Source organism: Rhododendron vialii, chromosome 4a (genome assembly GCF_030253575.1).
Source record: "Rhododendron vialii isolate Sample 1 chromosome 4a, ASM3025357v1".
NCBI classification, from domain to species: Eukaryota; Viridiplantae; Streptophyta; class Magnoliopsida; order Ericales; family Ericaceae; genus Rhododendron; species Rhododendron vialii.
In genome coordinates, this window is record NC_080560.1 from 2,524,154 (window position 1) to 2,591,135 (window position 66,982).

The window sequence follows — 66,982 nt, forward strand, 5'->3', positions numbered from 1 at the left end:
TAGACTTTTACTAAACTCAAAGTGCACATACATGAGGAGCATGACTTTCCCTGAAGTCAATCACCAAAACCATTTCGGTTGACTTATCTGAGATGGTGATAATTCATTGACTTGTGGGAATGGTCTTCTTGATGATCACTACTCTGAGATTCCATCACATCAAATTAGATCAGCTATCTTGTTTTCGACATTATGCAATGTACATTTGGAATCCCATTAATTAGTTAATCTACTTGTAGTGGGCCCATGTTGAGTACTTAATTTATTAATAGTCGATCCTCACAAAACAATGAAGAGATATTTCTTTCGAGACTTGCTATTCGCAAGGAAGATTTGTATAGAATCATCAAGAAAAAAATATTTTTGGACTTATTTCAGGTCTTACAAAAATTTAGAAAAATATCTATAAATTTTTGAATATTATTTTATGGGATCCTGTAAAAAATCAGCTCCAACGGATATCGGTAAGTATTACTTTTGGATTCGTAGGAGCAGTTTCTCCCTTACGAATCCAAAAGTAATACTTATCGATGTCTGTTTGAGCTGATTTTTTACAGAGCCCCATAAAATAATATTAAAAAGTTTATGGATATTTTTCCAGATTTTTTGAAACCCGAAATGAGCCAAAACGCATTTTTTCTTGTATGGTTCCCTGCAAATCTTCCTTGCGATTAGAATTACCGATTTCAAAATCATGTTTGGTGAAAGTAAACCCTACCCTCAATATTGACGTGTTACTCATAGGTATTGAGTACAACATACATAATTATTATAGAGAAAATATTGAACACGTTGTGGTATTACTTATCGTGTGACTGAATTATTGGAAGATAGAAAAAGACGTTCCACTAATAGTCTAATACTAGTATTTCCGGGAGGATCTCAATTATTCTCAAATTTTGCTCGTGGTATACGGCAACACGTGTTTTACTCAAGTTCCCCCCCTTTTTTTTTTATTTTTTTTTACTTTGGGCAACTATTCAATTTCCTGGCCGACCCAAAGATCTGAGTCACGTTGTCGAGATTAATAAGTACAATAAAATGTGTGACCAAAATAAAGGCAAAGCTCTTCCGACCTTAGAATGTGGCCCTTGGACCCCATATGGGGTCAGCTTCTAACTCCTAATTCAATTTCATGCTCTCTCTCTCTCTCTCTCTCTCTCTCTCCAACATGGTGAGCCTCATTGGTAGTCAACTAGTCATCACTTTGTGTTGGAAATCTGAAGTAAACATGTCGAGTTTGTCAGCTAGCGCAGCTCAAGCTTGCCTCATTATAGCATCATTTTGCGATTACCAAATTCTTCGCATGCAGATAAATGGGCAAACCCTACAAAATTTAACAGCTTGAAAGCAATCATCAGTCTGGGAGATATGCAATCGGGATTGTTATTACTCGGAAGCTCAAATTATTGAACTTGTGAATCGATCACTACGTACATGCATGTGCTACTTCATCATCTTGTTCGGATCAATTTACGTGTACACTTCACGTACACCTAAAGCTCGTTTGTTTGTTTGTTCGGAGATAAAAGACGGATAAATGAATTCTCAGGCTGTGTGTGGGATCGATATAACACTCCCTTTGGATGTAGAACTAGTGAAGGAAAAAGGAATCTAGTGTTTATTTTGGTTGAAATCGTTACATGCATTTCTTAATTATTTTATCCCTTGTACAAATATTAGTAAGATACAGTAAACCGAAGTGTTTGATTATCGTCGGCGGAGAGAGACAAACATGCGAGCTCGGAAGTCAGCCCGAAAAATCTTAGCGAAACTTATCAAGATTATTGTAGCTAACCAGGTGCATTGAACGGTTATTTTTTTGGTACGTACGCGTGTTTTGAATGATGAGAAAACGAGAAGACTGTAAAAGGGGCCGGGGAGAGAAATCGCTTTCGGTCTCTGACTCGTAGGAGGGTAGGGCTCACTACAGCGCACGCGCATATGCCGCCTGGACCCCATTCGTTTGACTCTTGTCCTTTGAAATCTAACAACAAAACAAAGTCAAGAAGCAATGAAGCATGAAGCCTGTCGATGGCGTGGCACCGAGCAACACATTTGAGCCGTTCAAAAGCTTATTAGATTACTCAGATTGAAATACTCTCTTTTCTCTTTCTCTCTCTTTTTTATCTCTTCAAATCCGAGCCGTCTAAAACCGAAGTGGATGACCTCCTCCAATCCTCTTCTGCCGCCTTGTTGCACTTAAGTCCTCCCCCTTTTATTTTTCACTTTTTTTTTTGGCTGTAAATACATCAGTAATTTGTTGGTGGACTTGCCCTTCTCTTCTAAAAGAAAATAACAGATCGAAGTTTTACGGTTTGAATTTTCATTATAAGGCTTGCTTGCGCGTAGGGCTGCAAACGATCCGAGTCGGAGCTCGGCTCGACAACGGCTCGACTCGGCTCGGTTCGAGACACAAACGAACGAGCTCGAGCTCGAGTCCTGGGCTCGTTTCGTAAACGAGCCGAGCTCGAGCTAGTCGAAACTCGGCTCGAATTGGCTCGCGAGCTCAATTATATTATATATATATATATATATAATATATATATATATATATATAGAGTCCCCTTCAGGTAAGGGCGCCTTTACCTTGTTAAGGTAAGGGCTTCCCTTTTTCTCCCTTTTCCTGATCGAAGTTCGATGATCCGATCCGCTCAATGTGTTCAGAACGTGATTTTAAGGGTACCCGCGAGAAATCAGCAAAAAAAAAATTAGGAAGGGCTTCATTCGAACAGTTTTTATTTGAACCGTTCGATAAAAAACAAACAAAAACTGCTCAGATAAAGCCCTTTCCGGTCATTTTTTTTGCCGATTTCTTGCGAGTACCCTTAAAATCACGTTTTAAACACATTGAGCGGCTCGGATCATCGAAATTCGATCGGAAAATGGGAGGTCCTTACCTTAACAAGGTAAGGGCGCCCTTACCTGATTGAATCTGTATATATATATATACAGATTTTATTTGAACCGTTCGATAAAAAACAAACAAAAACTGCTCAGATAAAGCCCTTTCCGGTCATTTTTTTTGCCGATTTCTTGCGAGTACCCTTAAAATCACGTTTTAAACACATTGAGCGGCTCGGATCATCGAAATTCGATCGGAAAATGGGAGGTCCTTACCTTAACAAGGTAAGGGCGCCCTTACCTGATTGAATCTGTATATATATATATATATATATTTGTTTCATAAACGAGCCGAACGAGTCGAGCTCGAGCTCTGTAAATACTTCTCGAGCCGAGCTCGAGCTCGAGTTCTGCAGCTCGTCACGAGCTCGAGCCAACTAAATTTTTGGCGAGCCGAGCTCGAACACTCTAAAACTCGGCTCGGCTCGGCTCGTTTGCAGCCCTACTTGCGCGCATCTCAAGTAATACTTCTCGTTGTAGTTTTTTTTGGCGTGTGCAATGAGCCTCATTGTAAGAGTTCAAATTTTTTTTTCCCAGTTAAATCTGCTTAGATATACTCCATAATCCCCAATAAAGCTATTTTGAAGCATCTCGATTCATTCTTTTAATTGGTGGAAACAGTTTTGAATAAATTACGAATAAATTAAGGAACCTACTTTAATTTTGCATCAGATTTAACATAACCACTTTTTAACCAACTGATGCTAGCTTTAGTCGGTCAAGACTCTTATATTTCATTAGGAGAAATTCGAATTCTCCCCACCTGCCGGTAATCTTCTCTTAGATGGATTTTTTCCCTTTCTGTGTTTCTACTCTATAATGGGCTTATTTCTTGTATTGGTTGAGTTGTTGGGCTTAGTTATCTTGTGTAACTCTGACAAGTGATATAGTATCCCGAATTTATATTGTACACTTTATATATGACGTAAATGATCACTTCTATTGATTGAAAAAAAAATCGCAGATTTAAACAGCACGCTTTTGTCTATTCTCAACATAATGACCGTGCCAAAAAAGGAGAAGAAATTGACTCCAATGATCATACCAGTCTATTCAATTGCAAACTTCTCTCTTGCGTCATAGGGACCATGTTCCTCCTAGAATTTTGGTTTTGGATTTGGGGTAATGAGTGGAAAGATAAATGAAAGAAATAATTGAGAGAAAATTTATTGATAATCGTGCGCAGAAAAAAAAGTTCAAAACCAAAAACGGAACAAGCCTAGAAATTCTCTCTCCAAATAGTAAGGGAATCCGCTGAGAGATCCTCCTATGCATCACGAATTTGATTTCAATACCACCTTTAGGCTTCGTTCTTTTGACGTTAATTTAAACATAACTTAAATTTGAAAATTTTGTTCTTATTTAAATTTTTTTCGCATTTTTTAGTTTTATGCTAAGTTTTTTTTGGATTATAAATTCGTCTCGACGAGAAGAATCGGAAAAGTAAAATTTTGACACTTTACCCCAGTATTTTGAGAAATAACCACTTTGACATTTGCGCTAAAAAGTGGTTATTTTTCAAAACTTGGGTAAAAGTGCAAAAATTTTACTTTTTCGATTCCTCTTGTCGAGACAAATCAAAAATCCAAAAAAATTGACGCGAAACTAAAAAATGCAAAAAAATTTAAATAAGAACAAATTTTTCAAATTTAAGTTAAAGGTAAAAAAAACGCAGCCAGTATTGTCTAATCTTTTCAATTTGCCAAATTCTACTCCCTGAAAAGTCAACTCAGAGTAAATTCTAGTAGTCATTTATTGGGTTCGTACACTTATTTTGATACTATAAATAGTGACCTAAACCCATATCATCATTTTATGAAACCAACACAAGCAGTACAAGAAGCTGATAAAGGAAGAGAATTTTTGGCTGTGCAAAAGAAGCTGAACTCTCACAAGCGATCATGGCGGAGGAGTTTCAAATAGGCGGCGGAAACTGGTGGGGTTCATCGAGAGCCAGGTTCGAAGGCGGAACAACTCCCTCATCGTCCTCGGGACTGATCAGCATGGGCAGCAGCTTCGGATGGCCGGCGGAGATAGTGGACCTCAATTACAAAGCAATATCGTCGTCTAATTTTACGAATTCCGTGTCCGCATCCGTATCCAGTAATCCCATGCCTTTCCAGGACACCCGGAAACTGGCACAAGACCCCAACTCACAAATGATGGGTTTAGGCCTTTCTTCTCATGCAATGGATTGGCACCAAGACAATCCACGGTAAGTAATTTCAATTTAGAATTTAAGTTCTTTATAGCATTTTTATTTATTTTTTGATAAATAAACTGATTCTGACTTTTTTTTAAATCTCTTTTCGATAGTCGTGGCGGTGAAAAAGCGGAGACTAGATATTTGCCCGGGCTTCAGCAAAACACGAGCTTCGCCGCGAATTTCGATCAGCAAGAGATCGGGATGGAGTCATGGAGACAAAAACTAAACTCCAGCAATTCTGATCAGGCCAATGAGTATAAGCAATTCAGTACTCCCAATATCAGCTCCAGTTTCCAGATGGATCCAGCGGCTTATGGAAGCCTCTCATCAACCATATCATCACAAGGAACAGTCTTGGGATCTGATCAAAATCAACATCGGCCTAATTTCATGTACCCTGCAAATAATTATGGATTGAATAATCCGGGCGAATTATCGCCTTCGTTGTCGAAACTTCCTCGCTACTTGAGAAATTCGCCTCCGAAACAACAATCAAATAGCCAGTTGCAGTTTTCCGACGACGCTCCTTCGTGGAATGCAGCGTCAGCATCCATGAACGATGTTCGATCGAGCACTTTATTCTCTCCACCAACCTTCGATGCGAGACCTAAGGTAATTATATAAAGAAAGTATTGTTTCTGCATCTACCTGACCAAATCGGCCTACATAATTAGGAATATTACTCGTTAATGGTTGATCAAATTTGATAGCGACTTGAATAGAGGACAACATCGTTAAATTTGGTAGAATAATGTGACAGTGACATCTGTGTAATTTAAACAACTGACCAGTTGCTTTTCTGTCTGAGTGGTGAGTCTGGTGACAAAGGAGTATATGACTAGGGTTTCAACTTAATTTAATTTCCAAATTGTCACCTTTTTCTTAATATGCATTCATTTTTTCACCAGAATAAATCGGTGGTCCGGGATTTGGGTAAGGTGGCGACTAAGAAAAGTAGTAGTGAAGCATCGAACAAAAGGTCCCGGAGCGAAACATCGTCTTCTTTGCCACCTTTTAAGGTACGTAAACCAGAACACTGAGCTTGTTACGTATCTTGTTTATATTTTAACTTTTCGATATTATAAAAACATGAATAAATCGTTAGTTGAATTTGTTCCGAATACAATGTAATGCTCGAAGAAGAAAAGAAAGATTTTAGCATTCGGAAACTTTTTCCGCACAAAATAATTGCTACAAACGAGACGAATAAAATGAACGATTCGAACTCTACGCTGTTTCTGTTTCTGGATGAGAACTTGGAGCTGTCTTTGTGGTTAAATTAGGTAAGGAAAGAGAAGATGGGGGACAGAGTCACTGCACTCCAACAACTGGTTTCACCTTTCGGAAAGGTAAACTTGTGTGTGTGGTTTATCAATCCATGATCTTTATATATATACTTTCACAAAAGATAAATGTTTAGAGATCAATTTCTTTCCCAATTCAGGAAAACAGACTTTGATCGATTGATTGCCATGCTCATGTTTTGTTGCAGACAGATACAGCTTCGGTGCTCTCCGAGGCGATCGAATACATCAAGTTCCTCCATGAACAAGTTAATGTAAGTTCCATAAGAACCATTTTCTCTTTTTTTCACCGAAATGGCTGTTCGCCTGTTTGGGGCTCCATCTTATACGTACGCACCTCGACTAATCCAAGAATCTTGAAGTTAACAACCGAATAAACCTCCGATGACCCAACTTGCAAAGGAATAATATTTTAACTTCTTGTCATAATTCCACTTGACCAACCCGTTGAGACTGAAACCATAATATGATAATAACACTAATTATCCTTACTTCGATCTTGTCACGTAAATTGTAGAGAATTTTATTCAATTGGAGCAAAAACCATGAGATGTGTCACAATTAACTGTTTATGTCTTCTTTGATTTGAAATATATCTCAGGCTTTGAGCAGCCCATACATAAAAAGTGGAGCTTCCATGCAATACCACCACCTGGTAAATTAATGCTCTCCTTTTTCTTTTTTCTGCTCCACTATTAGTCATAAAATAAAAGTCAAATTTTGCAAACAAGATGTTAATACCGAAAATACATACATCCTGATTTTTTTTCTTATGATAATGAAATTCTTTTGCCGATAGATAAAAAAAAAAAGAAGGAGAAAAGATCCAGATTTAGTAGCATCGTTGAAAATATGACCTATCGATAACTGTATTGGTCTTAAAAAAAGACAGGCTCACGAAATGTTGTCGTTCAGAATTAATTATATTTTTTAAAATTACCACATAAAAACAATAGATAATTGTATGTACGTACCTCAAATTTTTTTTTTTGAGGAAAGTTGCTTCTTAATTACTAGTTCACTGTTTGTTTTTTTTTTACCGGCAACAAAATTTTTATTAATAGAACTCGGCAAAAGGTACATGGAAGAAAATCAACACAAGGACTATGAGGAACTAAATTTCACTGCATACTTATTAGTTATTAGGTATATATCCTTAAGTACTTGTTCTAAAAATTGATAAAAGCATTTCCTCATTAAATATGCAGGGTTTTGATAAACCAAGAGACTGTAAAGGACCAAAGCAAAATCTGAGAAGCAGAGGGCTGTGTTTAGTTCCAGTTTCAAGCACATTTCCAATCACTTGTGAGACACCAGTTGATTTTTGGAGTAGTACTCCTACGTATGGAGCGACCCTCAGATATAAATAGATGAAATAGCAGCCATGGATCGATATTCGGGCACGCGACCGATTATCCGGTGGCAACTGGTCCTTGTTGAAGCCCTTGATCAAAAGTCTGAGATGAGGAAGTAGGTAGATATATATGATGTTGATTTAGAGAAAGAAGAAGAAAACGACCCTTACTTGATGGACTTGGTGCATGACCCTATAGTGCATCTCCCTGTACCATAGGAGTATAGTGCACGATCTGACTCGTCCGTCTTGACAATCAATGATTCAGATTTCATATCGGCTCTTGCATATTTTAGCTGTCTATTGCCAAGATGAAATTTGAACCCTTTGTTGAGCAATTGTTGGGCCAGATGCTGGCAAAACGCGCTTCATTAGTGATTAAGTTGAATAGAGGGACAAGAAGGTATATATACCTGACTCCATGGGACTCACTTAGACTTGTAATTTTCCGACTTCATTTTCTTACATAATATATGCTTTATTTTATGTCCTATTTTTTTTATAATAATAATAATAATGCCTTTTTGAGTTAGAAAAAGCAAATTGGGAACTATAATAAATGAAATGACACTTATTGTAATTTTGCATAATAATCACCAAAGATCGATATAGTTTTTTTTCCATAAAATAGAAATGTGATTTATTAAAAAGGTTGGCTAGGAATTGGTAAAGAATAGGTACCGGGGTCCCTATAGTGCAGAAGTGCATTCTAAAGTGTAGCATGCGAACCAAATCGTCCATGTTGGCTATCAATGATTTGTAATATTTATTCCATCTCAGCAATGCACTGCTCGATGGGGCCCTACTAGGACCCCGGCCAAGTCCTAATGAATAAGTGCTAAATTAGACAGAAAGTGTAGATCAGGTTTGGAGAAATTTTGTTGCTGGTAGATGAAGGGAAGATAAAGGAGCTTTTCGTTGTTGTATCTCCATGTGCATACACATGCAGATGGCACTAGCTTTTGTTTAAGGGAAGCAAAAAATGGAGAAGAAATAAAAAGGAATAATTTAGTTCTAGATTGGAGGAAGCAGTGTGGGGATCGGATTATTTGATTGGAAATTACACTTTTGGTTTGTTTATTTGTTTGGAATATGTTTTCTTTTTTGTCACACTTGATACATCAGCGGAGGTTAGCGGGGTGTTAGTATATTAGTCAATAGTGGGTTCAGAGGCTGTTCATAGCTTTGAACTCCAAACCTGCCGGCCCTCGTGGGGCTCAAACTCAGGCCTCCACTGGGGGACATGAGACAACCAACTTCACCAAGCTTGGTTTCTAGTTTGGATTATGTTAGTTGACTGATCAGCCTCACATATAGACAAATTTTTGTAAAGAAAATGTTAATTAACCTTATGACTTATGAGTCATTAGGGAGTAAAATTTGACTCCAAGACATAAAAAGTGCATCAAAATTAGAACTGAAATATGTGGCATGTGCTTTTTTTTTTTTTTAAATTTTTAGATGCTATTTTCATATTCTAACATCTCAATTTCGAACTATCAGCAAAAAAAAAAAACATCAAGGGAAGGTTAATATAGGAACAGGAACCATCAACCATTTGTGCTGTTCATCCATTGGCCACTTTGAAGTGCTCTCATTGGATGGTGAAGAGAAGCCAAAACCCAACCCTCTCTCTCTCTCTCTCTCTCTCTCTCTCTCTCTCTCTCTCTCTCTCTCTCTCTCTCTCTCTCTCTCACACACACACACACACACACGTGCAATCTATGGGATTGTCCTTTGTGTGTGATGTCAAAATAAATTCCTAAATCCCACCTGAAAGTTGATAATATTACTGAAGATCTTTTCTGTTTCTTTCTTTGATTTTGTGTTTTTTTGGGGGAGTTTCAGAATATTTGTCCCGATTAATCTCCACATACATCTTTCTTCTACAATCGAATCCACAAAACATAAACATACCACCAGGGGTAGTAGCTTAGTGGCTCATGGCTTACTTTCCATAGAGTTTTGGTGATCAGGAGGTCACTAGTTTGAATCGTACTACATGCTAACGATGTAGCTCTCTCGAACTTGGTCTTTCTACAAAACCCGACTGAGGTCCACTAGCTCTTAGTGGGGCGGTAGTTTTGTGTGGCTCATTGGTCTCTTTCTGGGCCCATCGCTAGTTTGGAGTCCCTATGGTCACACCCAAGAAAGAGTTGCTATGTCCGGTCGTTCCCTCCTCCACCCTGTTATAGGATTAGAAAAAAAATAAAAAGAGGAATCCACAAAACATTTTTTCCCCAAAAGAAGTGTAGCCTAATTAAGGTCAGCATTTTGTTTCTTTTTCTTTTCCCTTTTGTATGGATTTTCTTTTCCCTGCCATAAATTCTTTGGCATCGCATCAAATTTTGTGGTTATTAGGGAATCAACTCAATCAAGCAAAAAATATGTACTTATTCCCCCATGTGTCATTCGTGAGGCTCAACTCGGGTTAATGATTCGGACCATTCAACTTGTGGTCTGAGAAAGTAAAAACATTTCTGAAGGAAATTAAATTGATCAGACATTGATAGACTCATAAACCAATCGCATGTTTATTAACTTAAATCATCCATTTCCCCAAACAAAATGTAGTGTTTTTAACATGCGCATAGTACTGATGCTTGCTGAAGCAGGGTGGGTTTTATTTTTTGAACAGATCAAATGTTATCTGATGGGACTGCACGAGGTTGGACGGTTAAGATCATTGTTATGGGCCCGGGTAGGAGTAACAATAACAGTTGCAAAGGGTACAGGGAGATGTTATGGAGGGGAGCTCGTACCAGCAAATTCCCTGCAAAGCAGACCGAAAACGAGAAGAAGAAGTTTTATTGCAATTGAGGGAATGCTTAGTTCCGGGATCCGGAGATCCTGTAGTGCACCGGCTGTTCATTTCGGCATGAACAGCTCGGATTTTATTGAAGTATGCCTGATCGATTCTGGGCTGTCTTCAGCCATCACCACTCACCAGCAAATGCCCCGCTGCATATTTAGTTTTGGGTCTAACAAATAGAATGGCCCACTTATTTATTTATCAAATCGGGCCGATACAGGCTTCAAAGATCTTGGCCCAAAGTTTATCTAAGATTATTAGATGTTCGGGCTAGTTTGCGGCGCACCTCAACTAATTCCGGGACCATGAAGTTAACGACCAGGCAAACCTTCAGTGGACCCAAGATTTTAAATGCTTGACTTTCGTGAGATTCAAGCTTGCGATTTCTTGGGGGCAATCTCCTTAGACGTGGCATGCTTTTTCACTGTGGCAGATACACATTGGGGCTAGTGGGGGCACGGGTTCCCATTACAATTTTCAATAATTTTAATTTTACCCCAACTAATAAAGGCCATGAGTATTTGTATCAACAAATTATACACATTTTCTCTCTTATACCACTTACATTTTTAGTAGTATCTTTGTCAAGTTTTCAAAAAGTTCTCCTTTACGTACTTGTTTTTCATAACGACTCGTTATCTATTTGTATATTGTAGCAAATGTTATGTTCTAAGTTCAATTCTTTCATATTATGGTTTGTTTACCATAAGTAAAAGATAGAAAACTCTATGATAATGGTGCCTCTACCGAGCTAAATATCCGGTTAGACCACCGTTTTTCCATACCCATTTGGCCAAACTCATAATATTCAACCTTTCGGCTCAATTAAATTCACACGTCCATCTAGTATGGACTATGGAGATAGATAAAATCTTTTAGAAAGAAAAGAGAAAACGATATGTCTTTCTTCGTTGTCTTTGAAAGGACCATAACTGTTTTTTGGCCCTCAATTTTCCTATTTTCACAATGAATGAACATCCATCCAAATATGATTTTTGGGAAGGATGCTGATTTTGGCACTCCACTTTTATATGCAAGTGCTCCACTTTGTACATGAAACTAATAGGTGGAGAGCAAAAATCAATTTTCTAAAAACAAATAGATTCTTGAGCTATAAATTTTAAAACATGGGGCTTAGCTGGCCAATGGACAAATGGTCAATAAAAGACGCTATATAAAAAAATTAAAAATTAAAAATTGACCAGTGTTTAATTTCTCAAAGATGTCATATAATCTCTATAATACAGTATTAATTTATCAAAATCCTCTTCATATCAATTTGACTTTGCTAGAACCAGTCAAACTTCTGTATGTATGTATTTGCTTACATAGAAACCATGCTTACTGTTGGAGTAAGCTTCAGGTACGTTTATTTGACGAGACTAATATTTAATGGATATACATAATTTCCTAACAATCGGATTAATAATACCATAGTTAATCTCATGATATTGTAGATTTTATCTTTTGGTGGCATTATGCATCGAATATGTAGACACGACGACTTCCAAATTTCATCAGTTGATTTTCTCCCCTCTCTGTATGTCATGATTATCGATTTCGTACCATATAGTCAAAAGTATTCGCTCCATTGTTATTTAGTATATAATTTTGAAAGGAGGATCACGTGAACTCCATTGGAATATCGAAATTTCAAACACTCTTGTTGAAAAGAAGAAGAAAGAGAAGTGGCCTATTTGGTGTTTTCTTATTGAGCAAGGTTTGAGGGTTGCAATAGTTAGTTGGAGTGTCAATAGAAGTCCAACCCTAAATAACCTAGTAACTGATGTGTCACTGAATTTCTAGAGAAAAAAATAGAGCTGTGGTTAGGGGTGAAATGCCATTCGAACCTAGAGCTAGCTAGTCCTCCCCAAAGTGAACATGGAAGAGAAATTGGAATATATATGGAATTATGCTGCAACAACCATGGCAGCCAAAAGGGTATGTAGCAAATGCAGTATTCTAAAAGTCAGCTCCCTAAGCCGACTACTCCTTGCTTAGGCGATAGGCGGTGGTTCAACGCCTAGATTAGGCAGCCGACTATTTGGCCCCTAGTCCTCCCGGCTGCATGGGCTCTTAGGCAGCTGACTAGTCGGCGCCTAGGTGCTAGGCGGCCCTTTTTCGCCTGACTAACGCCTAACGACTTATAAAACATCAAGCAAATGAATAGTAGAATATTGAATCTTCTTCAACATTTTGTGATCCTCTAGTCAAATGGTACGCTAAACCTGTCACAATTAGAAATGTGTCTTTTCTATCTGATAACGGTAATTTACTAATTCTAGAATTTTCTTCATTCCGCAAGAATCCAAGCTTTATGCAAGAGAGAGTGCCTCATCCATCAGGTCAATCACATTCACTTCGTCTTCTGAAACTGCAACATCTATTTCTGTAAAAGATTACAAGAAGTCAACAAATGTATATCACGTTATTTACCGTACAACAACGAAAACGTTCCTTGTTATAATTGAGGAAGTTGAACTAAAAACCTCAACCATCCATGATCAGTAGAATCAATGGGCTGCCGCGGTTGCCACTCGATTCACACAAGGCCTAAACTGCAACTAAATTCTAGCATCACAATCGGTAGAATGAGATAAAGAAAAGAGAAGTTACAATTCACGATGACAAGTCTTAGAACTCTCAAATCATGACTTTTCAACTATCATCCGGCAGACCGGTTCAATCAACTCTTACGGGGCTAGACGGCCAGCTTGTACGAAGCTTTATTCCAACTTTAAATGATTTCCTAGCTAGAGGATGTTGGGATTAGTCCTCCAAGGATTAGTCTACAGACTTTCGTGCAACAGTAGCTATATATTATCACATGGTCTACAGACTTTTAATTCTTCTAATTGGTAGCCTTTTTCCTTTCACTACCACTAATTGCACTCGAAATTTTCTTCGATTACTTGCCCTTCGTGTACTTCTTGGAATTTAAAAGTAACCAAACTTAATCGCCAAGAAAGATACAAGAAGTCAGCTTCATGCATTTTCTTCCCCCTTCGATTAAATTAGAAAATCAACCAAAGAAATGTTTGAAACACATCAATGGCCGGCTTTGCTATACCACTTCTCCTCTGCTACACAATCTTGTCAACCTCAATTCCCCTCACCACTCCAACGGACATCATCACCCCAACTCAAACCACCGGAGTAACCGACACCGTAGTTTCCGCTGGCGGCAACACTGAGCTCGGGTTCTTCACTCCCAGCGGCAAGCCCAACCACTGGTACTTAGGAATATGGTACAAGAAAATCTCCACCAGAACTGTTGTTTGGGTCGCCAATAGAGAAATCCCACTAACTGATTCACTTGGCATTTTACAACTAACCCAAGAAGGCAATCTCCAACTTGTTAACAGCAGTGGGAGTATAATTTGGTCATCGAATGTATCACGACCGGTTCAGAATCCGGTTGCCCAATTACTAGACACCGGAAATCTCGTGGTGAGAGAAGGAAATGACACTAACCCGGAAAATTTCTTTTGGGAAAGTTTCGATTTTCCCACGGATAATCTCCTAGCAGGGATGAAATTCTGGAGGAATTTGAAATCCGGTCTGGACCGGTACCTAACATCGTGGAGGAGCACGGATGACCCGGCTCCGGGTAATTTCACGTACCGGCTTGACCTGAGGGGGTACCCGGAATTGATATTGAGGAGTGGGGATACGGTGCAGTTTCGGTCTGGGCCGTGGAATGGGCTTCGGTTCAGCGGTTTTAATATGCTGGTACCCAATCCGGTTTACACATTCGGGTTCGTTTTTAACCAGGAGGAGGTGTACTATTACTTTGAGCTGGTGAATGTTTCTGTTGTGACGAGGTTGGTTTTGAACCCGAGTGGGTTGATCCAGCGGTTCACTTGGGTGGACCGGACCCGGGGTTGGGTCTTATACTCGTCGGCTCAAACGGATAACTGCGACAGCTATGCACTGTGTGGGGTGTACGGTAGCTGTAATATTAACAGGTTAAAAAACTAAACGAGTTTTTGATTGGTTTGGGACCTATTATTTTCTTACATTGAGCTCATGCACATAGAGATAACACAATATCAAACTTCCTCTCCTATTTTAAGAACGTTAGATAACTTAGATTTAGAGAATTGGGTATTTGAAATGGGTGTAAATTACTTATTTTCAATTGCCATATATCTTGTTTTTGTGGGGCATTTGAAAACACCTCAGGACACAAACTGAGGAGGTGTGGTTGGCAGGGTTTGAACCACCTCGTAAGCAAGAATGTTCAGTAGAGAGTAATCTTGTTATGGTGACCACATTTATATGCTATGTTATATGTAGTATGCTATGTTATATGTGTTTTATGACAATAAGTATGTCATATGTTACCAACTGTGGTGATGGGTCTAATAGTTGTGAGCCTGCCACTATGGTTTCAGTGAGATTACGATCAGGTTATGACTTCAGTCTGTCTTGAGAAACCGCTTTAGACTTGTCTTGAGATTACAATTTGTCCCCTAGGTGTTGTTTTTATCGAGGTCCATCTAGGTTCTTGTCAGGCAACACGCTGGATAGGAGCTCCTTTAGCCGATAACACATCATATACTTCCGACACAACTCATAAGTTAGAAATCAGATAATACACAAAGACCGCATCTAAACATAGTCCTGATATCACTAAGGTGTAAATGTAGGAGTTGTATGTTTCTGAACAAATTCTCTTCCAAATTGTTTGAATGTGAAAGGTTAATATGGCCCTAATGTCCCCAAAATAGGTCACCTCCATGCTGGTGCCTGAATGGGTTTGTGCCGAATTTTCCACAAGACTGGGACAAGGCCGATTGGTCCCAAGGGTGCGTTCGAAGGGTGCAATTGGACTGCTTGGGAGATGGGTTTGTGCAGTATAGTGGGGTGAAATTGCCAGACACAAAGGGTTCATGGTTCAATGTAACCATGAGCCTAGAAGAATGCCAGAGGGTGTGTTTGGAGAATTGCAGTTGCACTGCTTATACGAGTTTAGATGTCAGAGGAGGAGGAAGTGGGTGCTTGCTCTGGATTGGTGATCTGATTGATATACGGGAGTACAACGAAAATGGGCAAGATCTTTACATTCGGATGGCTGCTTCAGAATTAGGTATGTACTGTAACTAACTACTGCATACAACTAATTAAACCACACTTAGACCTACGATGAGACATTGGGTTTCTCTTTTCCAAAAAATTTCTCCATTTTCCTCGATGCATGACTGTGTCTGTTCTAGATTTCTTTGTAACTGCTTTGAGACATGTGAAAACAATTTTCAGAAAGAGAAAATTTGATATGCGCGGCATCTGTACTAAGCTTTGATGGTGCCTAAAGCAAAGACCAATGATTGACAAAGCTTAAAACAGTCTTAGATTCTTAATACTGTACACTATCTATGAGAACAGATAACCGTACCAAAGCATGTTTAAAGTACCCTTGTGAAATCATTAACAATCCTTTCATGTAATCCTGCTTTCATGGTTTTGTTCATAACCTATAGAGTATAGAGGGACACTGCTCACAGCAGTCTTAAGAAAAGCACAAGTAGTTAAGGCTTTTGTATCTATTTCTTCTTCTCCTTGTACTTTTGCCAGTCTTGGAAAAAAGCACAAGTAGCCAAGGCAGTAAGGCTTTTGTGTCTCTTTCTTCTTCTCCTTATGTTTTTTGACATCTTTGTTTTCGCCATATCAACTTAAATTTTTGTTTCTTTGGGGTGCTATAATTAATTAGGAATTTGTTAATGGGGTTACTTGCATGTTTATCAAGATACCAATGCTGGCTCCACTGCAAAGAAAAAGGAAAAAGTAGCCATAGCTGCCTCTGTAGTAACTGGGGGTTTGCTATTTCTTGGTCTATCTCTGATCCTGTGGATGTGCAAGAGGAAACAAAGGCTGAAAGGCAAGTCTTCTTCTTTTTTTTTTTCCAAGCTTATGTCTTTCCTACCATTTAATTTTGGCCACTGACTTGTTTGTTTCCAAACAAAACTATTGCAACGAGAGTAGAAAACAAGAAGGGCAGTTGTAACATTTCTAGTACATTTCAATAGATAAATGTTTCCCTCCTCATTGCCCTTGTATGCAGCCAGAAGAACGCCCAGTAGAGGCTACATATACACAAGAGGGAGACAGAAGGAAGAACTAGAGTTACCACTCTTTGACTTGGCTACGATCTCTAAGGCCACCAATAACTTTTCTGAACATAATAAGCTTGGAGAGGGTGGATTTGGATCAGTGTACAAGGTAAAATTACGGTTTCTATGTAAGTTTAACCTTGAGAAGTAAACGACATTATCCAGTTTAAATATTGGTTACACCGAGGGAAAGTATATTATACTCTTATACAAGTAACAATCTCCATATATAGCAAGATCTAGAACTACCATGATTTTCACTGTATACAGTATTAGTACAATATATAAGGGAAATTACAAGAGTGCATTGACATACCATTGATGCAGAAGTTACTTGAGTGTGGGTTTCATCTCTAGTAGACCTTTGAACCTGCACATGGAGAAAGGTCAGTTTCCTTATGTATGAGCACACCCACTTCCCATCATGTAGGGTGTATAAGGAAAGAACTCTAACTATAGCAATGTAGTCTTACAACTGAAGCAGGAAAATAAATTACCAATATATAGCCGAAAGATAATCTCTAGCACCTAGTTCTTGTCTGCATGCTTACGAACAGCGATGCAAATCTGTCACGGGACTACTTTGCCAATCTATTTAGTCAAAAACTATCATTTTCAGGGAATACTGATGGAAGGGCAAGAAATAGCTGTGAAGAGACTTTCGAAGGATTCTAGACAAGGTCTAGATGAATTCAAGAACGAAGTTAATTATATCGCCAAACTGCAACACCGAAACCTGGTGAAAATTCTAGGATGTTGCTTCCAACTTGAAGAGAAGATGTTGGTCTACGAGTACATGTTTAACAAAAGCTTGGACTGCTTCATTTTCGGTTTGTCTCTTTTAGAACCCTTGTATTTTTAGTTTCAGCACTTTAGAAATCTCAGTTATCCCGAATGTGAATGGAAGGTATACTACACGAATTCTTCCATTGTTCGGTTTGTCTCCTTCAAATGTTGATCTAGGAGTAACAACGATCAATAATTTTTTAAAGAAAATTGGCAGATGAGAAGCGAAGCATGTTGTTAGATTGGCCAAACCGCTTCAACATCATCATTGGGATTGCACGGGGACTTCTTTATCTCCATCAGGATTCCAGATTGAGAATTATTCACAGAGATTTAAAAGCTGAAAATGTTTTACTGGACAATGAGATGAACCCAAAAATTTCAGACTTTGGCCTCGCAAGAAGTTTCAGAGGAAATGAAACTGAAGCAAAAACAAAGAAAGTGGTTGGGACGCAGTAAGTACGTTTACGAATTTTACAAACGAACTTCGCTTCCCTTTTTCTTGTAAACTGTTTACATGTCCTTGTTGGTTCCTACAGCGGTTACATTTCCCCAGAGTACGCAGTTCATGGTGTCTACTCTATGAAATCCGATGTGTTTAGCTTTGGGGTACTTGTACTAGAAATACTAAGCGGGAAGAGGAACAGAAGCTTTCATCATCCAGATCATGACCTCAACCTTCTTGGGCATGTAAGCCTCGACTAACGATCTATGAACCTTAAACTTAAAACGAGAATAAACTCACAAAAACCAACACTGGAAAGAACACTCACACAGCCCACACCCATGTGAGTATTCTCTCCACTTCTATGCCAACTTAATACATACATATATACTGAAGAGCAACAATTTTGCTTAGGCATGGAAACTCTATATAGAAGGAAGGCCCTTGGAATTGGTTGATGCATTAGTAAGGGAATCATGGTTTGCATGTGAAGTGTTACGATCAATCCATGTTGGATTGTTGTGCGTACAACAACGTCGGGAAGATCGGCCTAGCATGTCGACTGTAGTGGTGATGTTAGGCGGCGAGGGTGCACTGCCTCAGCCTAAACAACCAGCCTTTTTCACAGAAACGAGTCCGCTGGAAGCAGATTTGCCAGAAAGCAAGAATGCAGCATTTTCAGGTAATGAAGGCGCCATCAGTGAGATAGAAGCTCGATAGAAGGGCAAAGCAAAAGCCGAACCCCTCAGATGAGGAATTGCTTAGAGTGGTGACTCCACCTTCAGGGGTGCATCCCTGGCTCACTGAATCACATCGAGGAAAGCCCGTCTTTTCAGCTTCCTCTCTACTGTTGGCGTCATCTTGTAATTAAGCCAGTTTTTTTCCTTCTTTCAACACAGTCTGTTTTGTAACAAAGCCTACTGAAATCATGTAAAGTCAATATGTAACTAAGCCTACTGATATCATGTAAATCATTTCTTATTCCCATCTTACTAAATCGGGTTTTTCGGTTTCCTCGGAGATTTTTAACTTCCTTCAAAATTCTTGGCCTAGCTCTCTGTATTTGATGTGTATCAGTCTGTTTTGCTTGGCAGTTGTATTTGGGTTTAGTCTGCTGGTCTTGTTTGTCTTGGAGTGAGTCTTGTTTTTATGATGGCTTTCATGTGCTCAAGACTATCTCCTTGAGGTTTTTTGGGCTTGGTAATTTTCTCTTTTCCCCCCCAAAAAAAAACTTAGTCAAACAAAATTTACAAATCACATTCTAGTTATTAGCAACTCAAATCACACTGTCAAAACCTATAGAACATCTGTCCACAAAAAAAAAAAAAAACTTGATTGTCAATACCTTCCAGAATAAAGAGCATAGGTTAGAAGAAGATAATGACGGATAGGCCTGTATGCGAACACATACGAAACATGAAAAAAAAATTGGAATTACCTTTGCGGCTTGAAGACTTTTGGCCTGCGTTGTGTTTTCCACCTCAAGTGTAGCTTCCAGTCAATGTTGGCTAACATAACATCTTTTTCTTCACCAAGACTTTGATGCTCCCAAATGCACCACCATCATGCTCTCTTATCAAAAAATATCATTAGACTACCCTTCTACACAAGTCTCTCCTTTTGCCTTGAGAATGCAATGGAGAGACAGGCTTTCCTCGCCTTCTTCCATGCTACATTTTTTTCCTCAACCCTCCTAAAATTTTCCATTGCAGCCGATACCTTAAGTTCAAGCCAATCCCTGAGGGATGGTGAAACTTTAGTTTCACCCGGCCAAAAGTTTGAGCTCGGCTTCTTCTCTCCCGGAAGCTCAAAAAACAGGTACTTGGGAATATGGTATGTTAGAACCCCAGATACAGTTGTTTGGGTTGCAAATAGAAACAACCCAATCATAGATGCACAAGGCATCCTAGCTATCAGTAGTGATGGAGGATTGATCCTTCGAAATGGAACTCAGAGCATCATCTGGTCATCAAACTCAACAAGAGCGTCAGCAGAAGAAATCACTCCAATCGCTCAGCTCTTAGATTCTGGAAATCTTGAACTCATTGAGAGAACAAAAACATATTCTGTCCTATGGCAGAGCTTTGATTCCATGTGTGATACCCTGTTACCAGGCATGAAGCTTGGAGCAAATACTAACACAGGTCTAGATCAGCATATGACATCATGGAAAGCTGCCGATGACCCATCTCCAGGAGATTTCACTTACAGAATTGAAAATAATGGGTTGCCTCAATTGGTTATCACCATGGGATCAACCAAAAAGTACCGATCCGGACCATGGAATGGACTTCGATTCAGTGGCCATCAAGCAGGCAACAATCCGGCTTTTAAACCTGTAATGGAATTTAACAACACTGAATTGATCTCTTTCTATGACCCATTCAACTCTGTCATAAAAAGATCAACACTAAGCCAGTCAGGGTATCTCCAACGCTATGTACTGAATGAAAAGAGCGGCAGTTGGGATCTCATGTTTACGGCACCAGTTGATTTGTGCGACAGTTATGGGCAGTGTGGACCTAATGGTATTTGCAGAACCAGCAAAGCACCGATATGCGAGTGTTTGAAGGGGTTCAGTCCAAAATCCCAACTAGAATGGGAAATGCTTAACTGGTCCAAAGGGTGTGTGAGGAGTGTGCCGTTGAAGTGCCAGAAAGGAGAAGGGTTTGTGAAGGTTGCACGTGTTAAGTTGCCTGACCTCTTGGATCAGTTTCAGCTGAACACTACTATGAGCCTCAGGGAATGCAAGGAGAAATGCTTGAGGGACTGTTCTTGCATAGCTTATGCCAATTCAAATGTCAGTGGAAGGGGAAATGGTTGTTTGATGTGGTTTGGGGATCTGATTGATACCAGAGAGTTCGTCCCACAAGATGATAGTGAGCAAGATATCTACATCCGCTTGCCGGGTAATAGTATCTCACACTCTTAAAAAAATAACAATCAAAGAACAACACTTTTAGTGGTCAGCAGAAAATACGTTTATTTGTACGAAAAAGGTGATTCCACAAGAAAATATAGCTTCTTCCCTACTTCAGCTGAAAAAAACCTGAACATTGTGGTAAACCAAGATGTAGAGTATCATATCCAGTCGAGTAGGATGGAACGTTCACAGTTGCCACTAGATCCTTAACTTTCAACAGCAAAAATAGAACTGGTAGGAACTTAGACACATATAAAATGGTGAAATTATTTACGTATGACCACAGCCATCACAACTGTTATATATCTTGACGAGCAAGACCCAAATATGTAGTTGTCGAGAAACAAAATATAATTTAGCAAGCACTGAAAATTTCTTGATGCCCCCTTTTCAGAATCACTTTACCCAAAGAAGAAGAAGAAAAGACTTCTGAAGATCTTACTGCTATCAGCCACTTCAGGAACACTTACCTTCTGCTTCGTATGCGGGTGCATAATCATCAAGATGAACAAAAAGAGAAGTCTAAAAGGAGAGAAAGAAAACTTGGAATTACCTGTGTTTGATTTGGCAACTATTTCTGCTGCCACTAGAAACTTCTCGCAGGAAAATATGGTTGGAGAAGGTGGCTTTGGTCCTGTTTACAAGGTAAAAAGGGATTTTTTTTTGTCCAGTGGCAGTTGCTCAGTGTAGACCATATCATATTTGTTCTGCGCCTTATACTGCAGGGAAAGTTGTCGATGGGACAAGAAATTGCCGTGAAAAGACTCTCAAAAAGTTCCGGTCAAGGTCTAGAAGAGTTTAAGAACGAAGTTGCCTCAATTGCAAAACTTCAACATAGGAACCTCGTCGCGCTTCTGGGATGCTGCATTCAAGGAGAAGAAACGATGTTAATCTACGAGTATATGAGCAACAAAAGCTTGGATTATTTTATTTATGGTATGAGCCCTTAAACTCTTTATTTCTTGATTAGCTCACCTGCATATTGATTGATCTTCTACATAATGTTGAATAGAAAAGAGAAGGAAGATGTATCTAATCTTGAAATTTACGAAGGGTAAATGATATACAGATCACAACAGAAAGGCATTATTGGCTTGGCAAAAGCGGTTTGACATTATCATGGGGATTGCAAGGGGACTTCTCTATCTCCACCAAGATTCGAAGTTAAAAATAATACACAGGGATCTCAAAGCAAGCAATATTTTACTAGACGGCGATCTGCTTCCTAAAATTTCTGACTTTGGATTAGCACGAATTTTTGCAGGAGAACAAATATCTGCAAAAACAAAAAGAATCATTGGAACATAGTACGTTTTACTTATTGTAAAGTCAAACATTTTTCCTGTCATTCAAAAGATCTTGTGGCTGACAAATTCTTGCAGTGGCTATATGTCTCCAGAGTATGCAATTGATGGAAAGTTCTCTGTGAAATCCGACGTATTCAGCTTGGGTGTTCTTTTGCTCGAAATAGTGAGTGGTAAAAGGAACAGAGGTTTTAATCATCCGGATCACCACCACAGCCTTCTAGGGCATGTAAGTACCTCTCTCTCTCTCTCTCTCTCTCTCTCTCTCTCTGTGTGCAAACAAACACGAATTACATATCACAACCTAGAAAAATAAGACCAAATGGTTTGCAATTACTTTAGGCATGGCTGCTATGGAATGAAGACAAGTCTTTGGAACTAATGGATACAGGTTTGAAGGATTCATGTGTTGAATCTGAAGTACAGAGATGCATTCAAGTGGGCCTATTGTGCATTCAGAAACTCCCAGAAGACAGGCCGGCAATGTCAACTGTAGTATTCATGTTGGGAAATGAGGGTGGAGTGTTGCCTATGCCTAAAGAACCGGGTTTCTTCATTGAAAGAAGCTCCATTGATGAATCATATACAAATGCTGCAGCAAGCATAACAACACTTGAAGCTAGATAACGATTCATCCAATCCACCCTTACAGTGTCAAAGACCACGCACGACAGATACAATCAATCTCATCAACCTATAAGACATCTTGTACAGGGGTCTGCCAAGTAGGCTATACTAGCTTTCACATTTTTGTCGAAGTGGATAGTCGGAAATTATTGTCGAGCCAAATAAATTACAATTTTCAAGCTCAATAGTTGTATAATGTACTGGAAGTCCCCTGTTATTCCAACTCGTTAATCCAAGACTATTGTAGGACGTCTCAAGAGGACTACTCAAAGAAGACAAAACTATCAATTCTAATCATGTCCACTAACAGAACAACCACCAAACCAAACCAAACCGAGCCTTATGTCCCAATCAATTGGGGTCGGCTAACAGAACAACCACCGAAAATCAATATAGAAAAGAACTCCAAATAGTGTAGTCCCCATAATGGAAGAGATAATCAACCATTGCCTCTAGAAGAGGTTAACCATTGACCTGGCTGCCAGTAAAGAGAATGTGTAGGTGCGCAGCTAGGAGAGCCCTAATGGGGATTAGACAGGCAATCAAACTAAAAGCTCACTCTACAATCGGACAACACCCATTGCGTACTACAGTAATTTTCACATGTTATCGTCCAATTAACAAGACAATAAACAAAAAGAGCTCAAAGTGATAGAACGACTGAGATGGACAACTAAAGCATCCAGAGAACAATATTTGCCAAATATAAATGATTTCTTTCGTATAGTGTACACTTGTTTGTATTTCTCAAGCGGTGTATGTTCACTTTACTGAGGAAACTGTAAAGAGCCATCAATCATGCCTCGGTTTTTCTCAGCATTTGAACGTTGATTTCCCTTGCTTGATGAAATGAGCAACATCGAATAACCGTATGATCACCAGGGAGAAGCTTATTTCCCACTCAAATAACCATTTGATCACCCTCTTCTTTGGAACTTTCCATTGATCAATGCAGACATGCCATCTTTACACTCAATCGTGACATTTTTAACTTTGATTTAACGCCGAATGTCATCCAATTGCTCTGTGCGTCTTACAACAGGGAAAATGAGTATCAAACACCAAATAACACACTAAACGGACATAACAAGTACAAATTAGGGGGTGCAACTATCATTTGCATACAAGCAGCCCAGCCAATGACAACATCAACTGAACAAAAAAATCCCCTTACTGGAATGAAACCATCAATCCTTCCCCTTGCCGATATAGGCATCACCTCCCATCTAACAGTGGAAAAATTATTAATTGCTCCTGGACCACCTGGTCCTCCAGACTCATTGGTGTGTAGCACCCACACCAATGTGTGGTGGAGAATAGACCTGGGTAACAGGTCGTGTCGGGTCGTGTTCGTGTCGTGTCAGTCGGGTTCGTGTCACAAATCATCCAACCCTAACCCAACCCATTTAGATTTCGTGTTTCTCGAGTCGTGTCATTTTCGTGTTTCGTGTCAGAAATGCTCAACCCTAACCCGTTAACTTCGTGTCCGGTTCGTGTCGTGTTATCGTGTCTGTTGCCTAACTCTATATAGAATTGCAGATATACCATATATTATGTATATATATTCGTGAAAATGGGTGATACAGATTCGTAACCGTGTTGGTCGTGTCAATTTCATGTCTCGCGTGTTCAACCCGAACCCGACCCATTTAGAATTCGTGTTCTCGAATCGTGTCATTTTCGTGTTTCGTGTCAGAAATGTTCAACCCTAACCCGCTAACTTCGTGTTCGGTTCGTGTCGTGTTATCGTGTCTCGTGTCTGTTGCCCAGCTCTAGTGGAGAAGGCCCCCTGGAGCACTGAAAAATCACTCCTAAGAGTGCACAGGGGTGTCAATAGCACGAGCCTACTGAGTCTTGACAAGCAATCAATTCAAGATGGTAATTACCCAAAAAAAAAAAAAAAATCAAGATGGCATGAACAGTTAATACCTCAAAATCAAACTCAAATCTCATTCTCCAATCAAACTGATGAAATCGAAAATCACAAGTAACTTGGTCGTACGAGACATGGGTGATCGTCAATTTGTTGTACCCATATGGGGATTCAAATGAATTTCTCCACAAACGGCTTTAGGGAGAGAGAGAGAGAGAGAGAGATAGATTTTTCGCGGGCTCGGCACTGTATAATTTTCGGGGCGCTGCTATTCGCAGCCCTTTATTTTCTCCCATAGCCGGTTAAAAATTTACAATTTTACTCGACAGTTAGTTACCGAAATTAAAATATATTTTCAGTATCCAATTACAGAAATATAGTATTTTTTTCAACAGCTATTCACCGAAAATGTATGTTCGGCAGTTGTTTACCGAAAGTTGAACATATTTTCAACATGTAGTTACCGAAATATAATCTTGTTTTCAACAGCTATTTACCGAAATATTTACCGAAATATTATGTATGATTTTCAATAACCATTTACTTACTGAAATGTAATGGGCTATGGAAGAAAATAGAGAGCTAGCAGCGCCTTTAATTACTCTATATAGTAGTTGTCAACCCTTCACTTTTAAGTAAACCTCTGTAAGCATCCTTAGCTTTCTATTTTTAACAGCCTCACCCCAGGACGCTAAAATTGGGGCTGCAAGTGATGACTTCAAGCTCGATCGTAGTTATATTAGCTCGCTTCGAGCAAGAGCCGAGCTTGAGCTCACCAAATTTAAGACAAACCGTGCTCGAGCAACACAAAACGTGATTTGACTCGGTTCGTTTGCAGCCTTAGGTAAAATCCTCGTTCGGAACGAATCAAAGATGAGATTATTGTCGAGTGATTTAGAGCTATTTCTTAAATCAATTACGACAAATCATGAAACATGACTCCCAAAATGTGAAAGATCTTGCAAACATTTGGAAGAACTTGGGTGATACACTTGCTAGCTTTTTTATAGTTGCAGAGACAAATGCTAGAGACATATGTTGGCATGGATAAAATCAATGAGAAGTTAGAAGTCCTCTAAATCGGCTCCAAGCCTACAACTAGGAAAATGAGGTGAATAAGTATTTGGGGGCCTTTCGATAAAAAAAAAGAGTACTTGGGGGCCTTAAAATAATCTAGAGGAATTGGTCATGCAGTAATTTCGCTAAGGTGAGGTAATAGAAAGAGGAAAAAGGGAAGACATGACATTTGACCCGAGTATAGGGGATGGAATACTATAATTGAAAGTGAAAGTGAAGGGTGTAGAGTGAAATTTGGGTGAAAGTACACGGTGCAAAATGCAATTAATTTGAATAATTTACAAAATGGGCAAAACTTCGGTTGATTCCATTGAGAGTATCTCCAATCTAATTCTTCCAAATTCTTCATTTTGAAGACAAAATATTACTAGTATTCTTTATTTAAAAAGTAGTAAATTTGGAGAGTGACAATTCATTCAAATTCCAACCACAATTCTCCAAGGGTATCTTCATTTTTCAAATCGCCCACTCAAAACTCAATTATCTCTCATTTCCCTCCAAAATTTTGAATATTAATCTTTTAAATTATCCAAACATGTTTGACATTGGTCTTCTTTTAAAGATAGCTGTAATACCGTTTCAATGGTTCTAACTTTATCAGTATTGGATCACAGTGTTAAAAGTTGTACACTTTTCATCGTGTAAATGTATATAAAGAACATTCTTCATAATTTGCGGGATTCTCCATAGGATCCGGCTTCTCTGTAGTCCACTGCAGAGAAGCGCATGCAGTTCAATTTGGACCGTTCATCTTGATAATCAATGGTTCAGATCTGCTGAAACTTTTACCGGTAAAAGTATATTCTTACCGATAAAACTATGAAAACAAATCTGGATCATTAAAAATACCATCCGATGGTTGCAATCACATGGACCGCACCTCTCCAGTTGAAAACTAGACTGCAGACAAGCCTTATTCTTCTCCATATACGAAGAATCAAAAGGGATGCTTCATTCTGAAGAATAAATGTAATGGTTGGATGGGTGCAATTCTTCATTTTTTAAAGATTTAAAGAACGAGTTTGAAGATTTGAAGTATGATTGAAGATGCTCAAAGTGTTTTAGTTTTCGATAATACTGTTCCTTCATTTTACATGTTTTATTGGGTGAACAATAACAAAAATAAAAAACACACATGAGGTTGGTTAGATAAATGTATTCACATGATTTTATCAATCACGTTTGTATGGGTAAATAGACTAGAAATTAGCAAAATGAATTAACATACAATTCCTTACATTTGTGTTGATCGAATTAAGCCTCAAGCTAACTGCATTCGCATAGTATAAAAGTTCTCATATGATCTAACAAAGAATTTGACCTTTGTAGTCCATTACTTTCTGAAAATGTCCATCGGGATTGTCAATTTTAACGGCATTCGTATGGTAGCTAGGAAATGAGTGGACTTATTGGACGCAATCGAATGTAAAAACAGTTATGCATGCGATCTTTATTCAATACTGGAATTGATACAAAAAATATTAAACAAAATATTTAAGGATACGAACCGAGACCCGTGTTGCACACGATGCCCTTAAAATAGATTCGCCGCCTCACCGGCCTCACCAGGGTGCAAGAGGTTGAATTCGACGTCCGTCTCCTAGGATTTACTAGGTTGAAAGTTTAAGTGTGCACCACACTTGAACTTGCTGCGAACAGAATTTATGTGCGTAGTACTCTCTTGGATGAGAAAACATTTGAGCTTACAAGAAAGAAGAAAACACTGGTTTTGGGGGATTTTTCCAGTTAATCTCAACTCATGGGAGGTCTGCCGACAAATTCAAAGCATGTTGAACGCAGTTTGAAAAATTTGATATCAGATGAGCAAAACCATTTTGGTTTTTGCTACTGCAAGCAGCCCACGAGCCCCGTCCCTCGGGTCTGTGGCCCAGTTTTGATTGATAATTTCTCATTCATTCCTTAATGGATTTTGTTCATTTCTTTTGTGGATTAATCCTACGCATAGGAGATTAAAAATTCACTTGGACCCACCTCTCGAGGTGTCCGGGTCCCATTTAATTTTTGGCTCAAAAATGCCTAAAAAATGTTGTGTACAAAACCCATTTTTCCAACAGGACTGTGGACCACCTTGGAAAATTCAGTAGTAGACAATTCTTTCTTTTGGAGCATATAGTAGACAATTCAACAATAAGGTTCTAGCTTTTGGGTCATCACTCTTCAATCATCATTGTTGAAAAAGTCTCTCACGAAACCAATAGTAAAAAAGGATTCAAACCCTCAAAACAGATAGAAGCTAGCACAAGTAATTTTCTCTCTCTGCCGTTTTTTTACTCTTCACACACATGCACAGCCCACATACACTGCCTCATTTAAATAGGAACAAGAGAAGAATCTACACAATTGACTCTTGAAATTCCAAGCATCACAAGACTCCTTTGAGATCCGAAACAGCACAGCCGACATTCCACTTCCAAAGAGCACAATATCATAGGCCAATAAATATATGACCAGCCAACCAACTGTTTCTTTTCTTTTTTCAATATTACATGGGCAAAACCCAACAAACACCCCCTTTTGCTCATGCAAAATTGCACCTCCTCGCTCGGGCGCCTCGCACCCCCTCACTCGGGTGCCTCGCACCCCCTCGCTCGGGTGCCTAATCGAAAATATCGGAGACCAAATTTGGTGCGAAAGAGACCCTCATCCTTGTGCGCGATTTTTCTTCACCTTGTTCCAAAACCAACAATTGCGGCATTTTGTTCTCGATGTTGCTCTCCACACATAAAGACTCGCTTGTTTGCGCCTTCACACGCCATACTTGTGTGACCCGACGCCCATAATTTTCCCTTGTTCGGTATCCACCATTTGCACGCCGCACTTCAACTTGACCTTGAAGCTTGTATAAATTGCCCGCCATTTTTCCTTGCAACACCACCTTCTCATTCTTGAAAACTTCAAGAGCTCCATCCCTTGATGCAAAGCTACAACCCTTTGCGTCCAACATTTCCAAGGAAATCGAGTTTTTCCTCAAATCCGGAACATGTCGAACTCCGGTCAATGTCACAAACCTTCCATTGGCCATACGAAAACGTACCGAACCCATGCCAACAACCTTGTTCACCGTGTTGTTTGCCATCCTAACGGTACTTCCATCACAAGCCTCATATGAATAAAAATATTTTTTGTTTGAACACATATGAAAAGAACAACCGGAATTCATAACCCAATCAAAATGCGCCGTACCTTCGGAAGTCACCGTGAGCAAATCACCTTCATTTTCGACGGAGATCTCAACCACCGCCGCTTCGGATTTTTCCTTCTCTTGCTCTATCTTGGCTTTGAGCTTTGGGCAAAACTTCAATATATGGCCTTCTTCATTACAAAAATAACATTTCCTTTTGTCAACGGCCCGTGACTCACCACCTCGCGAGTGTGATCGCCCCCTTGGTTTGGACCCATTTTGCCTTTCCGTCGTCCGCCCTCTAGCTTGACTCCCGGAAGATGCAACCATGGCACGATCCTCCGACATCCTCTCGCTTTCCTTCCTCCGCATCGACTCGTGAGATAGGAGTGTAGCAATAACCTCATCAAGTCTGAGAGTGTCTTTCCCAAACAACAATGTAGTTTGGAGATGCTCATATGATATCGGTAAGGAAACCAACAAAATAATCGCCTTATCTTCCTCCTCAATCTTTGCGCCAATGGCTTCCAACTCCGTTATTAGCCGATTGAACTCATCCAAGTGCTCATTAATATTTCCTCCCTCGGACATACTTAACGCATACAATTGCTTCTTTAACGACAACCTATTCGTCAAAGATTTAGACTTGTACCTACTCTCCAACTTCGCCCAAAGTTCCGCCGGATCCGTTTCATTGATAACTTCTCGGAGAGTGCTATTCCCGAGATACAATTGGATGGTGCTATTAGCAAGCTCTCTCATCTCCTCCCATTTATCTTCCTTCATTTCTTCCGGCTTTTCGGATTTCGGCTTGAGTGCTTTCACCAAACCTTCTCTCACCAAAATATTCCTCACCCTTTGTTGCCAAAGAGTAAAATCATTGTGCCCATTGAAAAGCTCAATCGCGAACCCGGTGCGTTTCCCCACCATACCGTAGCTTTGATACCACTTTGTTGGGTAAAATACCCGATCACCTGCACAATAGAAGCGCAATGAAAAACAATCACATACAAAAGAGACACAAGATTATATGGTTCCCCAAACTCGGGTACATCCACGGAGAGAGAACAATTTCCACTAATATTGAATGAGTACAATGAGATACAAAATACCCTACTCTAGCTCTCAAGCTCTTGGTGTTTTTATCTCCCTCAAACTCATATAATTTTCTCTCTCTGCTGTTTTTTTACTCTTCACACACATGCACAGCCCACATATACTGCCTCATTTAAATAGGAACAAGAGAAGAATCTACACACTTGAATCTTGAAATTCCAAGCATCACAAGACTCCTTTGAGATCCGAAACAGCACAGCCGGCATTCCACTTCCAAAGAGCACAATATCATAGGCCAATAAATATATGACTAGCCAACCAACTGTTTCTTTTCTTTTTTCAATATCACATGGGCAAAACCCAACAATAAGTTCTCAAGGAGTACTCAGATATTGAAATGCAGGATATGTGAATCCCACACCAAAAGGTAGAAGCGTGAGGTGGAAATGGATCATCACAGCACTTGCAGTTTCCATGACCCTGTTAACTGCATCCTTCTTTTACTGTATTCGGAGGAGAAAGTTAAAAAAGAAAGGTATGAATACCGAATTACAGTCTTGCAATCTTCTAAATCTAGAGCAAACCAATGAAATACATTTTACATGAAAACAGTTGGTGTTCACCGTCGTGCAAGTTTATTTGTTTGTTGAAGGATTTAGAATTTTGGCTTGAATAACATGTATGTTGATTGAGTCTGATAGACAAGTTTATTTTGGCAAATCTATGATTGCATTTGTTAGAGTCTCCGTGTTTGTTATGCATCAATGACCCAAATCCGTATACAGTTAACTTAGCAGGGAAGGACTTGTTGTCATTTGATCTTGGCGCAAGCATTGGAGCAGACAATAACACCCTGACTGAAGCAAGTAAGAGTCAAAATAGTAGCAAGGGGGAAGTTGATTTACCACGGTTCAGTTTCTCTAGTGTAACTGCAGCTACTAATAACTTCTCTGATGCAAATAAGCTCGGAGAGGGTGGTTTTGGACCTGTTTACAAGGTAAGATTTACCGTTGGTGTTGAACACTGTACAGATGATCATTTCTTTAACTTAGCATGATACTTTGCTATAGTCTTTGCAGTTAGTTTTGCATACATCATTAAAAAACATAGGCCTTTGATATAACAGGGAAAGTTACAAAGAGGACATAAGGTGGCTGTGAAAAGGCTTTCTAGGAAATCTGGACAAGGATTGGAGGAATTTCAAAATGAGGCAATGCTCATAGCAAAACTTCAACACAAGAATCTTGTGAGTCTACTGGGCTGCTGTATTGACAGAGATGAAAAAATTTTGATCTATGAGTACATGCCCAACAAAAGCTTGGATTTCTTCCTTTTTGGTATGTACTTCCCATATATCCCAAGAGATTGACTTAAACATGCTTGTGCTATTTGTATGCTTATGAATAGTTCATAACTTGTACTCCCTCCGTCCTTTATTTAGAGTCCAGTATTTCATTTTGGGCTGTCCTTTAATAAGTGTTCATTTTGTAAAGTTAGTGGGTAAAAGTTGGTGCATTGTCTATTTTGTCCCTAAAAGTAGATTCCATTTTGAAAAGTTAGTGAGTAAAAGTGTAATGATGATGGGTAAGTAGGGAAAATGGAGGAAAAAGTTGATGTGAAAGGTATAATGATGATGTTTTTTTAATAAGTTGGAGTTACGAAGCAAGACACTTAAAAATGGACGGAGAGAGTACAAGGTAGATGGTTCAATTTATAATTTTTTTTTGTAAAATTGAGACAGATCCGATCAAGCACGGGATACTAAATTGGGAGTTCCGCCTTAAAATTATCGAAGGAATTGCTCAAGGGCTTCTCTATCTTCATGAGTACTCAAGGTTACGAATTATCCATAGAGACTTGAAAGCTAGCAACATTCTCTTGGATAAAGACATGAACTCAAAAATATTAGATTTTGGGATGGCAAGAATATTCGGAGGCAGCGAATCACAAGCAACAAATCGAATTGTTGGCACTTAGTAAGTCAAACATGATCCATAACCCAAACACTTCCATACCTTTCCACCTGAATGGCTTATGGCTTATTTGTATAATATTTACCTTAGATGATTGCTTTTGTACTTAAATCCAGTGGCTACATGTCACCGGAATACACCATGGAAGGTCTCTTCTCAGTCAAATCTGATGTCTTCAGCTTTGGAGTATTATTGTTAGAGATTCCAAGTGGCAAAAGGAACACATGCTTCTATAACACCGACTCCCTTAATCTTCTAGGATATGTAAGTTAATATAACCATTCCAATTATTATTTCTTTCCATTTTTTACCTCTTCATTTAGTTTCTTCTTATTAAGATGTACTAATGATTTAAATTACTTAAACAGGCATGGGACTTATGGAATAACGGCAGGGGACTGGACTTAAAAGATCCGATATTAGAAGATATGTCTTCCACAAATATGCTGCTGAGATACATTAATATAGGGCTGCTTTGTGTTCAAGAAAGTGCAGCCGATAGACCTACCATATCCGTTGTTGTATCAATGCTCACCAATGAAATTGTCCTTCTACCCTCTCCAAAACAACCTGCATTTTCAACCAACAGGAGTGTCCTAGATCAAACTTCACACAAACGCCCCCAAATTTGTTCAGAGAATGTTGTGACAATCTCAATTTTGGAAGCACGATAATGGTTCATACTTCTGCAAGGAATCATTGTACTGTCAATGTTAGTTCTTAGAGGAAGGTCGTAATAATAATGTTCATAAGTCACTTTTTCTTTCTTTTCCATTCTATATCTTCAGATGTTTACATGTTTTTGCCTAAATTAGATTTTATACATCTTCTTGTCCTTGGAAATCCACTTGAGATTCTGGTTATTGTGGTGGTGTATCTGAGCCATGGTTGTGGTTCTTCTTGGGTTTGTGCTTACCGTTGTGGTTGAGGAACTGTTCTCGCGGTTGACACGATTGTGCTTGCAATGCCTCTTATAAGAAAACAGAAAAACATCTTCATTCAAGTCATTGCATAACTCTCAAAAGAAATGATACTGACCAAAGACTTTTAGGACACCTATGAAGCATGGCGTATTTCTAAAAAGAGAAATTATTCACGGAGGCGCGCAATCTCACATGTCCGTCTCGGCAATCAATTGTCCAGATTAAAAAAAAAAAAAACTCTTCCAGCAAAGAGTTTATAGTTCTTTTAAAATCCGGATTGTCCAATACACTTTTGGACGCGCGCAATTGGGCTCCGGAAAAACTTATTTGCAGAACCTTTGTAAATAAAATTCTGTTCTAAAAAGTCCAATTGTACTCGTACCCATAACATACCCAGTACTGCTACTTGGCATGGTACTTCTAAAAATGTACCAGGTACATGAAACACGTACCGAGATTATTCTCTATGATTTTTTAATTTATCCAGGTTAGATCCTAACATACCCTTTGATGTATCGTTTACCAATTATCCACATGGACAACATTATTATTTATATTCTCAATATGCCCCCTCAGGTGTAGCTAGATCCTCTCCTATAACTGTGCTAAACACGTGCAACTATTTAATCAATTAGGGTAGGCGATGAGATTTGAACACATGATATATTACCTACTCTAATACCATAGTATTAAATTGTTAACTATCAATTCATCTAAAAGCTTATGCTATTAAAAAGCGTTATTATTTATACTCTCAATAGAGTGGGAGGATTTTCAAACTTGGTTTTAGAAATTAGCAATTGTTAAAAAACATGTTAAAGTCTAACTTTATTAGATGAGCCGACTGCAAATGAGTTTTAACTGAGCTAATTACAATCCGAACTCTAGTAGCTTGATTTTGTAATGCAGCCGAGTAGATGAAACATAAGCAAGTTTAAAAACTATGTTCAAACATGGTTTGTTACGTAACAAGCTCATCTTAAGTGACCTTTAACGATCCATACACAAGTTGAGCTCAAGTTACGTTGTTGGTCTTGTATTGGGCTACCAGTGGCTTGATTTCAACAAGTGCATTATTTCCAAGACCACTCCGGTTCCCATGAGGGATCCCAAATTTGGAGTTTGTGCGGGACTCCTGTCCCAGCCGTTGGATTCGATCCAACGGCCCCCGTTTTAAAGAGCCATCTTGCGGATCCTAGGGGAACAGGTAATGGGTAAAAAGTTCTCGTGGGTCACTGGTTTGAGCCACCCGTTTTTTATTTTTCTTTTTTTGATTCGGCGGTTAAGAGTGTCTGGGCCACCTTATGCGTACCTCAACTATTCTCCTCCCCAGTCTGGTCAAAGATAAGTCATCCAAGCCGGGACTAGGGGATTCACAAGAGATTTATCTCTTGTGGCCTGGCCCCAAGAGATTACCAAATTTCGAACTCAGAAATGTCTGAATTTACAGTTACCCATTCCCACTTGAGCGGGGTGGTTGGGTATGGGTCATTGACCTTGAAAGTCTTTCAAGAAATTAACTTCGCAATCAACCATTAAGTTTGGAGAGGGCGGGCTTGGACCGGCATCCAGAAAAGTGAAAAACCAAACTGATTCCCAACTTATAAAATGCTAGCCAGTGAGTGCCAAATTTTAATACGGCCTCGTTTGAGTTAATAAATAATGCATCCCCTGTAGGGAGCACCCTACAAGATTCCCGGATTCCATTACACATAATAGTGTGCAAGTGTTATCGGAGGCTCAAAGAATTGACTAATCGGAAAACAAATGACTACTAAACGTTAAAAGAAAAACCAAGGGAAGAAATATTAGAAAGAAACAAGGGCCTGTTTGGAACCTATGGAAAGTGGAAGAAAAGAAAGGAAAATAAAAAATTTTCCTTAGGAGTTGTTTGGTTCCTATACAAGGGAAAGGAAAAGAAAATAGAAAGGAAAAAGAAAGGAAAGCTCTGGAGTCTGGAGTATACGGCTGAGGAAAATGAAAAAAAGTGCCTAATTTGAACAAGAGAAAACCATTTTCTTTCCATTTTCCTCTTAAAGCCAAACAAGAGAAAACCATTTTCTTCCTAGTTTCTTTTCATTTTCTTTCTACAATCAAACAAGAGAAAAGAATTCACTTTCTTTACATTTTCTCTCTCTTTTATTTTCCTTTCATTTCCTTTCATTTTCACAAGTTCCAAACAGAGCCAAAAGCAAAAGGCATGTGAACTGTGAAGTAAATAATGGAAGAAGATTAAAAAGTGAAAGACCTCTCTTGGACGGCGCGCGTAGTTTTCTGCTGTTTCTCTCTTGACTCGGTTGCGCGTAGTTTTGGCATTTAAGAGGGGTCGCTTTCCTCGTCCTCTCAAGCTTATCATCTCCACACAAAACATGAGAAAAAAATGGAATTACCTTTCGCGGCTTGAAGACTTTTGGCCAGCGTTGTGTTTTCCATCTCAAGTTTATTTCGATTACTTGCCTTTCGTGTACTTCTTGGAATTTAACCAAACCAATTGCCAAGAAAGATACAAGAAGTCAGCTCCATGCATTTAAATTATAAAATCAACCAAAGAAATGTTTGAAACACATCAATGGGCGGCTTTGCTATACCACTTTTCCTCTGCTGCACAATCTTTTCAACCTCAATTCCCCCCACCACTCCAACGGACACCATCACCCCAACTCAAACCACCGGAGTATACGACACTGTAGTTTCCGCCGGCGGCAACACCGAGCTCAGGTTCTTCACTCCCAGCGGCAAGCCTTACCACTGGTACTTAGGAATATGGTACAAGAAAATCTCCACCAGAACAGTTGTTTGGGTCGCCAATAGAGAAATCCCACTAACTAATTCACTTGGCATTTTACAACTAACCCAAGAAGGCAATCTCCAACTTGTTAACAGCAGTGGGAGTATAATTTGGTCGTCGAATGTATCACGACCGGTTCAGAATCCGGTTGCCCAATTACTAGACAACGGAAATCTCGTGGTGAGAGAAGGAAATGACACTAACCCGGAAAATTTCTCATGGGAAAGTTTCGATTTTCCCACGGATAATCTCCTAGCAGGGATGAAATTCGGGAGGAATTTGAAATCCGGTCTCGACCGGTACCTAACATCGTGGAGGAGCACAGATGACCCGGCTCCAGGTAATTTCACGTACCGGCTTGACCTGAGGGTGTACCCAGAATTGATATTGAGGAGTGGGGATACGGTGCAGTTTCGGTCTGGGCCGTGGAATGGGCTTCGGTTCAGCGGTTTTAATATGCTGGTACCCAATCCGGTTTACACATTCGGGTTCGTTTTTAACCAGGAGGAGGTGTACTATTACTTTGAGCTGGTGAATGTTTCCATCGTGACGAGGTTGGTTTTGAACCCGAGTGGGTTGATCCAGCGGTTCACTTGGGTGGACCGGACCCGGGGTTGGGTCTTATACTCATCGGCTCAAACAGATAATTGCGACAACTATGCACTGTGCGGGGTGTACGGTAGCTGTAATATTAACAGGTTAAAAAAACTAAACGTGTTTTTGATTGGTTTGGGACCTATTATTTTCTTACATTGAGCTCATGCACATAGAGATAACACAATATCAAACTTCCTCTCCTATTTTAAGAACGTCAGATAACTTAGATTTAGAGAATTGGGTATTTGAAATGGGTGTAAATTACTTATTTTCAATTGGCACATATCTTGTTTTTGTGGGGCATTTGAAAACACCTCAGGACACAAACTGAGGAGGTGTGGTTGGCAGGGTTTGAACCACCTGGTAAGCAAGAATGTTCAGTAGAGAGTAATCTTGTTATGGTGACCACGTTTATATGCTATGTTATATGTAGTATGCTATGTTATATGTTGTTTTATGACAATAAGTATGTCATATGTTACCGACTGCGGTGATGGGTCTAATAGTTGTGAGCCTGCCACTATGCTTTCAGTAAGATTACGATCAGGTTATGATGACAATAAGTATGTCATATGTTACCAACTGTGGTGATGGGTCTGATAGTTGTGAGCCTGCCACTATGCTTTCAGTGAGATTACGATCAGGTTATGACTTCAGTCCGTCTTGAGAAACTGCTTTACACCCGTCCTGACTCTTTAGATTACAATCGTCCCCTAGGTGGTGTTTTTATCGAGGTCCATCAAGGTTCTTGTCAGGAAACCCGCTGGATAGGAGCTCCTTTAGCCGATAAGACATCATATGCTTCTGACACAACTCATAAGTAAGAAATCAGATAATACCCAAACACCGCATCTAAACATAGTCCTGATATCACTAAGGTGTAAATGTAGGAGTTGTATGTTTCTGAACAAATTCTCTTCCAAATTGTTTGAATGTGAAAGGTTAATATGGCTCTAATGTCCCCAAAATAGGTCACCTCCATGCTGGTGCTTGAATGGGTTTGTGCCGAATTTTCCACAAGACTGGGACAAGGCCGATTGGTCCCAAGGGTGCGTTCGAAGGGTGCAATTGGACTGCTTGGGAGATGGGTTTGTGCGGTATAGTGGGGTGAAATTGCCAGACACAAAGGGTTCCTGGTTCAATGTAACCATGAGCCTAGACGAATGCCAGAGGGTGTGTTTGGAGAAGTGCAATTGCACTGCTTATACGAGTTTAGATATCAGAGGAGGAGGAAGTGGGTGCTTGCTCTGGTTTGGTGATCTGATTGATATACGGGAGTACCATGAAAATGGGCAAGATCTTTACATTCGGATGGCTGCTTCAGAATCAGGTATGTAACTAACTACCGCATGCAATTAATTAAACCACACTTAGACCTACGATGAGACATTGGGTTTCTCTTTTCCAAAAATTTTCTCCATTTTCCTTGATGCATGACCGCGTCTTTTCTAGATTTCATTGTAAATGCTTTGGGACATGTGAAAACAATTTTCAGAAAGAGAAAATTTGATATGCGAGGCATCTGTACTAAGCTTTGATGGTGCCTGAAGCAAAGACTAATGATTGACAAAGCTTAAAACAGTCTTAGATTCTTAATACCGCGCACTATCTATGAGAATAGATAACCGTACCAAAGCATGTTCTAAAGTACCCTTGTGAATCATTAACAATCCTTTCATGTAATCCTGCTTTCATGGTTTTGTTCATAACCTATAGAGTACAGAGGGATTTCTTCTTCTCCTTGTACTTTTGCCAGTCTTGGAAAAAAGCACAAGTAGCTAAGGCAGTAAGGCTTTTGTGTCTCTTTCTTCTTCTCCTTATGTTTTTTGACGTCTTTGTTTTCGCCATATCAAGTTAAATTTTTGTTTCTTTGGGGTGCTATAATTAATTAGGAATTTCTCTTGCTTGTTATCAAATATTTTTTTTTCACTTTTAATGGGGTTACTTGCATGTTTATAAAGATACCAATGCTGGCTCCACCGCAAAGAAAAAGGAAAAACTAGCCATAGCTGCCTCTGTAGTAACTGGGGGTTTGCTATTTCTTGGTCTATCTCTGATCCTGTGGATGTGCAAGAGGAAACAAAGGCTGACAGGCAAGTCTTCTTTTTTTTTTTTTTCCAAGCGTCTTTACTACCATTTAATTTTGGCCACTGACTCGTTTGTTTCCAAACAAAACTATTGCAATGAGAGTAGAAAACAAGAAGGGCAGTTGTAAAATTTTTAGTACATTTCAGATAGATAAATGTTTCCCTCTTCATTGCCCTTGTATGCAGCCAGAAGAAGGCCCAGTAGAGGCCACAAATACACAAGAGGGAGACAGAAGGAAGAACTAGAGTTACCACTCTTTGACTTGGCTACGATCTCTAAGGCCACCAATAACTTTTCTGAACATAATAAGCTTGGAGAGGGTGGATTTGGATCAGTGTACAAGGTAAAATTACAGTTTCTATTTAAGTTTAACCTTGAGAAGTAAACAACATTATCCAGATTAAATATTGGTTACACTGAGGGAAAGTATATTATACTCTTAGAACTACCATGATTTTCACTGTATACAGTATTAGTACAATATACAAGGGAAATTACAAGAGTGCATTGACATACCATTGATGCAGAAGTTAGTGACCCAAGAGTTACTTAAGTGTGGGTTTCATCTCTAGTAGACCTTTGAACCTGCACACGGAGAAAGGTTTGTTTCCTTATGTATGAGGACACCCACTTCCCATCATAGGGTGTATAAGGAAAGAACTCTAACTATAGCAATGTCGTCTTACAACTGAAGCAGGAAAATAAATTACCAATACATAGCTGAAAGATAATCTCTAGCACCTAGTTCTTGTCTGCATGCATACGAACAGCAATGCAAATTTGTCACAGGACTACTTTGCCGATCTATTTAGTAAAAAACTATCATTTTCAGGGAATACTGATGGAAGGGCAAGAAATAGCTGTGAAGAGACTTTCGAAGGATTCTAGACAAGGTATAGATGAATTCAAGAACGAAGTTAATTATATTGCCAAACTGCAACACCGAAATCTGGTGAAAATTCTAGGATGTTGCATCCAACTTGAAGAGAAGATGTTGGTCTACGAGTACATGTTTAACAAAAGCTTGGACTGCTTCATTTTCGGTTTGTCTCTTTTAGAACCCTTGTATTTTTAGTTTCAGCACTTCAGAAATCTTAGTTATCCTAAATGTGAATGGAAGGTATACTGCATGAATTCTTCCATTGTTCAGTTTGTCTCCTTCCAATGTTCATCTAGGAGTAACAACAATCAATAATTTTTTAAAGAAGAAATTTGGCAGATGAGAAGCGAAGCATGTTGTTAGATTGGCCAAACCGCTTCAACATCATCATTGGGATTGCACGGGGATTTCTTTATCTCCATCAGGATTCCAGATTGAGAATTATTCACAGAGATTTGAAAGCTGAAAATGTCTTGCTGGACAATGAGATGAACCCAAAAATTTCGGACTTTGGCCTCGCAAGATGTTTCAGAGGAAGTGAAACTGAAGCAAATACAAAGAAAGTGGTTGGGACGCAGTAAGTACGTTTACAAATTTTACAAACGAACTTCCCTTCCGTTTTTCTTGTAAACTGTTTACATGTCATTGTTGGTTCCTTCAGCGGTTACATTTCCCCAGAGTACGCAGTTCATGGTGTCTACTCTATGAAATCCGATGTGTTTAGCTTTGGGGTACTTGTACTAGAAATACTAAGCGGGAAGAGGAACAGAAGCTTTCATCATCCAGATCATGACCTCAACCTTCTTGGGCATGTAAGTCTCGCTTAACGATCTATGAACCTTAAGGCTTTGTTTGTTTGGATGTAAAATATTTAACTTATTTTCCTTCGTTTGGTTTGACAAAAGGTTGGAAAAGATTTTCAGCGTTAAAATATTTTCCATGATCCGGGTGAAAATGATTTCCTCTCAAAAAGTTGGTAAGTTTTTTTACGCTGTGGGGGTGGATGGACTTCCCCCGATCCCCAACTATTTCATCCCCCAACTGGAGGTGTTACACTTGTAAGTTGTAACTTCCACCATTTCAGTACCATCAGTGACGTGTTCTCTCTCTCTCTCTCTCTCTCTCTCTCTCTCTCTCTCTCTCTCTCTCTCTCTCTCTCTCTCTCTCTCTCTCTCTCTCTATATATATATATATATATATATATATATATATATATATATATATATATATATATGTTGTGTGTGTGTGTGTGTCAGTCTGTAGACACCCTATTCTGGATTGTCCAGATTAGTTTACCTATAGTCTTTGATTCTCCAATGATGATTTAGGTCAAGAACGTCTCGAGATTGTTGGTGTGTTCCAGCTTTGAGCGTTTCGAGCCTAATTCAAATCATCGTCGCAACTCTTTCAAACCCTTCAAGCCAAATGGCCTCAGCAAAACCTTACTGGCTTACGCTAGTACCGTTATGGCATGTGCTAGTAAACTGCTATGTGTCAGTCATCGATCGTTGACTCAGTTGCCACTGGCGCATGGAGGTACTTAGATGGCGTACGCCGATTAAAGCCTGTCAAACATCACTATTCAACCACGTGCACCAGACTTTTGCGGCCACCCCAGTACGATGAATAGTCCTCTGATGATTGCCAACGTGCAGAGATGTCCCCTTCTCTCCCACAAACCCTTTCAAGCCAAGTCCCATGCATTTAATGCATGAAGACTTCCTCTCCTAACCAAACCAGCTCTTAACCCATCTGGTTACTACCCTCTCTCAGTCCCTCTTTGGCTATAAATACCCCCTTTGCATTTATATGTAAGGGGGTTCACAAGAGTTATTCACCATAAAAGCTCTAAGTCATTTCCTCTCTTCTCTTCCTTTGCTCTCTTGTTTTCACTCTTTCCATTGCTTGAAAGATTAAACAAGAAAGCTTCTCCATACTCTCTTTGTATTCTTATCACTCATCATCCATTCCTCAAACTTCAAGTTCAAAACACATCATCAATCTCTAAACCAAAAGTATACCAACTTTTGTTGCCTTCTGTTCTGACCCATGAGGGGGTTGGCAGGGTCAAGGCTGGTAATCAATACCAGTCCTGGCCCTAAAATTAGCAAGGTTTCAAAGATCGTGTGTGGTGGTCAGTGGCGCACGCCAATAGAAATGAACCGTATGCCAGTTATGGTAGTACGTACAATACTGGCGTAGGGATCGTTGATCATCCATTTTATGCCTTTCTTTTCATATTGACACCTTACTGCATGCTAATAACCAGTTTACAGCTTTATGTATTCTAGGATTGTGTAGTGGTTATCTGTTTCTTCTGCTTTGGTAGGCCTCTGGGATCCTTCTGGTCATATTCCAGAGCCCAGATGATGTAAAACCAAGCATTGGACAAATGATGAAACTGACGTACGGTTCCTCGTGACTGGCATACGACAATTATGTCAAGGTCTAGTGGCTGGCCCTTGCATATCAGCTAAACCCTGCCTTTATTTGTTTCCCACACTGCTTATGGGGTGTTCTATTCGTTTCATTTCTCTAGATCTATTTCTGCTGCTTGTATCTGTATAAACCTTGTTATATAACTGCGTGGTTTGTCCTGGATGAGCACTGGTCTTTTCCAGAGCCCAGAGGGTTGATGACAAGAATTGTGAGTTCAGGCTTACTGGAGTACGCCAGTAAAGGAGTGGCGTGCGCAAGTCAAGCATGTATGCAGTGGCATGACTGGTGCATACAGGCTTCATCCTGCGCATGACACTTCCGGATCAGTGTATTCCAGTCTGTCTAAAATGCTTATAGGAGTGTTTGTTCTCAATCTATACTAATTGCCTCGATAAATCATATACGTCATCTTGTCATATAAAATGCAATTTGTTACAATTTTTTTTAATCCCCTTCAACTGTTCCTCCGCCCTAATTGGCTAAAGAAATGATTAATGAGAGAAAAATGCAAACGTTTTACAAAATGCCTGAGTAGAGACCGATCTTCGGATTGGGCGAGAGGGGTGCCATAAAACCCTTCCCCTCTTGTAACCTGGCTCTCGAACCTTAGATATTGAAGGTGACGACGGACCAGTCTATGCCTCTTTAAAATCAAACAACGTAGCAAGCGTTTCAAGTTCGGTTCCTTGGGTGCTTCACCGCTACAACCCGAGTGGCGACTCTGAATCGAAGCGTTTCGCCGCCCTTTCGCGCACCCGATTTTAACAACAAAATTGCAAATTTTGGGGCGTGTGCCCACACAGTCAGACCTCTTACGGTCTTACGGTCAGGACCTCCCCTTTCCCAATCGAATTGCGATGATCCGAGCCGCTCAATATGATCAGAATGTGATTTTAAGGGTACTTGCGAGAAATTGGCCAAAAAAATGATCAGAAAGAGCTTCATCCCAATAGTTTTTTATTGAACGGTTCAATAAAAAATTGCTCAATTCAAGCCCTTCCCGGTCATTTTTTTGCCAATTTCTTGAGAGTACCCTTAAAATTACGTTCCGATTACGTTGAGCGGCTCGGATCATCGAAATTAGATTGGGAAAGGGGAGGTCCTGATGGTCCTGACTGCCGTATATATATAATTTTTATTTTGTGTGTGGATTGACTATTTTGTTGTTTTTTGAAAAGTGCCTTCATATGCCAACCAAACATAGGAAAATAAAAGTTTAAAGTTTGTTTTTTGAAAAAACATTTTACATGGAAAACATTTTAGATTGTAAAATATTTTACATTAAAACAAACAGACCCTAAACTTAAAACGAGAATACTAAACTCACAAAAACCAACACTGAAAAGAACACTCACACAGCCACACCCATGTGAGTATTCTCTCCACTTCTTTTTGGTCAACTTAATACATACATATATACTGACGAGCAACAATTTTGATTAGGCATGGAAACTCTATATAGAAGGAAGGTCCTTGGAATTGGTTGATGCATTAGTAAGGGAATCATGGTGTGCATGTGAAGTGTTAAGATCGATCCATGTTGGATTGTTGTGCGTACAACAAAGTCAGGAAGATCGGCCTAACATGTCGACTGTAGTGGTGATATTAGGCAGCGAGGGCGCACTGCCTCGGCCTAAACAACCTGCCTTTTTCACAGAAACGAGTCCGCTGGAAGCAGATTCACTAGAAAGCAAGAATGCAGCATTTTCAGGTAATGAAGGCGCCATTAGTGAGATAGAAGCTCGATAGAAGGGCGAAGCAAAAGCAGACCCCCTCGGATGAGGAATTGCTTAGAGTGGTGACTCCACCTTGAGGGGTGCATCCCTGGCTCACTGAACCACATCAAGGAAAGCCCGTCTTTTCCGCTTCCTCTCTACTGTTGGCGTCATCTTGTAATTAAGCCAGTATTTTTCCTTCTTTCAACAGTCTGTTTTGTAACAAAGCCTACTGAAATCATGTGAAGTCAATATGTAACTAAGCCTACTGAAATCATGTAAATCATTTCTTTTGCACAGTCTACACTTGTATTTCCCTATAGCTTTATGTTTCACCTTTTCTTTTCAAATAATACTCCACTGTGTAAATTATACTATCAGATAACATGCCAAGGGGGCCTACTTACCCTTACCTGTCATAGGCCTGTTAAATCCTTCCCCTTTTCTGTGGCCCTTTTTACCATTCTCTTGAGGTGAAGGCTTGGGCTGGTTTGATGGCCCATCCTTCATAACTAAAGGACTCTGTAGATCAGCTCAGGCCAGTTTGGGCCCGCTAACCTCCACTTCTCTCATCACATAGAGATGCTTGTACAAGATTAAGACTTTAACGTTCAAATTATTATTTAGTCTTTCGATCTTTTTAAACTCAAAAACATCCTTGCGAATTACTAGATTTGAATGGGTCAAAATATTTTCCACGACACATTATTGGAAATCAGATATTTCATTAAGGGGCATAGATCTAGGCCTATTTGTTCGGTCAATTTCCTTTATCTATTCTAACTTTCTCTATATCAAACCTCTCTCTCTCTCTCTCTCTCTCTCTCTCTCTACGTATATCATTTCAAACAAGATATAAATATCGACGTGATTTGTACATGGTCACATTTGAACATACTTACAACGATTAGAAGACAAAGCACGCAGATTCGTTCGGAAACTCCTTATTCCCATCTTACTAAATCAGGTTTTTCGGTTTCCTCGGAGATTTTTAACTTCCTTCAAAATTCTTGGCCTAGCTCTCTGTATTTGATGTGTATCAGTCTGTTTTGCTTGGCGGTTGCATTTGGGTTTAGTCTGCTGGTCTTGTTTGTCTTGGAGTGAGTCTTGTTTTTATGATGGTTTTCATGTGCTCAAGGCTATCTCCTTGAGGTTTTTTGGGCTTGGTAATTTTCCCTTTTCCCCCCAAAAAAAAATACTTAGTCAAACAAAATTTACAAATCACATTCTAGTTATTAGCAACTCAAATCACACTGTCAAAACCTATAGAACATCTGTCCACAAAAAAAAAACTTGATTGTCAATACCTTCCAGAATAAAGAGCATAGGTTAGAAGAAGATAATGACGGATAGGCCTGTATGCGAACACATACGAAACATGAAAAAAAAAATGGAATTACCTTTGCGGCTTGAAGACTTTTGGCCTGCGTTGTGTTTTCCACCTCAAGTGTAGCTTCCAGTCAATGTTGGCTAACATAACATCTTTTTCTTCACCAAGACCTTGATGCTCCCAAATACACCCCCATCATAATATCATCAGACTACCCTTCTACACAAGTCTCTCCTTTTGCCTTGAGAATGCAATGGAGAGACAGGCTTTCCTCACCTTCTTCCATGCTTTATTTTTTTCCTCAACCCTCCTCAAATTTTCCATTGCAGCCGATACCTTAAGTTCAAGCCAATCCCTGAGGGATGGTGAAACTTTAGTTTCACCCGGCCAAAAGTTTGAGCTCGGCTTCTTCTCTCCCGGAAGCTCAAAAAACAGGTACTTGGGAATATGGTATGTTAGAACCCCAGATACAGTTGTTTGGGTTGCAAATAGAAACAACCCAATGATAGATGTACAAGGAATCCTAGCTATCAGTAGTGATGGAGGATTGATCCTTCGAAATGGAACTCAGAGCATCATCTGGTCATCAAACTCAACAAGAGCGTCAGCAGAAGAAATCACTCCAATCGCTCAGCTCTTAGATTCTGGAAATCTTGAACTCATTGAGAGAACAAAAACATATTCTGTCCTATGGCAGAGCTTTGATTCCATGTGTGATACCCGGTTACCAGGCATGAAGCTTGGAGCAAATACTAACACAGGTCTAGATCAGCATATGACATCATGGAAAGCCGCCGATGACCCATCTCCAGGAGATTTCACTTACAGAATTGAAAATAATGGGTTGCCTCAATTGGTTATCACCATGGGATCAACCAAAAAGTACCGATCCGGACCATGGAATGGACTTCGATTCAGTGGCCATCAAGCAGGCAACAATCCGGCTTTTAAACCTGTAATGGAATTTAACAACACTGAATTGATCTCTTTCTATGAACCATTCAACTCTGTCATAAAAAGATCAACACTAAGCCAGTCAGGGTATCTCCAACGCTATGTACTGAATGAAAAGAGCGGCAGTTGGGATCTCATGTTTACGGCACCAGCTGATTTGTGCGACAGTTATGGGCAGTGTGGACCTAATGGTATTTGCAGAACCAGCAAAGCACCGATATGCGAGTGTTTGAAGGGTTTCAGTCCAAAATCCCAACTAGAATGGGAAATGCTTAACTGGTCCAAAGGGTGTGTGAGGAGTGTGCCGTTGAAGTGCCAGAAAGGAGAAGGGTTTGTGAAGGTTGCACGTGTTAAGTTGCCTGACCTCTTGGATCAGTTTCAGCTGAACACTACTATGAGCCTCAGGGAATGCAAGGAGAAATGCTTGAGGGACTGTTCTTGCATAGCTTATGCCAATTCAAATGTCAGTGGAAGGGGAAATGGTTGTTTGATGTGGTTTGGGGATCTGATTGATACCAGAGAGTTCGTCCCACAAGATGATAGTGAGCAAGATATCTACATCCGCTTGCCGGGTAATAGTATCTCACACTCTTAAAAAAATAACAATCAAAGAACAACACTTTTAGTGGTCAGCAGAAAATACGTTTATTTGTACGAAAAAGGTGTTACGAAAAAGGTTATTCCACAAGAAAATATAGCTTCTTCCCTACTTCAGCTGAAAAAAACCTGAACATTGTGGTAAACCAAGATGTAGAGTATCATATCCAGTCGAGTAGGATGGAACGTTCACAGTTGCCACTAGATCCTTAACTTTCAACAGCAAAAATAGAACTGGTAGGAACTTAGACACATATAAAATGGTGAAATTATTTACGTATGACCACAGCCATCACAACTGTTATATATCTTGACGAGCAAGACCCAAATATGTAGTTGTCGAGAAACAAAATATAATTTAGCAAGCACTGAAAATTTCTTGATGCCCCCTTTTCAGAATCACTTTACCCAAAGAAGAAGAAGAAAAGACTTCTGAAGATCTTACTGCTATCAGCCACTTCAGGAACACTTACCTTCTGCTTCGTATGTGGGTGCATAATCATCAAGATGAACAAAAAGAGAAGTCTAAAAGGAGAGAAAGAAAACTTGGAATTACCTGTGTTTGATTTGGCAACTATTTCTGCTGCCACTAGAAACTTCTCGCAGGAAAATATGGTTGGAGAAGGTGGCTTTGGTCCTGTTTACAAGGTAAAAAGGGATTTTTTTTTGTCCAGTGGCAGTTGCTAAGTGTAGACCATATCATATTTGTTCTGCGCCTTATACTGCAGGGAAAGTTGTCGATGGGACAAGAAATTGCCGTGAAAAGACTCTCAAAAAGTTCCGGTCAAGGTCTAGAAGAGTTTAAGAACGAAGTTGCCTCAATTGCAATACTTCAACACAGGAACCTCGTCGCGCTTCTGGGATGCTGCATTCAAGGAGAAGAAACGATGTTAATCTACGAGTATATGAGCAACAAAAGCTTGGATTATTTTATTTATGGTATGAGCCCTTAAACTCTTTATTTCTTGATTAGCTCACCTGCATATTGATTGATCTTCTACATAATGTTGAATAGAAAAGAGAAGGAAGATGTATCTAATCTTGAAATTTACGAAGGGTAAATGATATACAGATCACAACAGAAAGGCATTATTGGCTTGGCAAAAGCGGTTTGACATTATCATGGGGATTGCAAGGGGACTTCTCTATCTCCACCAAGATTCGAAGTTAAAAATAATACACAGGGATCTCAAAGCAAGCAATATTTTACTAGACGGCGATCTGCTACCTAAAATTTCTGACTTTGGATTAGCACGAATTTTTGCAGGAGAACAAATATCTGCAAAAACAAAAAGAATCATTGGAACATAGTACGTTTTACTTATTGTAAAGTCAAACATTTTTCCTGTCATTCAAAAGATCTTGTGGCTGACAAATTCTTGCAGTGGCTATATGTCTCCAGAGTATGCAATTGATGGAAAGTTCTCTGTGAAATCCGACGTATTCAGCTTGGGTGTTCTTTTGCTCGAAATAGTGAGTGGTAAAAGGAACAGAGGTTTTATTCATCCTGATCACCACCACAGCCTTCTAGGGCATGTAAGTACCTCTCTCTCTCTCTCTGTGCAAACAAACACGAATTACATATCACAACCTAGAAAAATAAGACCAAATGGTTTGCAATTACTTTAGGCATGGCTGCTATGGAATGAAGACAAGTCTTTGGAACTAATGGATACATGTTTGAAGGATTCATGTGTTGAATCTGAAGTACAGAGATGCATTCAAGTGGGCCTATTGTGCATTCAGAAACTCCCAGAAGACAGGCCGGCAATGTCAACTGTAGTATTCATGTTGGGAAATGAGGGTGGAGTGTTGCCTATGCCTAAAGAACCGGGTTTCTTCATTGAAAGAAGCTCCATTGATGAATCATATACAAATGATGCAGCAAGCATAACAACACTTGAAGCTAGATAACGATTCATCCAATCCACCCTTACAGTGTCAAAGACCACGCACGACAGATACAATCAATCTCATCAACCTAAAAGACATCTTGTACAGGGGTCTGCCAAGTAGGCTATACTAGCTTTCACATTTTTGTCGAAGTGGATAGTCGGAAATTATTGTCGAGCCAAATAAATTACAATTTTCAAGCTCAATAGTTGTATAATGTACTGGAAGTCCCCTGTTATTCCAACTCGTTAATCCAAGACTATTGTAGGAAGTCTCAAGAGGACTACTCAAAGAAGACAAAACTATCAATTCTAATCATGTCCACTAACAGAACAACCACCAAACGAAACCAAACCGAGCCTTCTGTCCCAATCAATTGGGGTCGGCTAACAGAACAACCACCGAAAATCAATATAGAAAAGAACTCCAAATAGTGTAGTCCCCATAATGGAAGAGATAATCAACCATTGCCTCTAGAAGAGGTTAACCATTGACCTGGCTGCCAGTAAAGAGAATGTGTAGGTGCGCAGCTAGGAGAGCCCTAATGGGGATTAGACAGGCAATCAAACTAAAAGCTCACTCTACAATCGGACAACACCCATTGCGTACTACAGTAATTTTCACATGTTATCGTCCAATTAACAAGACAATAAACAAAAAGAGCTCAAAGTGATAGAACGACTGAGATGGACAACTAAAGCATCCAGAGAATAATATTTGCCAAATATATATGATTTCTTTCGTATAGTGTACACTTGTATGTATTTCTCAAGCGGTGTATGTTAACTTTACTGAGGAAACTGTAAAGAGCCATCAATCATGCCTCGGTTTTTCTCAGCATTTGAACCTTGATTTCCCTTGCTTGATGAAATGAGCAACATCGAATAACTGTATGATCACCAGGGAGAAGCTTATTTCCCACTCAAATAACCATTTGATCACCCTCTTCTTTTGAACTTTCCATTGATCAATGCAGACATGCCATCTTTACACTCAATCATGACATTTTTAACTTTGATTTAACGCCGAATGTCATCCAATTGCTCTGTGCATCTTAAAACAGGGAAAATGAGTATCAAACACCAAATAACACACTAAACGGACATAAAAAGTACAAATTAGGGGGCGCAACTATCATTTGCATACAAGCAGCCCAGCCAATGACAACATCAACTCAACAAAAAAAATCCCCTTACTGGAATGAAACCATCAATCCTTCCCCTTGCCGAGATAGGCATCACCTCCCATGTAAGAGTGGAAAATTTATTAATTGCTCCTGGACTACCTGGTCCTCCAGACTCATTGGTGTGTAGCGCCCACACCAATGTGTGGTGGAGAAGGCCTGGAGCACTGAAAAATCACTCCTAAAAGTGCACAGGGATGTCAATAGCACGAGCCTACTGGGTCTTGACAAGCAATCAATTCAAGATGGTAATTACCCCCAAAAAAAAAAAAATTCAAGATGGCATGAACAGTTAATACCTCAAAATCAAACTCAAATCTCATTCTCCAATCAAACTGATGAAATGGCAAATCACAAGTAACTTGGTCGTACGAAACGTGGGTTATCGTCAATTTGTTGGACCCATATGGGGATTCAAATGAATTTCTCCACAAACGGTTTTAGAGAGAGAGAGAGAGAGAGAGAGAGAGAGGGGTTTTAATTATGGGGGCCGCTATTCGTACTCCCGTATTTTCACCCGTAGCTCGTTAAAAATTTTCAATTATACTCGACAGTTAGTTACCGAAATTGAGATACATTTTCAGATTACAATTACCGAAATATAATATTTTTTTCAACAGCTATTTACCGAAAATATGTATTCAGCAGTTGTTAAATGTTAACCGAAGGTTGAACATATTTTCGACATGTAGGTACCGAAATATAATCTTGTTTTCAACAGCTATTTACCAAGATTTTATGTATGATTTTCAACAACTATTTACCGAAATGTAGTGAGCTAAGGAAAAAAATACGGGGCTGCGAATAGTGGCTCCCTTAATTATATGGTACTTGCCAACCCTTCACTTTTAAGTAAACCTCTGTTTGCATCCTTCGCTTTCTATTTTTAACAGCCTCACCTCAGGACGCTAAAATTAGGGCTGCAAATGGTGACTTCGAGCACTATCATAGTTATATTAGCTCGCTTCAAGCAAGAGCCAACTTGAGCTCACCAAATTTAAGACAGACCGTGCTCAAGCAATACAAAATGCGATTTGACTCGGTTCGTTTGTAGCCCTAGCCAAAATCCTCGTCCGGAACGAAATGAAGATGAGATTATTGTAGAGTGATTTAGAGCTATTTCTTAGATCAATTATGACAAAATCATGAAACATGACTCCTAAAATGTGAAAGATTTTGCAAACATTTGGAAGAACTTGGGTGATACACTTGCCAGCTTTTTTTTTTATAGTTGCAGAGACATGTTGACATGGATAAAATCAATGAGAAGTTAGAGGTCCTCTTAATCTGCTTCAAGCCTACAACTAAGAAAATGAGGTGAATAAGTACTCAGGGGCCTTCCAATTAAAGAAAAGTACTTGGGGGCCTTAAAATTATCTGGAGGTATTGATCATGCAGTAATTTCGCTAATGTGGGGTAATAGAAAGAGGAAAAAGGGAAGACATGACATTTGATCCGAGTGTAGGGGATGGAATACTATAATTGAGAGTGAAGAGTGTAGAGTGAAATTTGGGTGAAAGTACACGGTGCAAAATGCAATTGATTTGAATAATTTACAAAAATGGGCAAAACTTCGGTGGATTCCATGAGAGCATCTCCAAATCCAATTTTCCAAATTCTTCATTTTGAAGACAAAATATTACTAGTATTCTTTATTTAAAAAGTATTAAATTTGGAGAGTGTGGCAATTCATTCAATCTCCAACCAGAATTTTCCAAGTCTATCTTCATTTTCAAATCACCCACTCAAAACTCAATTATCTCTCACTTCCCTCCAAAATTTTGAATATTAATCTTTTAAATAATCCAAACATATTTTGACATTGGTCTTATTTTAAAGATAGTTGTAATACCTTATCAATGGCCCTAACTTTATCAGTAATGGATCAAAGTGTTTTAGTTTTCGATAATACTGTTCCTTCGTTTTACATGTTTTATTGGGTAAACAATAACAAAAATAAAAACACAAATGAGGTTGGTTAGATAAATGTATTCACATGATTTTATCAATCACGTTTGTATGGGTAAATAGACTAGAAATTAGCAAAACGAATTACTAACATACAATCCTTACATTTGTATTGATCGAATTAAGCTTCAAGCTAACTGTCTGTTACGAGTATAAAAGTTCTCATGTGATCTAACAACCAAAAATGTACTAGAACATGGAAACATGAAAATTCCAGTACGAAGAATCTGACCTTTGTAGTCCATTACTTTCTGAAAAAGTCCATATAGATTGTCAATTTTAACGGCATTCGTGTGGTGGCTAGGAAACGAGTGGAATGTGAACCACCTTAGAAAAATCAGTAGTAGACAATTCTTTATTCTTTCTTTTGGAGCATATAGTAGACAATCCAACAATAAGGTTCTAGCTTTTGGGTCATCACTCATGAATCATCATTGTTGAAAAATTCTCTCACCTAACCAATCGTAAAGAAGGATTCAAACTCTCAAAACAGATAGAAGTTAGCACAAGTAATTTCTGAAGCCTTAGCCAGCAATGGAAGGATTTGTTATAACACTTTGCATATCGTCTGTATTATTTTCCATCTTAATTACCTCCAATGGTGTCGACACCATAACTACAACAAAGTCACTTGCAGATGGCGAGACAATAGTTTCATCAGGTGGAATCTTCGAACTGGGTTTTTTCAGCCCAGGAAATTCTACGAATCGGTACGTGGGAATATGGTACAAGAAAACACTACCAATTATGACTGTGGTATGGGTTGCCAATAGAGAAACCCCACTCTTTGACAAAGCAGGTGTGTTAAAGCTCACGAGTCCAGGAGTTCTAGTCCTTGTAAATAGCACTAATGACACCATATGGATATGGTCTACAAAAACCTCGAGATCAGCACAGGATCCGGTTGCGCAACTTTTCGATTCGGGTAATATGGTTGTGAGAAATTCAGATGATGAAAAGAAAGCAGAGAATTTCTTGTGGCAGAGTTTCGATTATCCGGGGAACACGCTTTTACCCGGGATGAAGCTTGGAAGGAACTTTTTAACCGGTCAAGAATGGTACGTTTCTTCGTGGAAGAGTGATGATGATCCAGGTCAAGGTGTGTTTACATATGTGCTTGATACTCATGGATACCCACAAATGTTTCTGAGGAATGGTGCTACTGACTTGTATGGGTCTGGACCATGGAATGGTCTCAAGTTTAGCGGAATTCAGAACCCAGCCCCGATTTCCAGATTCTATTATGATGTCAGCTTTAATTATGATTTGAATACGGAGGTGGTTTACTTCACTTACGAGGTTACCAACAACTCAGTTGTTTCGAGGGCCGTGTTGAGTCATGAAGGATATATGACGCTGTGGGCAAGCTATGATCAAACCCGCAGTTGGCTCGCTTTTGGGAGTGTACCAAAGGCTAGCTGTGCCAGGTACGCGTCCTGTGGCCCGTATGGTATCTGCAACAAAAATAACTCCCCAGTGTGTGGGTGTTTGGTTAAATTTGTGCCGAAGAATCCAAAAGAGTGGAAACTTCATGATTGGTCAAATGGTTGTGTTCGGAGGACACCTTTGAGTTGCCAGCAGGAGGGAGGAGAAGACGGGTTTGTCAAGTATTCAAGGGTCAAATTGCCCGACACACGGAACTCATCATTCGACAGAAGGATGAGCCTTGAAGAATGTCGGAGAACGTGCTTGGGAAACTGCTCTTGTATGGCTTATGCAAATCTGGACATACGCGAGGCAGGAAGTGGTTGCTTGCTTTGGTTTGGTTACCTGATTGATATTAAAGAATTCATCGAAGGAGGCGGGCAAGACATCTATGTGAGGACGGCATCCTCTGAATCAGGAGGTATGTATCAAATTGAACTTATGGGCAATTTGAGTAGGATAATTTTTCTGACAACTATTACTCGTTCAATTCCCATTTTCTCCACATATAAAACTTGCTTCGGACAGTCCATGGCACAAGTCAACCTAATAAGTTTACAAGCAGTAATTGAATATTAAACTGCAGGATATGTTAGTTCCACGCCAAAAGGTAGAAACATAGAGCGGAAATTGATCATCACAGCACTTGCAGTTTCCATGACCATGCTAACTACAGCCTTCTTTTACTGTATTTGGAGGAGAAAGTTACGAAAGAACGGTATGAATAGTGAATTCCAGTCTTGCGATCTAAATCTAAAGCAATTCAACAAAATAAAGTTTACATGTTTGTTGTAGGATTCAGGGTTTTGGCTTGTATAACATGTATGTTGACTGAGTCTGCTAGACAAGTTTACTTTGGCACATATATAGCATTGCATTTGTTCAAGTCTACGTGTTTGTTATGCATCAATGATCCATACCCGTATACACTTAACGTAGCAGGGAAGGACTTGTTGTCATTTGATCTTGGCACAAGCATTGGAGCAGGAAACAACACAATAACTGAAGCCAGTACGATTCAAAATACTAGAAAGAGGGAAGTTGATTTACCATGGTTCAGTTTCGAAAGTGTATCTGCTTCTACTGATAACTTCTCTGATGCAAATAAGCTCGGAGAGGGTGGTTTTGGACCTGTTTACAAGGTAAGATTTATCAACAGGTGTTGAACACCGATGATCATTTCTTTAACTTAGCATGTTACTTTGCAATAGTATTTGCAGTTAGTTTTGCATACATCATAAAGAAACATAGGCCTTTTATATAACAGGGAAAGTTACAAAGAGGACATAAGGTGGCTGTGAAAAGGCTTTCTAGGAAATCTGGACAAGGATTGGAGGAATTTCAAAATGAGACAATGCTCATAGCAAAACTTCAACACAAGAATCTTGTGAGACTACTGGGCTGCTGTATTGACAGAGATGAAAAAATTTTGATCTATGAGTACATGCTCAACAAAAGCTTGGATTTCTTCCTTTTCGGTCTGTACTCCCACATATCCCAAGAGATTTAATTAGACATGATTGTGATTGTTGTATGTTTATGAATAGTCCAAAACTTGATCGAGCTTGATGGTCCCATTTGTAATTTTCTGTGTAAATTGAGACAGATCCAATCAAGCACGGGATACTAAATTGGGAGCTCCGCCTTAGAATTATCGATGGAATTGCTCAAGGGCTTCTCTATCTTCATGATTATTCAAGGTTACGAATTATCCACCGGGATTTGAAAGCTAGCAATATTCTCTTGGATAAGGACATGAACCCAAAAATATCCGATTTTGGGATGGCAAGAATATTCGGTGGCAACGGATTACAAGCAACAAAGAGAATCGTTGGCACTTAGTAAGTCAGACTAACATAGTCTGACATCAAACACTTCCATTCCTTTGCACCCAAACAGCTTATTTCTGCATAAATTTACCTTAGATGATTTGTTTTGTACTTAAATCCAGCGGCTACATGTCACCGGAATATGCCTTTAAAGGTCTCTTCTCAGTCAAATCTGATGTCTTCAGCTTTGGAGTATTATTGTTAGAGATTCTAAGCGGCAAAAGGAACACAGCCTTCCATGATAGTGACTCCCTTAACCTTCTAGGATATGTGAGCTAACACAATCCCATTCAAATTCTTACGTTCTTTTCCATTTTTACCTCTTTGTTTACTTTCTTTGTTATTGGGATGTACTAATGAATTAAATTACTTAAACAGGCATGGGACTTGTGGAAGAATGGCAGGGGACTCGACTTAAAAGATCCGATGTTAGAAGATATATCTTCCACAAATATGCTGCTGAGATATGTAAACATAGGGCTGCTTTGTGTTCAAGAAAGTGCAGCAGATAGACCTACCATGTCTGTTGTTGTATCAATGCTCAGCAATGAACTTTTCCTTCTACCCTCTCCAAAACAACCTGCATTTTCAATCAATAGGAGTGTACTAGATTCAACTTCACACAAACGCCCCGAAATTTGTTCAGGGAATGATGTGACAATCTCAATTTTGGAAGCACGATAATGGTTCATACTTCTTTGGCGATTCATTTTACTGTCAATGTTGATTTTTTTTTATGCACTATATGCTTATGAAGTCGAGAGTGTATTGTTGGAGCTTGGTGCGAAACAGAAACAAACTTAAAAAATATGTTCAAACATGGGTTGTTACGTAACAAGCTCATCTCAATTGACCTTTAATGATCCGGACACCAGTTAAGCTCGAGTTTCTTGGTTGTCCTGTATTAGGCTATTAGGGGCTTGATTTCAACAAGTGCATCATTTGCAAGACAAATGCAGTGCACATGATGCAAGTCAATCCTTAATCCTCACAGCTAGGAAATGAGTGGACTCTGTAATAGTAGACAATTCAACATGGCATAAGTTCAAGTAACTGCAGTGTTTTCGGGTCATCGACTTTGAAAGTCCATGAAAAAACCAATTTAAAGATGAAAAAGGACTTGCCCCACTCGTGTCTGTTTTGTTTGACTTGGCTTCAGTCGATAGTCCTGCCAATAACTTCGCAATCAACCATAGGCTTAGAGAGGGCAGGCTTAAGACTGAGAGGGCAGGCTTAAGACTGGTTACAAGGTCTTTTTTTTTTTTTTCCAATAAGTAAAAAGAGGGCATTAAGGGAATGGCACCCGATTTACAAGGTCTTTTACGTGCAGTTTCCTCAACAACTAGCCAAGAGCATTTCTCAGTCACAGATTAATTAGTATTACATAATATCTAGTCTAGCATTCTACACAACCCTCTCCTTTTACCTTGAGACTGCAATGAATTGGATCCAGGCTTTCCTCTCTCTTTTCCATGCTTTTTTATTCTCCTCAGCCTTCTTGAAATTCTCCATGGGTGCCGATACCTTAGGTCCAAACAAATCCCTCAGGGATGGTGAAACTTTAGTTTCCACAAGCCAAAAGTTCGAGCTTGGCTTCTTCTCTCCCGGAAGCTCCAAAAGCAGGTACTTGGGAATATGGTACGTAAAGAACCCAGAAACAGTTGTGTGGGTCGCAAATAGGAATAACCCAATTAATGATTCAAAGGGAGTCTTAACTATCAGTAGCAACAAAACACTGGCTCTTTTCAATGGAAACCACAGCATTATCTGGTCATCAAACTCATCAAGTGTGGTAGCAAGAAGTAAACCATTTGCAAAGCTCTTAGATTCAGGAAATTTTCTTCTTATCGATACAGCCAAACCAGATTCGAATACGTACCTATGGCAGAGTTTTGATTACCTAGGTGATACCCGGTTACCAGGCATGAAGCTAGGACAGAACTTGAACACTGGTCTAGATCAGCATTTGACATCGTGGAGAACTGCCGAGGATCCATCTCTAGGAGAATTCACTTACGGAATTGAGAATCATGGGTTGCCTCAATTGGTAATCAACATGGGATCAACGAAAAAGTATCGATCTGGGCCATGGAACGGACTTCGATTTAGCGGTCTTCCCAGAGTCACCAATCCAGCTAATCAACCCATATTGGAGTTCAACGAGAACAAATTGATTTCTCTATTTCCACCAAACAACTCTTTCATCAAAAGATCATTTCTGAGCCAGTCAGGATTTCTTCAGCACTACTCTCTAAATGGAAAGAGCAATACTTGGGAGCTCATGTACACAGCTCCAAATGACTTGTGCGACAATTATGGGCACTGTGGCCCTAATGGTTTTTGCCCAATGAAAAGTACATCTTGTGAGTGTTTGAAGGGGTTCACTCCAAAATCTCAACAAGAATGGGAAGTGCTTAATTGGTCCAACGGTTGTGTACGCAGTGTGCCGTTAGATTGCCAGAAGGGAGAGGGGTTTGTGAAGGTTGCACATGTCAAGTTACCCGACCTCTTGGAGATTCAGTTGAACACCGGAATGGGCCTCAAGGAATGTGAGCACGAGTGCTTGAAGAACTGCTCTTGTATAGCATATGCCAATTCAAACATAAGTGAAGGTGGCAGTGGGTGTTTGATGTGGCTTGGGGATCTGATTGATACAAGGGAGTTCTTCCAAGAAGGTAGCAAGCAAGATATCCACATACGCTTGCCAGCTTCAGCAATGAGTAAGTGCATCAGTGTAATCCTCCAGGTTTAATCTCTCGAACTTGATTCTAAACTTTTCCAAAAGAACTCTCACGAGCTTGGGTCACCTGTACAATGTTGAAACTCCTTCAAGTATGCACAAAGACCTGAATTTCAGTACCAAAGAATCTATAACAGATCCAGTCGAGTAGGAACCATCTATGTTATTCATCTCTAAGAGTAAAAAAAAAACAGATTTAGAAAACACAAACGACTTATTGATGTTATCTGTTCCAGAATCGATCAACAATTCAAAGAAGAAGAAAAGACTCATGAAGATCTTACTGTTATATGAATTTCAGTACCAAAGAATCTATAACAGATTCAGTGGAGTAGGATCCATCTATGTTATTCATCTCTAATAGATAAAACACAGATTTAGAAAACACAAACGACTTATTGATGTTCTCTGTTTCAGAATCGATCAACAATTCAAAGAAGAAGAAAAGACTTATGAAGATCTTACTGTTATCAGCCACTTCAGCAATGCTAATCTTGGGCTTGGTATGCGGGTGCATAATTATGAAAAGAAAAACAAACAGAAGAGGTGCAAAGGAAGAGAAAGAAAAAATGGAATTACCTTTATTCGATCTGGCAACGATTGCAGCTGCTACAAGGAACTTCTCGAACAAACATTTGATTGGAGAAGGTGGCTTTGGTCCTGTTTACAAGGTAAAACGGGATTTCAGTTCTGTGACTAACAATAGATCAGGTAGTCTTTCTTGGGCACCCTAACATGTATGTAAACCACAGGGAATATTGTCCCCAGACCAAGAAATAGCAGTGAAAAGACTGTCGAAAAGTTCAGGACAAGGTTTAGAAGAGTTTAAGAACGAAGTTGCATCAATTGCCAAACTTCAACATCGGAACCTTGTCAGGCTTCTGGGATGCTGCATTGAGGGAGAAGAAAGGATGTTAATCTATGAGTACATGTGCAACAAAAGCTTGGATTATTTTATTTATGGTATGAGACTCTAAGTCCTTTATTTGCTGATTACTTCTATCACTTGGTAATGTGCATACCGATGCTCTGGATTATCAATGAAGGAAGCATGGTAATGTGCACATAAATTGATTTGGATATCTAGGCATGCCCTCTTTGATGGCATTTGGCTTTGATTTGGGGGCATGGTTCTGCAGTAAAATAGGTATAAGGGGGCCATTGTTTCAGTGGTATTCTGTGAGCAGCCACTTTGTGCATATTGCCGAAGGTTAGGTTTGTTTCCAATCCTCCCATGCCCATACCCCCAATGATTGGGGACTAAATGGGTTCTGCTGTTGTTGTTGTACTTCTATCGCTTGCCTATATGCTTACCAACACATATCATGCATCTCAGTTAGGCATCCACTTGATTTTGCATAGAGAAAAGATAGAAAACAAATCTAATCTTGAAAGTTGCTGAAGGTAGAAAATGATGTGCAGATCCAAACAGAAATGTATTATTGGCCTGGCAGAATCGGTTTGACATAATTTTGGGAATTGCACGGGGGCTTCTTTATCTCCACCAAGATTCTAGACTACGAGTGATCCATAGGGATCTAAAAGTAAGCAATATTCTTCTAGATAGAGACCTGACTCCTAAAATTTCAGACTTCGGATTAGCACGAATAGTCAATGGTGAACAAATTTTTGCACAAACAAAGAGAATCATCGGAACATAGTAAGTTTATTTGCTTCAAATTAAATCATCTTTTGTCATTCACAAGACTTCATGATTCAAGAATTCTTCAAGACTTCATGATTGAAAAATTCTTGCAGTGGCTATATGTCTCCAGAGTATGCAATTGATGGGCGATTTTCTGTGAAATCTGATGTATTCAGTTTTGGTGTGCTTTTGTTGGAGATAGTGAATGGTAAAAGGAACAGAGGGTTTCACCATCCTGATCATCACCACAACCTTCTCGGGCATGTAAGGACTGTAGGCCTGTCTCTTGTTTAAATATATGTATATACACATACATACATATTTGTGTTTTTGTGTGTACATCAAAAGGTATGATACAGAGGAAAACTGAAACTGCATGGTTTGCATTCACTTCAGGCATGGCTGCTTTGGAATGCAGAAAGATCTTTGGAACTAATGGATACATGTTTCAAGGATTCATGTGTTAAATCCCAGGTACAGAGATGTATTCAAGTGGGCCTATTATGCGTACAGAAACGCCTAGAAGACAGGCCATCAATGTCAACTGTAGTATTTATGTTGGGGAATGATGAAGCAAAGTTGCCTCAGCCTAAACAACCTGGCTTCTTTACCGGCTCCACTGATAAAGATAGCGAGTCAAGAACTGGTGAATTTCATACAGTTGATGTAGCAACCATAACAATACTGGAAGCTAGATAGAGGATCCATCCAATCCACCCCAAGGGAGGAAGTTCCAAATGCGATCTCAAAGGCGTAAACTGATGTACATCTTAGTGTAACAGTGAAAATCAGAGTGTACGGATGCATTAAAGTAAGAGGTGAAAACCCAAGAGAGGAAATCCTGTATGACTAGAGTGCTCTGGGACGCCAAGTGCGAGCAAGGAAGAATGTGTTGCTTGAGAGGCTGACTTATGGTTGAATCAGGAAGGAGTAGTGGTGTCGGATTTGGGTAGCTTGTGATCTCCTCTTATACTCTTTATATTTGGAATAGTGCTTTTGTTTCTCTTATCATGGACGTACAATATGATAGCCGAACCATACAAAAATGCATCTCCTTTCTATATGCGAGCATGTGTAAATTTCACGACAAACTCGTATCAGGCTTCTATTGCTAACTAGTTCCTTATAGTTCTAACTACTTTAATCTTAGAGAAGAACGTCGATCTCTAGAAGACTAAAATCTTTTGGGACCAAAATGCCAACAACTTCGCAATGCAGAAAAGAAGACAAGCTACCAATTTGAATTACATGCAAGTGGACAACCAAACAAGAGAGTCCAACAACTCAAATCCACAAAGCTTGCATACAAGCAGCCCAGCCAATGGCAATATCAACTCTAACAAAAATTCCCCTTATTGGAAAGAAACAACCAATCCTTGCCCCTTGCTGAGATTGGTGTTGCCTCCCATCTAAGAGTGGAAAAATTATTGATTGCTCGTGGACCACCCGGTGCTCCATGGACTTCTCCACCCCACATTGGTATGGGCTCCACCGCCAAGTGTGGCCTCCACACCAATGTGTGGCTGAGAAGGCCCCGGGAGCAAATGAATAATCACTCGTAAGAGTGCGAGCCAACTGGGGCTTCACAAGCAATCAATTCAATATGGCATGCATAGTTTTAGGGCTCGAGGCAAATGTGTAATAAAATCTTTCTTTTTTGATGAGCTCATTTGAAATGAATTTAATCTCTATTTAATAAGGAATGCCACGTAAGTTTTTCGAAAGCCCGAGGCAAAAAGCCTTGCTCGCCTTTGTTCACGGTCAGTACTATCGATTGTCAAATTAGTCAATTAGTTGGATGTATCTAAATCGCCAATTTGGAGATAATTAGAGAGAGAGAGCACGAAAAGCAGGGGTTTATGTGATGGAGTTAATGATCATACCTGCTTCGTTCTCCAAGATAATGTGGAATAATACCCCAAGCGTAGGGTTTAACACGTCGATTGAAGCATAATAAACCGGAAATCCGGGATTGTACCCAAGGGAATAATTATATGGCTTGATCGGATTTGTAGATTCAAGTAAGGGCTTTCGGCCTTTAGACAGCCAACTTTGTTTTACTTTAAACGGTGGAAATAAAAGGCTAAATTAAAAACGAATTAACTAGAGAAAAGATAGGTTAGTTCTAGGAATTATTAACACCCAAAACCCGAGCTAAATCACATTCTTCACCCAATTACACAATTTAAGATACTTGATTATAGTTCTCAAATCGGAAGATAAAATGATTTGAAAACCAAGCTAGTTCTAGAATTCATTTGGCAAATACCTCGAGCGACAGAGCTCTAAGCATCATATGTGGTGGGTAGGCGATGCTCCTACCTACACATGATCAAAGAGGTTAACACCTCGGTAATTTGTCAAACAAACCCGAACCCCACATTAATTTTCAAATCAAAGTTTAAAGCTTTATTGGGTGCAAAATGCAATTTTTGCCCGAACCATGAGATGCTAATCATTCCATGACGTAACCTTGGAAACTACTCACCCATATCTAGAGAGATAGGAGCAAGTGAAAATCTACTTAACATAATTGAAAAGCAATATTAGAAGAAAATTAGAGATTATGATAGATCGGGAGAAAATAAACAACTTTAATAAAGACAATAATAACAAAACTAAACTAATTAAGGCTGGAAATTAAAAGATAAGTGCTGGAAATTAAAAGATAAGTGCTGGAAAAATGAAGAACAACAAGAACAACTTGAAAATGCAAGCCAATTTAATCCTAGATCTAGAAAATTGTACTATTGAATCTATCTACTTGTTTTTGTACAAAAATGACATAAGCTTTTATATCCTGAAGATCCGCGCCTGGAATATTCCCAAGATGCTCAGAAAATTCGCTCTTAAGTCCCTCGGCATCGATGGCAACGGCCTTAGAGTGCTCTACTATGGGGCTCGGCATCGATGTAACACAATACATCCCATCGATGCCGAGGTGGTTAAGAGGCTGGACCACTAAGGGGCTCGGCATCGATGGACCTTAGAACTTGACATCGATGCCGACTGCATTAACCCAGAATTCTGCCTTGGCTGCCTGCCTTCTTGCTCGGGCAGAACCAATACCTATCAACCCTTCACTTCTAACTAAATCTCAGTTTGCTATGATAGTATTTTGCTTTTGTTGCAAGTTGTTTACACAAAAAGAGAACGATATTTTGTTGGCCACTAATGGCTTAAATGATTGGAGAAATCTTGCTCAAAGGCTTAAAAGTCATGAAGCTAGTAACGAGCATATCACTTGCATGAGTAAATGGATTGAATCAGAGATAGCATGCAAAAGAATGAAGCAATCAACAAAAATGTGCAAGATCAAATCATTAAAGAGAAAGAACACTAGAAAGGCACTTGTAAGGATAATTGTTGCTGTGATAGCACTTGCTAAAAATAATTTAGCATTTCGTGGCGACTACACCTAGGCATATACAGTACTTTGTTCTCTTTTTGTGTATACGACTTGCAACAAAAGCAAAATACTTTGCACGTTAATATACAAGCCATCTCCTATCTTGCCTCTCTCCAATTGACAAACCGCGAGTATAGTGAAAGGACAAGAAATGCCGACCTTCATTATCTTTAGGAAAATCATCTCCATCCCTCCAAGTCCATGAAATTTTGATCAATTTTGTCCCAATTGCATGGATCATCAATGTTTCTTGAAACATGTTCAAAATTCATGTCCTCATTTTGACTCCCATCGTCCGTACCATCTCGGCCACTCTCGTGTTCTTCGTTCTCCAAACATTCTTCTTTATTCCCCAAATTCTCTTGTTCTTCATTTTACAAATTTTCATGTTACTCTTCCACTAAAGTCTTCAGCCAAACTCGAACTCATTTTTGGATTTACTACTCAAAAACTTATCGAGAGCACCCGCTTGGAATTGAATTAGTGCATCCACTCTTTCCTTCTTTTTTCAAATCCGGACAAATACTTTCTAGGCATGGTGAATTAAAATCTGCAAATTCCTGAAAATAATTCACTGTTACCAGGAGTCACACATTTTTTTTTTTTTGTTTCTCGCTATTTAACAATCAAAATTACCACCAAGCAAAAAATTCACGATTTTCTATCCACAAAATACATTTCAAAAATTGGAAATCACACCTGTAAAATTCCGACCCTCGTACACTTCACGTTTTCTTCCATTCCTTAATCCATTAAAAGGGCAAACAATCAGTTAATTAAACCCTATACATTAAGTAGGTTACCTCTTGTTTCTTTGATCTTTTGAATGAGTCCTTATTTCAAGTCTTTTTGTTGCTAAGTCTTCCATCCTCGTTATCAGTAGCATATAATAATCCCATTGATAGGAATATGACCTGAGCATAAGCAATGAATAAGACGGTTCATATCCTCTCCAAATACTTTCTTGAACTCTCTCACTCTAGTACTTCCTAGCCCTACCCGCCTCCCTCCTTCCCTCCCTCCCCTGGGTTTTCAACCCTATGATGGGCGGCGGGAGGGGCATTCTCCATCAACGTTTCTTCCGCCTCCTCTTTTACATCTCTGTCGACCTCCTCCGTCGTCCTCTTTTCACTGCCTCCTCTCCACCTCGCCTCCCTGTGGCTGCCTCCATCGCCGCCATCAAACAGATCCTCATGCGCGACCTCCTGGCTCGAAGCCGTCCACAGCCGGACGACGCCTTGCTATAAATGTTCTAGCAACCAGGGTGTCGGTTGAAGAGTCATGGTTCGATCTGGAGATGATTTGGAGAAGGGAAGGTTGGGTTGTTTGATATAGCACCGCCAGTGGGTTTTTTTTCTTTTTAGTTTTCCGCTATGATGTCCCGCTTGCGGGTGTAACCCTTTTGGGTGTAGTGTATTTTTCTTTCTTTGATGTTGATGGTGTAAATTTTGTGTAAGGTGTTGTACATCGGTGGCCTTTGTAAGGAGTACGGAGTGCAGGATCCGCGTGGTTGGTTGGCTATCCTCTCCTTAGGAAAATATGTCTTTGATGTTTTCTCTTGCTTATCAATGAAATTTCTAAACTTTTGGAAAAAAAAAAATCCTCTCCAAATATTTTCTCTCGCCACATCTTCCAAACCTTTTAACCTCGGGGCTGACACCTCATTAATGAGGTCATCCAACGGGTTAAAACAACTCCACGTCACCTTTGCGTTAGTCAAAATCTAAAGCAATTCAACGAAGTACATTTTACATGAAAATAGTTGGTGCTTACTATTGAGCAAGTTTACTTGTTTGTTGAAGGATTCAGAATTTTGGCTGGTAACATGTTAATTAAGTTCGCCTTTCAAAAGAATGTTTATTAAGTCTGCTGGACAAGGTTATTACGGCAAATCTATAGGATTGTATTTGTTAATTAGAATCTCCATGTTGTTATGCATCAATAATCCAAACCAGTATACACTTTACGGAGCAGGGAAGGATTTGTTATCATTTGATCTTTGCACAAGCATTGGAGCTGGCAACAACACATTAACTGAAACTAGTAAGAGTCAAAATAGTAGAAAGAGGGAAGTTGATTTACCACGGTTCAGTTTCGATAGTGTATCTGCTGCTACTGATCACTTCTCTTATGCAAATAAGCTCGGAGAGGGTAGTTTTGGACATCCGGACCGAACCGTTCTATTTGTTTCGGTTCTGCAGTTCTGTGGTTATGTAACGCCCCGATTTTTGAAAATAAAATCGGAGGTTTTAAATACTGATTTCTAAAAATTTATTGAATTAAAATTCAAAATCCAAACCGGATAATACCCTAAGGTTTCGTCTATTACAAATTATCGTAGAAATACTGAAAATAGTCTTTGTGGTAATAAACTAAACAAAATAACAGGTCCATCTTCTAAGTTTGATACGGATCCCAAGCATATTCTGGCTCAGCTCCCACCTCTGGGTTCTCTTCCGCATAAAACTGTTCACCTTCAGGATTTGGTGTCTCTTCTTGATTATCTGCAAAATCTGGCACGGAAGCCAAGCAATCCGTACCTGAGTGAACAAGTTCACCCCGAAGTATAATCCAACCCAACTACCCTTCTTACTTTACAGTTAGCATGCAACAGGATAATAATAGTGCGAAAAAGTAACACAGAGTTTGTTCCACATAATCAGTTTATTACTATCCATTAACTTGTCGTGTAATCTAAGATCTCCTCCGCGGGATCTTTCCTCCCCAACCGCTAGCTATGCCCTGTCCCATGAGCTCACTTTCTCTTGTTGTCGCGGATTGCACTTCAGTTATGTACCTAGCGTGTATCCCTCTCATTACAACAAGAGAAGGCTTATCATGCCCGAATCATAACTAGGGTTCGCTTATCTTATATACCACTTCACAATCACCACTGGGCTTACTTTGCCAGTATCAATACATCATTCATCATTGGGCTTACTTTGCCAATCATCATTCATCAATCAACACTGGGCTTACTTTGCCAGTTTCAAACCATCACATTCAACTCATCACATCTCAAAATCTCGCCTGCAGGCATTCTAAAGAAAACAAAACTTTCCAATTCATCCATTACCTAGCATCGTCTAAGTGAACTCTATTCGCATACCAACTCATGTCTCTAGGGTCCAATCTAGCATTCAATTAAACAGTAATGCAATATACAACAAATAAATAACAATTAAAACGATTAATAAATAATGTAATCACGTAACTTATTATGGACGGGCCGTTGCCCTTAATCTTGTATGGTCACAATGTCAACAATAAAGTAAGAGTTTTAAAATGAATTTAAAAGGAAAATTTTCTAGGCTTTCATTAATTAATTCTAAGACAATAGATTAATTCAAAACTAATTAAATACATTAAATAGATAAAAATATAGAAATATTTATCATGACCTTAATAAGAGTCCTACAAGTCCTATGCAATCAGTTGAGTGTCAAAAGTTGGGTTCGGAAGGTCACGGAATTTATTTAAATAAAGACGCTTAAATAAAGTGGCTGAAAGTGAAGTAAATAGATAATAAATAATTTATAAATTAAAAATATGTTACTGTTAACAAAATTTCATCTTCAGAATATAGAGAGTCTAAATAAAATTATTCGGGCATTTATAATAACGTTATAAGGTCGTAAAGAATTTTTAATCGGGAACGTTATAAAAATAACAATAAATAGTAAATTAAATAAATAAAATATTAATTTAACAAGATATCATCTTTGAGGTGTGAGGAATCAAGGAAAAATAGTTTGGATGCTAAAAATATTATTTGAAAGGTCGCAATTATTTTTCGTTTGTAAACTTTGATAGATAACGAACAAATACTTTAATAAATAGATAATTAAATAAAAAAAATATGATCTTAACAAGTTATGATCTTTGGAATGTGAAAAGTCTAGGAAAAATAGTTCGGGGGTCGAAAACGATGTTCGGAAGGTTGAAAAGTCGATTCGAAACAAAACAGGTCAAAACGCAAGGTCTGACCGGTCAGAGGTTGCGGCTGGAGTCTATGCCGCGAACTCGGCACTGGTTCTTGCGGCCCGAACCTTGCGGCCGCAAGGTTGAACGCAGAAAACGGTTTTTTTGTTTTTCTCCACTGTTTTCGATGCATGGGACGATTAGGGCTATTGGGTTAAACATAAAAACAATAAATATACTTAGAGGAGTGTTTGGAATGGGTTATACTACCTTGAATCGGATCGAATGGATTAAAAACCGAAACTTGAATTTTTGGGAAGATGAATTTGGTTTCTTCAATCGGGGGAACCTTGGGCTCGAATTGATCGACGTTTAGCGATGCTAGGAGTGGTAGAAACAGATTGGAATGGTCAATTCGGGTTTTGATTGGCTTCGGAAAGGAAACCCACTTTTCTCTCTCTCTTTTTCTCTCTCTAGAACTCCATTGATTGGAGCTCCGTTTTCTCCGAATTCTCTCTCTCTTCTGGACTGGTGGAATATGGGGAGTGGCGTGGTGTGCCCTAGGGTCGGGGTTATAGGGTATATATAAGAGAATTCTTTTGATAAAAGTGATAAAATTGAGTTTCAAAAGGAATCGAACTCTAGGGCCTGAGATGGACGGAAAATAGGGTTAGGGAGGAAGTAGAAATCGAGTAGGAGAGGGAGAGATAGAAGGAATTATAATCATGCATGCATGCAATTAAAATAAGATAATTAGAT

At 39.3% G+C, this 66,982-nt stretch overlaps 6 protein-coding genes, 1 long non-coding RNA gene and 1 other non-coding gene across 23 annotated transcripts; 7 read left to right on the forward strand and 1 right to left on the reverse strand.

The window, feature by feature from the left end:
- The first annotated feature begins 4,719 nt into the window (after positions 1 to 4,719).
- Positions 4,720 to 8,261, forward strand: LOC131323145 (transcription factor bHLH123-like). 2 transcript variants are annotated; one of them, XM_058354808.1, is made up of 7 exons: positions 4,720 to 5,119; positions 5,221 to 5,722; positions 6,019 to 6,129; positions 6,394 to 6,459; positions 6,603 to 6,668; positions 7,016 to 7,069; positions 7,623 to 8,261. In XM_058354808.1, the coding sequence occupies exons 1-7, from the start codon at positions 4,806 to 4,808 to the stop codon at positions 7,782 to 7,784; spliced, it is 1,275 nt and encodes a 424-aa protein (XP_058210791.1). In that variant the 5' UTR covers positions 4,720 to 4,805; the 3' UTR covers positions 7,785 to 8,261. The 2 variants fall into 2 exon arrangements, with proteins under 2 accessions (XP_058210791.1, XP_058210792.1); XM_058354809.1 differs by lacking the exon at positions 7,016 to 7,069.
- Positions 8,262 to 13,491: 5,230 nt separating this feature from the next.
- Positions 13,492 to 18,905, forward strand: LOC131323141 (G-type lectin S-receptor-like serine/threonine-protein kinase SD1-1). Of its 9 annotated transcripts, none has more exons than XM_058354791.1 (8): positions 13,494 to 14,338; positions 15,314 to 15,672; positions 16,330 to 16,465; positions 16,649 to 16,802; positions 17,313 to 17,523; positions 17,697 to 17,934; positions 18,019 to 18,169; positions 18,339 to 18,905. In XM_058354791.1, the coding sequence occupies exons 1-8, from the start codon at positions 13,632 to 13,634 to the stop codon at positions 18,642 to 18,644; spliced, it is 2,262 nt and encodes a 753-aa protein (XP_058210774.1). In that variant the 5' UTR covers positions 13,494 to 13,631; the 3' UTR covers positions 18,645 to 18,905. The 9 variants fall into 9 exon arrangements, with proteins under 9 accessions (XP_058210776.1, XP_058210774.1, XP_058210772.1 ...); XM_058354789.1 differs by having other exon boundaries at positions 13,497 to 14,548; XM_058354790.1 differs by having other exon boundaries at positions 13,498 to 14,548; positions 17,313 to 17,373.
- Positions 18,906 to 19,532: 627 nt separating this feature from the next.
- LOC131322625 (G-type lectin S-receptor-like serine/threonine-protein kinase At4g27290) lies at positions 19,533 to 32,634 on the forward strand. Its single transcript, XM_058354019.1, has 14 exons — positions 19,533 to 20,833; positions 21,242 to 21,492; positions 21,573 to 21,783; positions 21,917 to 22,154; positions 22,230 to 22,380; positions 22,494 to 22,775; positions 23,506 to 23,584; positions 24,549 to 24,656; positions 30,330 to 30,461; positions 30,712 to 30,923; positions 31,053 to 31,263; positions 31,668 to 31,902; positions 32,016 to 32,163; positions 32,268 to 32,634. Exons 1-14 carry the CDS (start codon positions 19,561 to 19,563, stop codon positions 32,571 to 32,573), a joined length of 3,837 nt encoding a protein of 1,278 aa, XP_058210002.1. The 5' UTR covers positions 19,533 to 19,560; the 3' UTR covers positions 32,574 to 32,634.
- Positions 32,635 to 35,355: 2,721 nt separating this feature from the next.
- On the forward strand, positions 35,356 to 43,563 carry LOC131323142 (G-type lectin S-receptor-like serine/threonine-protein kinase At4g27290). Of its 6 annotated transcripts, none has more exons than XM_058354799.1 (8): positions 35,356 to 36,308; positions 37,179 to 37,537; positions 38,169 to 38,304; positions 38,485 to 38,638; positions 39,128 to 39,338; positions 39,515 to 39,752; positions 39,837 to 39,987; positions 43,058 to 43,559. In XM_058354799.1, the coding sequence occupies exons 1-8, from the start codon at positions 35,392 to 35,394 to the stop codon at positions 43,361 to 43,363; spliced, it is 2,472 nt and encodes an 823-aa protein (XP_058210782.1). In that variant the 5' UTR covers positions 35,356 to 35,391; the 3' UTR covers positions 43,364 to 43,559. The 6 variants fall into 6 exon arrangements, with proteins under 6 accessions (XP_058210782.1, XP_058210783.1, XP_058210784.1 ...); XM_058354800.1 differs by having other exon boundaries at positions 35,356 to 36,098; XM_058354803.1 differs by lacking the exon at positions 35,356 to 36,308 and adding an exon at positions 36,379 to 36,754 and having other exon boundaries at positions 36,852 to 37,537; positions 43,058 to 43,558.
- Positions 38,637 to 46,905, reverse strand: LOC131323149 (uncharacterized). Its single transcript, XR_009199091.1, has 3 exons — positions 46,767 to 46,905; positions 44,730 to 45,666; positions 38,637 to 38,880 (listed from the first exon to the last, which is right to left on the reverse strand). It is a non-coding gene; the product is annotated as an uncharacterized LOC131323149 (long non-coding RNA).
- On the forward strand, positions 44,913 to 48,294 carry LOC131323143 (G-type lectin S-receptor-like serine/threonine-protein kinase At4g27290). Of its 2 annotated transcripts, XM_058354806.1 has the most exons (6): positions 44,913 to 46,185; positions 46,608 to 46,858; positions 46,939 to 47,149; positions 47,283 to 47,520; positions 47,596 to 47,746; positions 47,840 to 48,294. In XM_058354806.1, exons 1-6 carry the CDS (start codon positions 44,913 to 44,915, stop codon positions 48,122 to 48,124), a joined length of 2,409 nt encoding a protein of 802 aa, XP_058210789.1. In that variant the 3' UTR covers positions 48,125 to 48,294. The 2 variants fall into 2 exon arrangements, with proteins under 2 accessions (XP_058210789.1, XP_058210790.1); XM_058354807.1 differs by lacking the exon at positions 47,840 to 48,294 and having other exon boundaries at positions 47,613 to 47,733.
- Positions 48,295 to 51,639: 3,345 nt separating this feature from the next.
- Positions 51,640 to 59,977, forward strand: LOC131322626 (uncharacterized). The gene is made up of 13 exons (XM_058354021.1): positions 51,640 to 53,100; positions 53,266 to 53,406; positions 53,619 to 53,821; positions 53,947 to 54,157; positions 54,286 to 54,520; positions 54,631 to 54,778; positions 54,887 to 55,183; positions 55,887 to 57,228; positions 57,666 to 57,919; positions 58,001 to 58,211; positions 58,671 to 58,908; positions 59,007 to 59,157; positions 59,290 to 59,977. The coding sequence occupies exons 1-13, from the start codon at positions 51,789 to 51,791 to the stop codon at positions 59,590 to 59,592; spliced, it is 5,046 nt and encodes a 1,681-aa protein (XP_058210004.1). The 5' UTR covers positions 51,640 to 51,788; the 3' UTR covers positions 59,593 to 59,977.
- LOC131324950 (small nucleolar RNA snoR100) lies at positions 58,287 to 58,394 on the forward strand. Its single transcript, XR_009199531.1, has one exon. It is a non-coding gene; the product is annotated as a small nucleolar RNA snoR100 (small nucleolar RNA).
- Positions 59,978 to 66,982: the final 7,005 nt, after the last annotated feature.

What these genes read in the sequence shown, in the direction of transcription:
- LOC131323143 (XM_058354806.1), top strand. Translation starts at nt 44,913, where the DNA reads ATGGAGAGACAGGCTTTCCTCACCTTCTTCCATGCTTTATTTTTTTCC. An exon ending in AAAAGAATCATTGGAACATA is followed by an intron (nt 47,521 to 47,595) that starts GTACGTTTTACT and finishes AAATTCTTGCAG; the next exon opens with TGGCTATATGTCTCCAGAGT. An exon ending in ACCACAGCCTTCTAGGGCAT is followed by an intron (nt 47,747 to 47,839) that starts GTAAGTACCTCT and finishes CAATTACTTTAG; the next exon opens with GCATGGCTGCTATGGAATGA.
- LOC131322626 (XM_058354021.1), top strand. Translation starts at nt 51,789, where the DNA reads ATGGAAGGATTTGTTATAACACTTTGCATATCGTCTGTATTATTTTCC. An exon ending in CCCTTAACCTTCTAGGATAT is followed by an intron (nt 54,779 to 54,886) that starts GTGAGCTAACAC and finishes TTACTTAAACAG; the next exon opens with GCATGGGACTTGTGGAAGAA. An exon ending in CTTGGATTATTTTATTTATG is followed by an intron (nt 58,212 to 58,670) that starts GTATGAGACTCT and finishes AATGATGTGCAG; the next exon opens with ATCCAAACAGAAATGTATTA.
- LOC131323141 (XM_058354789.1), top strand. Translation starts at nt 13,632, where the DNA reads ATGGCCGGCTTTGCTATACCACTTCTCCTCTGCTACACAATCTTGTCA. An exon ending in GGTAGCTGTAATATTAACAG is followed by an intron (nt 14,549 to 15,313) that starts GTTAAAAAACTA and finishes TCCCCAAAATAG; the next exon opens with GTCACCTCCATGCTGGTGCC. An exon ending in AAACAAAGGCTGAAAGGCAA is followed by an intron (nt 16,466 to 16,648) that starts GTCTTCTTCTTT and finishes GTATGCAGCCAG; the next exon opens with AAGAACGCCCAGTAGAGGCT.
- LOC131322625 (XM_058354019.1), top strand. Translation starts at nt 19,561, where the DNA reads ATGGAGAGACAGGCTTTCCTCGCCTTCTTCCATGCTACATTTTTTTCC. An exon ending in GAGCCATCAATCATGCCTCG is followed by an intron (nt 23,585 to 24,548) that starts GTTTTTCTCAGC and finishes TCTGTTGCCCAG; the next exon opens with CTCTAGTGGAGAAGGCCCCC. An exon ending in GAGAAAGTTAAAAAAGAAAG is followed by an intron (nt 30,462 to 30,711) that starts GTATGAATACCG and finishes ATCCGTATACAG; the next exon opens with TTAACTTAGCAGGGAAGGAC.
- LOC131323145 (XM_058354808.1), top strand. Translation starts at nt 4,806, where the DNA reads ATGGCGGAGGAGTTTCAAATAGGCGGCGGAAACTGGTGGGGTTCATCG. An exon ending in TGGCACCAAGACAATCCACG is followed by an intron (nt 5,120 to 5,220) that starts GTAAGTAATTTC and finishes TCTTTTCGATAG; the next exon opens with TCGTGGCGGTGAAAAAGCGG. An exon ending in CTTCTTTGCCACCTTTTAAG is followed by an intron (nt 6,130 to 6,393) that starts GTACGTAAACCA and finishes TGGTTAAATTAG; the next exon opens with GTAAGGAAAGAGAAGATGGG.
- LOC131323142 (XM_058354799.1), top strand. Translation starts at nt 35,392, where the DNA reads ATGGGCGGCTTTGCTATACCACTTTTCCTCTGCTGCACAATCTTTTCA. An exon ending in AAACAAAGGCTGACAGGCAA is followed by an intron (nt 38,305 to 38,484) that starts GTCTTCTTTTTT and finishes GTATGCAGCCAG; the next exon opens with AAGAAGGCCCAGTAGAGGCC. An exon ending in ACCTCAACCTTCTTGGGCAT is followed by an intron (nt 39,988 to 43,057) that starts GTAAGTCTCGCT and finishes AATTTTGATTAG; the next exon opens with GCATGGAAACTCTATATAGA.